The sequence below is a fragment of the Schistosoma haematobium genome, chromosome 2, assembly GCF_000699445.3.
Source record: "Schistosoma haematobium chromosome 2, whole genome shotgun sequence".
In the NCBI taxonomy this organism is placed as follows: Eukaryota; Metazoa; Platyhelminthes; class Trematoda; order Strigeidida; family Schistosomatidae; genus Schistosoma; species Schistosoma haematobium.
In genome coordinates, this window is record NC_067197.1 from 37150167 (window position 1) to 37205221 (window position 55055).

The window sequence follows — 55055 nt, forward strand, 5'->3', positions numbered from 1 at the left end:
CCTACTTACGAGGGTTACATGAGGGTTTTAAAACAGTTTGAAGAATAAGGATTATGATTTACAATTGATAGTTAGGATTAGAAATTAGATTTAGAGTTTTCATCACGAAGAGACATCAGTTATAATGTCAAGTCTATATTTAGCCAAATGGTTGAATGAATTTCGCACCAAAATCTAAGACCTGTTATCGTAAATCTGATTGGTTCGTCCACAAATTATAGTTTCGCCAAACTGTGTCTTCAATCAGTTTTAATGAGTTAAACATTTCTACTAGTAGTTAGTTAACGTACTGTTTAATGGCGAATTGTTTGAGATCTCTGAAAACAACGCGTTGAATTGTATTTAACATTTATCATTAGTGAAGGGTATTTCAAGTCCTGAAGCAAATTTCGAGTGTTTTTCATAAATTGATTCAGTATTAGTTTCAATATGTTAGAATCTTTCTTATTACTGATAACCTTAATTTAGTTTTTTTATTCTTCTCTTAATACATTTGTAATTGAAATTTGTATGATGAATTCGTTTACTATTAGTTTGACTGTTTAAAATAAAGCTTTTCGCATTTTCTAAATCCGACTGGATGATACATTTTGCTAGTGATTTGGAAGAGTTTTTGAATAGGATTTATAGTAGCAAAACAAATTGTTTGTTATGAAACGTTTAGATTGCGAATTTAACTACAGGACAAATAGGAAAAAAACGAAACACTTTTAGCCAACAGGTTAACAATTTTATTAGTGAATAGAAGAGTTTTTGGTGGAGTTTTGTTCTCTGAGCTGGATGGTTTGGTCGTGGAGCTTTCATCGTTCTTCTGAACGATATCATCAGCACAAACTTCAGATAGAAGTGAAGTGTTTGAATTTCTCCATATGTGTCTCAAAGCTTGTTCTGTGCACCTTTGAGACACATATGGAGAAATTCAAACACTTCACTTCTATCTGAAGTTTGTGCTGATGATATCGTTCAGAAGAATGATGAAAGCTCCACGACCAAACCATCCAGCTCAGAGAACAAAACCCCACCAAAATCATCCACCTGAGCTACAAATCTTCTCCACCATAGGAGAGTTTAATTCATCTTTGATATGAATAGTAATAAGGAAGCTATAATTCAGACGAATTGAAAGTAAATTCACTCGATGTTGTTTGCTTATATCATCCCGTTTTTATTTAGGACTGCAACAGATCAGTCTATTGTTGGCATATGTGCATTTTGTGTGGATTGCCTCGTTATTGCGCAGATGCCGACAAGTGCCTGATCAATTCAGTCCTAAACAACAATTGGAAGATACAAGCAAACAACACCAAGTGAATTTAAATTTCACACCATTGCACAAACGAGTGGCTATCAGGACTCAATAGCTAAGTGGATAACGCGATAGCGTTTGAAGCGAATGATGCTGGGTTCAAAGGCAAGAGTGAACATCAACTGTGAGATGCGAGTACATCTAACTGACGAGTCCAAAATAGGATTCTATTACTAGTCATTATCCATCTTTGCTTATAAAGAATTTAAAATAAGGTTTAAAATATCATCACCAAGGTATTATTAAACATCTATTTATTTTCATCTGGTTAGTGTTAGATAATGAGTATTTACAAAAATCAATCATCATAAGTTTGGCTACAGTTTTTCACTTACACTTCCGTTGATTTACTGAAACTATGTAAGTTACTTTCAGACACAACCGATTTACACAATTTTAGTATACTCAAGTAAACCTATTTTAGAGGGAAAAAGCTGATATACTTCAACATTAGACTTGTTGACTGTAACATTAATAAACAAGTAACCGTAATTGTTGCTTGTTTTATCATCAGATACTATAGAGGCTGACTGTTGACTGGAATGTCATTTACGTCTCAATAATCAATAATCTAAAAATCCCAACTTCCGCAAAATTAAACAGATAAATGAATTTAAACACAAACAGTTCACTCTACTGTATGTTTAAAGACTTCCAAACTCAGATACTGTTTAATTACTTCAATAAAAAACATTATTAAACATAATAAGTATCTGAACAAAGATAGATACAAGGCTAGTAATGGAATCCAGGATGTGCGTTTCGTCCCATATGGGACTCGTCAGCTAGATGTACCCGCATCCCAGAGTCGATGATCACTCTAGCACTCGAACCCAGTACCGTTCAATTCAAACCCCATCGCGTTATCTAGTTAGCAACTGAGTCCTGATAAACACTTGCTTGTGGAATGGGATTGATCAATTGCAGTCCTAATCATCAATGGGAAGATTCAAGTAAATAATACCAAGTGAATAATAAGTACCTAGTTGCTAATATCTTTCTGCATGTATTTATATAATACATATACACTCATAAATGCTATGTAACAATTTTAAGCCATGTTTTTAAAATCCAGGCTGTTGACAGTATCTGTATATTCACTAAAATTCAATGACAGAAAGATGTAGTATAGTGTTTGAATTTTTCAAAAAAAAATGGTCGATCGTTTTGAAAATTTTCCAAATCATATTTATACAAACAATGTGTGAGACTATAAATTATAGACGACCTTTTGAGCGACTCTAACGTGACTTTGAGAATATCCACCTACACGCTACAGTTAAGTGAGAATTATAAATCAGTATGTAGAATTAGGATTAATATTTACAGTTGATGGTTAAGGTTAGAAATTAGATTTAGGGTTTTCATCATGAACTGAAATCAGTTATAATGCCAAAACTCTATTTATCCAAATGAATATGTGAATTTCAAGCTAAAATTCAAAACCTGTTATCATAAATCTAATTGATTCGTCCATAACTCATAATTTCGCCCAAACAACAATGTGTTTTTATGAATCAATTATCTTTAGAGGTTTTTACTTACGCCTGTTACTCCTAATGGAGCATAGGCCGAATTATCTTGAGAACATTCTTTAATTAAAAGTTGCCTATTATTTTGATACCGATTATCATTGTTTTATTTTACTATATATATATATATATATATATATATATATATATATATATATATATATATATATATATATATATATATATATATATATATATATATATATATATATATATATATATATATATATACAGAATGGTATCACCATTGTCAGTACATATATGTAAATAGGTACTTTACAAATTGCAACGAAAGCATGTATAATTGAGCTCCTTGATTCACATTAGCACACATCCACTTTAAGTAATCAAAATAATAATAAAAAGAAGAAAAATTGGTCTATGGAATTTTTCTTTCTTTCATTATTTTATTGTAGAGAGCACAAATGAAAAAAATAGTTGATAGAATAAATCACTATTTTGTTTACCTACAGACATATATGATAAACATACATTGAAACTATAAAAAAACACAAAAGAGAGGAAGGTTGATTATTCAACTAAACAAAATGATCATGATATAATATCTTATTTGTTAATTATTTATAATGAGGAATATGAAGAATAAGTATAATTCTATATGGAATCATATTTTATGTTACATATTTGTTTAATATTCATATTGGATTGTGTCTTGACAACTAATCACTAATAAAATATTGGGATAGCAACATAAAGGAAATGGTAATGTTGTTTATTTACTTTTTTTTCGTTTAAAAGTAGTAATGGTGTGTATTGCATGATGATGATGATGATGATGATGATGATGATGATGATGATGATGATGATGATGATGATGATGATGATGATGATGATGATGATGATGATGATGATGATGATGATGATGATGATGATGATGATGATGATGATGATGATGATGATGATGATGATGATGATGATGATGATGATGATGATGATGATGATGATGATGATGATGATGATGATGATGATGATGATGATGATGATGATGATGATGATGATGATGATGATGATGATGATGATGATGATGATGATGATGATGATGATGATGATGATGATGATGATGATGATGATGATGATGATGATGATGATGATGATGATGATGATGATGATGATGATGATGATGATGATGATGATGATGATGATGATGATGATGATGATGATGATGATGATGATGATGATGATGATGATGATGATGATGATGATGATGATGATGATGATGATGATGATGATGATGATGATGATGATGATGATGATGATGATGATGATGATGATGATGATGATGATGATGATGATGATGATGATGATGATGATGATGATGATGATGATGATGATGATGATGATGATGATGATGATGATGATGATGATGATGATGATGATGATGATGATGATGATGATGATGATGATGATGATGATGATGATGATGATGATGATGATGATGATGATGATGATGATGATGATGATGATGATGATGATGATGATGATGATGATGATGATGATGATGATGATGATGATGATGATGATGATGATGATGATGATGATGATGATGATGATGATGATGATGATGATGATGATGATGATGATGATGATGATGATGATGATGATGATGATGATGATGATGATGATGATGATGATGATGATGATGATGATGATGATGATGATGATGATGATGATGATGATGATGATGATGATGATGATGATGATGATGATGATGATGATGATGATGATGATGATGATGATGATGATGATGGTATTTATTTCACAATGATTTAATGTTACTATAGTTTGTTCTTTCTAATATAAATTGAATTTTCATTGATATTTTATTTAGTTATTGACAAGATATTCAGGTTTGTATTTCCGTAGATTAATTTTTAAAAAAAATAATTGAGTTTAGATTCACTTGGTATTAATATCAGAAGTGGGTCTGCGTGGATATTATAGTAATTTTAATAGCTGAGATCATAAGCCAATTGAAGCTAGACCACCTTGGAACACCTGGAAGCACTGGACGGCTGTTTCGTCCTATTGTGTGACTCCTCAGCAGTGCACATCCACGACCCTGCCTCGCGCGATTCGGACCCAAGACCTATCGGTCTCGCGCGTAAACACTTAACCATTAGACCACTGAGCCGGCACACGACAGTGGTAATGTCTAACTTAAACTAATCCACGAAATTGAGCGACATATCCATCACTTGGTATTGTTTACTTCAATCTTCCCATTGATGCTTATGACTACAAATGATCAGTCTCCTATTGGTATTTCTGTATCCTGTGCTGATTACATCGATATCACCTTAATGCACATGCAACGTACTGGGTTCATGTCACAGAGTGAATCTCAACTTTGAGATGCAGGTACATCCGGCTGACGAGTCCTAAATAGGGTGAAACGCACATCCTGGATTTCAGTGCTAGCCACTATCCAACTTTGCTTATAATAGAGCTTAGTTTCATATTAGTTTATCAATGGCACTACATACTGACTGAGGTTATAGTACACATGTCAAGTTGCTTTTTTGAGTTAAATAGTTCCATTTCTAAACTTCCATCTTTGTTTTAAACAGTGTTATGGTGAAACTTAAACTTCATAAGTTAAATTAATTCAATCTAGTTAATCTTAAACCAATATAGTTCAATTCAAATCTAATTTATTGTATGATTGAAATGATAGATCATTCTTGTTGAAAAGTATAAGAGTTTTGTGTGTTAGTTGAAATTACTATTAAATTATTAGCTTGTATTTAGCTATTTTGACTTCTGTAAAATTAAACACTAGTTAAAATAAATGGCTTAAATTCATGTAGAAAATTATTCTAATACTGTTACATTTCATAATAATATCTGTACGATTTATGAATCAAATTTCTATGAACAAAAGAAGTAATTGCTATAACTTGTGGCCTTGTGCCTCATTCATATATGATATAATGATACCGTCAGTTAGAGAACAATCACGTATAAAACCTGTACGAGCAATCTAGAGTTTTTATCGGTCCTTCTTTCTGCCCAACCCTGTCTGTCAAATCAAGAACACCAGTCTCAGACTCCACGATATGAATCATGTATTTCAATCATACTGGATTTATATATAAACCAAACAGACCACATCATACAATAAAATGGTAAACAACATTTGTACACGACTTAACTAAATGTTGCTGTGAATATGGGAGACTATAATTAGTAGACGGTATAATTGAAGAACTGCAAATCGTATATTAATATTCTATGGGTTAAAATAAACCTTATAATAATAGGAACACGAATATGAATAGTTTAGTTACTTAAAATATATGTATAGTATTAGTAAAGAAATAGATTCCAATGGTTACCATTTATTATTCTCATCGGGATACAACCGTAATTTCTTGTGAATATGTCCGAATTATGTCTAACTGTATCACTGACTTAAACACACTGATTGATAGATATAATCCATAGATTAGCTTAAATTAGTTGTATATTTTGAATCTTAGTAATGTTAAACTGAAAACTCCGTAAACTGAACACTGCTATTAGCTTACTATCAGAAAGTTTTATGTTTTTTATTGAACTATAACGTTTATTGATTAATTAACTCTTAGCCGGAAATAAACCATCTTCGTGAATGTTATTCGAATTTCTTTATTTCTCGTAAGTTCTTACGTTATCACTTAGAAAGCGTTTTCTTACGTAAGAATTAATCAGTTATGATGAAGACTTTGTTTATAAGGACGTTTAATATTCATTAAAATCAGCCTGTATTATATAATTTTTAAATTCATGGATAAAATCTAAACATCACTAATAGAAATTCGATTTCTACATACAACTTTTATTTAATCTTGTCGTTGCCAATATCAACTGAAGCTTGTAGAATTAATAAACCGATATTCTTCATTAAAAGATAGTTAGTCTTCCTTTGGTAACTAAATAAATACAGATTAATAATTTGTTTTAACCAACTATTGTTACTATCATCATGGAGCTGATTTTCACTAAATTAATTTGCCATAAAAAGTGCTATGATGAGTAAAATTAATGCTTTTTTTAAAGACTTTGCTGCAAGGCATAGCAACTAAATCTTGTAAACTCTACAATTTAACATCTAGAGACCCATTATATTAAAATTTAAAATATTATGAACTTCTTCAAGTTTATTTGGCAAGGACGATATATTATGTGAGTGAATTTATTCAGGCATAGTGTTTGAGATCATTTTAAATGTTAATTTGAATGTATTTAGTTTCAGTTTTATCCTAACACCTCTGGTAACCAATCAATCATGAACAACATGATATTCATAAAATACTATTGTACTGTATTTTGTTTTATACTTCAGTACCTTTTATTGGCATTGCTGCAGCAAATACAGTCTGTTGTTGAAATGTATTGATTTTGGATACCAAGTATCAAAACAATTTAGTCTAGTAAGTAAGATCTTACTGCAATACAAATTCCACATACCATGATATCTCACTTGTCATTAAGAGTTTCAACATAAATATCACAATCTTTTACATCTCCAAAAGTCCCACTGAGTAATAAAATAAAATTAGTAGTTAATAGTAAGTACTATAACTGATAGATTTTATTTGTTTAACCGCTGTACCAACAATCACCATATTCATTAAAATGCAAATCATACTACGTATTCCATGATTCTTTGTATATCATATTTAATATTGTAAAGATTTTACAAAAAAAAGAAATTTACAAAATGTAATACTTGATGGGGAGTTGACAATTGAAATATTTAAGAGAAACGTGATAACAAACGAAACTGAAATTGTACATAGCTTTGAATTGTGAACTGAAAGGTGCTCATTGTAAACAGAGGTGTATGGTGGCTAGCAGCGGAGTCAAGGGCGCGCTTTTCATCCCATTTTGGGTTCATCAAATGGGCGTACCAATATCACAAAGTTGATGTTCACTTCACGACTCAAGCAAAAAACCTCTCATTTCAAACGCCATCATGTTATCCGGTTCGCTTGTGAGTTCATATAACCACTGGCTTGTGTAATGTGCCGAATTCAAATTCATTTTAACATTGAGTTTTTGAATATTTTCATAGATGTTTAAGACTGCAATTGATCAGTCCCGAGTTTAACACCAACCATGGGAATCAGGTACATCCAGCTAATGAGTCCCAAGCTAGACCAAACATGCTTCCTGAATGTTACCGTTAAAATACTTGTAACTGTTATAACTTGTGAATCTGTATACCCTGTATATTGGATAACGCAACGACACCGCCAATCAGAGAGCAGAGAATTATCAATCGAACCAGTGATGCATAAAACACGTGCGAGCAGCTTAGAGTCCTGATTGATCTCGCTTCCTGTCTAGCCCAGCCAGTTAAGTCCAGAACACCAATCTCAGCCTCTGAAATATGAATCATGTATTTCAAACATACTTTGTTTATATACCAATCAAACAGACCACAACGTACCATAAAATATGAAACAACATTTGTACAATATTTGGACAAAAGTGGCTGTGAATGAGGGAGGTAGTGATTAATAGACAGGGAATAATTCAAGAATGGTAAACCGTATAATAATAGTTCATAGGTCAAAATAAAACTCATAATAAGAGGGATATGAATATGAACAGTTTAGTTACATAACAATTATACGATAAAAATATACTCATAGCATTGGTCCATAAACAGATCCCAAGAATTACTATTCATTATTCTTATTGGGGTATAACAGTAACCTAAGGTAATATCACACAGTCGATCCAAGATATCCATATATCAAAATAGACTGATCATTTTTAGTCTTCAACATCAAATAGAATATTTAAAAGACCAATATAAATGAAGAAAAGGTCTACAATTATTGATTTTTGATAATCTAATATCATTCTAACTCACTTGAGCATTTTAATCTGCTTTTACAATGTGACACTTCTTATTTGTTTTTTGTTTTTGTTGCGAAATTTATTATTAAATGTAATAAGTTTATATTTGATATATACACCGTAAACTTATATATCACTTTATAGCAATCAATCTAAACATAGACAAATAGTATTCCAAGAGACAAAAAGAAAAGAAAAGGCAAAGAAGAACTATGTCAATATTTATAGTCTAAGTTATTTCTATCATAAAAGAGAATATAACTGATGATGAATAGTCTCAACAATTTTTTATGACTTATTTTGTTTTCTTCTAAAATATCAGTGATTAGTAACCATGGGTAAAGTTGTATGAACATCATTTTATTTTTTTAATTTTTGTTTCTGTGTGAGTTAAACAAAAGATGGAAGAAGTAAACTATACATATATATCTTTTTTTAGATAAAAGACAATACATTAACTTATATAATACATTGTTTATATGTTTATTCTATAATATTCCTATCTTGTTTTTTCTATATGAATAACACATTCAATATAAATGTCACAATTCTATTGATTTTCTTTTTGATGATAGAGTAATAATTGTGATTGTTTTGTTTGATAGTGCACACTTATGATGTAATCAAGAATCAGATTTTGAATGTTCAATTTTGCTATAGTTATAGTTTGTAGGTATCATTACCAAGGTTTGATTTGATAATTTCGAATATATTGTGTATTGGATAGATTGTTATCAATAAATTAATATATTTGTAATATCACAGATTGAAATCATGAGTCAAGACCTGGAAGCATTGGACGGCGGGACCGTGGATGCGCACTGTTAAGGAGTCCCATACTAGGACGAAACGGCCGTCCAGTGCTTCCAGGTTCTCCATGGTGGTCTAGCTTCAATTGACTCATGATTTCAATCTGTGAAATTTCTAAAATCTCCACAAACCTCTTCTGATATTTGTAATATCTTAATAAATAGAAATATTAGATTTTCTGATGTTTCGTAACTTAGTTTAAGCCACTTCTTCAAAGTAACATCAGAAAATCTAATTTTTTCTACTCATTGAGATATTACAAATATATATTGTTTATTGAGTTATAGTTCATTTAGGTAACTGAATCAAAATCTGTCAATCGATATTTTTCAGTTTAATGGAAATTATTACTGTTGTTAGTATTATGTATGACTATTTTGTAATGCATGACGTAGGGACTGGATAGAAAAACAAGAGCACTACATTTTTTTTTGTTTTTTAAATAAAAATCACTTAATCATGGGAGGAACTTCCATAATACAAGTAAAACATATGACACTACTATATCATCATGTATTTAATACGTTACAACATTCATCGAGGAGCGTGTATTTGAATTCGTTGATAATTATTACTAATTTTATAGAAATGATGAGTAAATTGTATGAGTTAATTTATAAATAAATTAAGAATAATCTTTTATTGAAAATTTTAAACTACCCGAAAACAACTGGCGATTACTGAGACATCATAAGAAAACGGTATAGAGAAATTCCGATGTTCTTTCGGACCTGTGAAAAAAGTACTATGAATAAAAGCGAATGTATAGCAGTTGATTACACTTCAGTTTTCAAAGGTATCATTTATATCATATACAATAACAATGTAGAATCTAAAACTAAACGGTTGAACCTTAATTTTTAAAGTTTTGATGAGAATAGAAATTTTAATGAAGCCCAACTAACGAATAGTAGTACTCAATACTGTTTTCTCAATAATATGACTACAATGTTAACAACTACCGTGAATAAGCTTGAAGCTTGATCAGTTTTTATATATTACCTTAGTGAAACGTTTATATTTAATGTAAATTCAAGTAGATTTTACTTAAAACGGTTACTAAACTTTATCCATACGATCTTTAATGAAAATATTCAAGTATTTCATATTACTTTACTTACTTACTTACGCCTGTTACTCCTAATAGAGCATAGGCCGCCGACCGGCATTCTCCGACCTACTCTGTCCTTGGCCTTCTTTTCTAGTTCCATTCAATTCTTGTTCATTTTTCTCATGTCTATCTCGATTTCCCGGCGTAATGTGTGCTCTAAGCACAGTTAAGTATTTCATATAGCTGAATATTATTCTTATCTCCAATTCATTTCATAGTTAACCACTTTGTAATATTTAATAATATTTCCCTAATAATGATGATTAAAGGGATATTTTAGTGGGTATATAACCACTAGCTTCGTTTGTTACGGTGTCAATACACTCGTGATTGTATTATCATGACTAATGAATATATATCTCATTCGATTGTATTTTACTTTCCTATTCGACTAAACTTTTCAGTCTATTGGATGATTAAAGAAGTTCATCTCTTTATTTATGGATTATAAACTTCTCTTAAATGAAAATTTTCAAAATGTCATTTTACTTTGTAACAGATTTTTGTGTTTTATGTAACTCATATTTTCTAATAAAAGAAAACTTTCTCTGTCAATTTTTTTACTTTTATATAAGAGCTGTAGAAGTAATACATTTTACTCTGTGAATAATCACACTATTATGTCTTAATAACAAAAAACACCATTGAGTTAAACAGAATGTAATAGTTGAACTCATTTGGTATTGTTTGGCTTGTATCTTCCCATTGAGGTTTAAGACTGCAATTGAACATCAACTCTGAGATGCAGGTACATCCAGCTGATGAGTCCCAAATAGGACGAAACGCGCGTCTTAGATTCCACTGCTAGCCACTATCCATCATTGCTTACAAAAGAATGTAATGCTTATTTTGATAAAGTCGTTGCTATTAATGTTTATGGTAAGAATTGACTAGTAAAATACATTGAAAATATAATTTACATAGCAAAATGATTTTATTTGGACAACCACTGAAAACAAGCCATGATTTAAAAGACGTACTATTCTAGCACGAGATCCTTCTGAATCTGTTTGTTACTGACTGTTTGTAAAAATAATTCATAAGGTACAATCAAGAATTTAAGACCATTAGAGTTCAACCATGATAAGAATGAGATTTATTATAGGTGGTAATGAATGATATTCATTGAACGGAATCGACTGAGGTTGAAAATGTAATTGATTATGCCCCACCTAGGTTATCTGAAAGTAATGAGTACTCCACATAGTTTGAGGGTATGGTTACCCTTAAAGTCATGAGTGGCCGCTACTGAAGACTTTCATACTAAATAGAACTTCCATTCAATGTTTCTTAGTTTATAAAGATTTTATAATTATAATAAATCCTTAATGAAAACTGTCTAAAAATTAGATAATCTCCACAAAAACCATTTTCGAATATTCTATCAAACTTTATGGTTAATCTCATGACTTTCAAATAAATTCTCAACAACTCAAGTGAAATAGTCTATGATGAATCTCTTCCTTTATCAATTTCTACATTGAATGTTTGTTCGTAATTAAAATATATTGCTTTGTTATTATCTAAATGTTTACTTGAAAGAAAAAGAAAATCATATTTATATTGAAACTATCCACTGATTGATTTGATTTGCTTAAATTACATAAGCTTATAATATTTTAATGATAATGATATAAAACATTGTTGGTTTATATAACATGAGAGTATTAGGGCAATCGGTATTTGATTGATCGGCAAACTGATATTTATTATTTATTGTTACAGATGTATTAATAGTTAACGTTTAGATCACCAAAGGCGTTAATCGCCAAGTTTTACTGATTGATTGTTTAGATAGAAAAAGTGGAATAATAATAACAACAATAATATTGATAGTATTTATGAGATGAAAAAAGTGTCATAGTTATTTAGATAATCGATAAAACTCAGGAACTAATTCTGTTCTACTGGAATTATAAAGTAAGCTCAATTGAATTATACATATACAAGGGAAAACCAAGGTCCTCAAATACAACATGGAGAACACTAACCCAATCACACTTAATGGTGAAACTCTGGAAGATGTAGAATCCTTCACATACCTGGGAAGCATCATTGATGAACAAGGAGGCTCAGATGCAGACGTAAAGGCAAGGATTGGCAAAGCAAGGACAGCATTCCTACCATTGAAAAACATATGGGACTCAAAACAGCTTTCAACCAATATCAAAGTCAAAATCTTCAATACGAATGTCAAGACAGTTCGACTGTACGAAGCTGAAACTTAGAGAACTACAACAACCACCATCACTAAGGTACAAGTATTTAAAAATAGTTGTCTACGCAAGATACCCAACATCCATTGACCGGATACAATCAGCAACAGCATTCTGTGGGAGAGAACAAACCAGCTTCCATCTGATGAGAAAATTAGGAACAGATGATGGAAATGGATAGGACACTTATTGAGGAAATCACCAAACTGCGTCACGAGGCAATTCCTGACTTGGAATCCTGAAGGGAAACGTAAAAGAGTAAGCGCGAAGAACACACTACGTCGAGAAATGATAATAGATATGAAAAGGATGAATAGCAACTGGAAAAAACTGGAAGGGATTGCCCAGGGCAGGGTTGGATGGAGAATACTGGTGAGCGGCCAATGCTCCTTCACGAGGATTAACAGGCGTAAGTAAGTCGATTGAATTAAGTCTACCCTCAAAATTTTGTAAACAGAAATAAACATGAAATTTAAATGTTTCGGGAAGATAGAATGACAATCTTGACCATTCATTATTAAGAATAAACATTGATGAAATGGTAATAACAATTTCATACAAACATGATATGAGTACATATTCCTATACTGAAAAGATAGATGAGATATTAAGTTTAGTATTGTAAAATTGTACCGGCAATGTGGTATATTTTCGATCTATAAAAGATCTACCAAAGACTGATAACACAAAATAGATGAAAAATATCTTCTACCCTGACAACACCAATTCATTTCTACCTTTTTTATGATTGACGAAATAACTAATATTTGATCGTAACTGCAATTATTAGTCTGATAAGGTTTGTAGAATCAAATAAGCGTCGTAGTAGAATAGTAATAAATAGCATACATCACAACAACAAGAAAAATAAACATTTAACTATGATTGTATGGTTGTTTAGTGCTGAATTTCTTTATACCTTAATCATTCTAAATAATTGTAAGCAGCTGACGCGAAACCTCGAAATAATATGAATTCATACTATTCTGCATCAATGTTTGTTCTTGCTCTATTTAAATTCATAAAGGGAACCAATTGCATGAAATTGTAAGATTGGTTAATTGTTAGAGGCATGAGTCACAGTTTAATCTCAATCATGGGATCCAAGGATAATGAACTGACGAAAACTACCCTATCGAAACAACACAAGTGATCAGTACCCCATAATTTACAAAGATACACTAATTGGGACCAATCTATTGACGAATATTATTTGGAGGTTAAAATGGTTCCTTTGAACCAAAATAATATAAATATTGATTAGTTCCCTGAAAATACTTGAATTAAACTGCCGGACTAAATTTTGGAATTATTTAAACTATGTCACTTAGATCTTCAGTTATATGCATTATATCAATTGTCTGAAGTTATTGAAATGTCCACGATTAATCATTTAGTAAATAGGAGGAGATATGACCTTATGATATTAAAAATTGATTCAATTAGCAAAGTATCTTTTTGTCTACATTATTTCAGATAGATATTGGATATTTTTTAGGAAACTTAAGAGTTATCCAACTAGAAGAAGATGAAAAAACTTAATAACATTACTTTATTTCTTTCACTGTATCGATTTCTGTCAGTTCTATAGTAGCGGTGAAGTTATAGAGTGTGCTCAGTTTACAAATGATTGATCACTGGGTGATGATCAATGTCATGTATGTCAGGTCCTTCTTAGTGCAGATCGATTTCTATCGAATAGGTTGTAATGTGGCAATGGACAGCTCGGTGGTAGCGTCTCTGACTATGAAGCCGAGTGACATGGGATCGAATCCGTCAGTAGGCATCAGATCCCTAAAGATTACAGGTATACCTTGCGAACGAGTACCAAGCAGCATGAAACCTAGGTTCAGGATTTCATGTCGACTACCTCCAACAACCACTTTAGTGTGCTTAGTTGAAGAGTATGAAAAAAATGAGTTGTTTAAAGTTTGAACATTCTAAAAAGTCAGATGTTATCAAATTGGTCATGTGATTCATAGGCATCATTTAGATTCATTGCATTTTTTTCTGATTTCTGTATCAGTATACAAACATAAGTAAAACAGTTCAGTTTAATTAACAATGAATATTTCTCAGTTGTCACTGCAGGAGGAGACATGAGGTAAATGAGAAACATTTATCACCTTCATAAACTCTGATTTTTTAAATAGTTCTATAGTGTTACTAGTTTTGAAAGACAAAGAGGTATTGTATGTATGCTTCATGTCTTCAAATCAAATTAAGATATAACATATATTACGAGACTACTTAATAGGGATAGTAGTAATTTTTGTTTGTAGATTTATTATTAATTAATAATTCAGTCTGCCATATAGTTGGTAAGCTCATTAATTCAACTTGCTAAATTGTCAGTTTTATAAATCTTTATATTATTCCTAGTACTATTCCCAATGTTGATATATCTGCAATTAAACTATATGATCGCTCCAGAGGTTCGGGAGATAATACATACTTTTTACAGTTATTACTTAACGATATTATTCCATCCTTGTCCCAATTCTATTAAAGAGTATCCAGAAAACATATAGGTTTGAGTATTTAAACAAAGAAAGAAAACTATGACACACTAAAAAATGGTATTGACAGTCTTGACTTACTTTAATCAACTTTGTTATTTAAGAGTACAGTCCACAATAAAGTAATACATAATCAGTAGTGCTTGAGAAAAGAGTTTATAGTAATTTCATGAATCGATTTTTATACCTTTCAGTAACTGTCAGAATTATTTCTTTATAATAAAAATCAAATTTAGTTTTCACTTCAGTATCTAAGAGTTGGTAAGCTCATATGCAGTATAAATCTTATAAATGTTGATCGCTAGTCAAAGTTTGTTATCTAGTTTTACCGGAGCTTCAATTATGCTAACATCTTGGAAACTGTTCACTAAAATGATCTTTGCATGGTTTTTACAAAAGTAATTTTGGTTTATTTGCAAGATTGAAACGACTAACGATCCAATACAAATAGATAAAATTATGTACAGATTTCAACGGATGTTCTGAAACTCCATAGATATAATTGATAATATTATACAAATGTTTCTAAAGATTTCTAGGATTTCTCCTTGGTTAACGATCGCAATACAGTTAATCTATTCGCAGTTAGTTGCAGGTATAATGTATTTATTCTGTCATGAGTTTTGATAGATATTAAAAGACTGAAGAATAACTAGAGCCTATATAAACTAGATTATAAGATATTCTGTCAGTTAACTAATAAAAAAAAATCGGAATTTATGGCCGAAAATGGAATAGAAGACAAAAAAGAGAATTCAGGGAAGAAAATTTTCTTTTCGACGAAATCATTTGCTTAGGCTGTACTTTCGTATCTATAGTTATATGGAAAATATTTAATGCACGGCTGAGGCACTGTCAGTTCACGAACTTAAGCCTGAACCTTGCATGCAGAAATGATTTATCCAGCCTCTCATTCTTCTTTGGCCCTAATTTCCTTAATCGGTATGTTTCTGGGCTTTTTTTCTTTTTTTTTCTGCACTTTTGTTTGATTATTATTGAATTTTTTAAATTATTGTTTTTCAATTTATTACTACCCTTATACACGTTTTCTTGATTATTATTCAGTTTATTATTATGATCTCTATGTTTGTCGTTTTTCCTCATATCCGTCAATTGGACAATAATCTGATCTATAAACTAGTTTCTTCCTTACCCCTTTGATTAGTACATAACCTCAAGTCCCGGAGTGAACATCAACTCTGGGATGCTGGTACTTCCAGCTCATGAGTCCTGGATTCCACTGCTAGCCACTATCTATCTTTGCTTAAAAAGCTTGTGACTTAAGGCTATATTGAAGCAATCCGCACAGGATGTACAAATACCAACATGAGACTGATCAATTACAGTCCTAAATAACAATGGGAGGATACAAGTAAAACAACACCAAATGGACATAACCTCATTTTTTATGTAGTCTCGAATCCATTATTGTGATGCAATCTTTTCTATCCTTCTATAAACATATATTTTCCATATATAACTATATATACGAATGTACAGATTAGGTAAATGATTTCGTCGAAAAGAAAATTTTCTATTTCGCTGAATTCACTTTTTCTTATTCAATGACACTATGGGTTATTTTAATTATCAGAATACAAGGTGTTTATTAAATTTATTGAAATTCCTTAAATGAATCGTTTATATAAAACATGAACCATGTTAACCGGATACATCGTTTGTATCTATAATAAGCTCAACTGCCATTGATCCAATTATGCATGAATTACGTAACAATTTCGTATAGTACTCCTTTTGGTAATATCGCAGTGATAAAACCAAACAAAAAAGTTTTTTTCTGAAATTGTAATCCCAATCAATCAAAAGGCATGAAAATAATCTAGTCACTAACGTGAACTACTATAATAAAAGATATAAATAATATAAAGCAACACTTCACATGCCACTTAGTTACTATTACATTCTATGATTGATACATAGTTACTACTATTTTTTTTCTTTTTATTTCTTTTAACAAAGATACTTCAACTCACTTGTTTATGCTGACGTAAATTAGAATATTTTCTTCTTACCTTTATTTTTCAATGATAAAAGAATAAAATAAAATGATGAATAATAAATTTTATTGTTAATCAATTCACTAAAAAGAATGTTGGAGGCCTTCTCTCTTAAAAAAAGAGAACATTTTCAATAGTTGGGATCATGAGTTTCATGTTCTCAACTATTGAAATTATAATAATGTCCACAAAAACTTATGTTATTAAACAGCATATGCTCACGAGTGACTGGCTTCTAGAGGTATTTCCTGGAGTTTTAGTGAGAACATTCCATGTACCTAAATAAATGGTTGCTCTAGTTATCAGAAGGGGCATCGGCCTCGTAACTTCCGAAGGAATTCGGCTTTCATCTTGAGGCTTTATAGTTATTCTAAATGAAGACCTTCTGACTCCCAGGGCAGAGTCAAAAAGGTTTGAATGATTTTTTTCTGGTTAGCGTATTTTTAGCGAGTTAGTTTTCTACGGGTTGGGGTCACTAGTTCCATGCCCAACCCTCCTCCTTTATCCGTGCTTAGGACCGGCAGTAGCCCCCGGAGGGACTCCAGGTGGAGTAATATTTGAAATAAAGGGAGCAATAATTTTTATTGAAGGAATAAATGTTTATTATATCACCATTTTTTTTTAAAGCTGAATGGTTTATTTATAATTTTAATGTGATCCTACATGAATTTATTTGATATGATCAATGACTTATTGTTGATGTTGTTCAGAATGATCACTTAAACATTACAGTTAAACCATTCAATTCAAAAAGAAAAGCTTAATTTTAAAACAAAACTAATCTCATTGAACAATCAGTAAAACAGTAACATTTGATTATGATAATAATCAATGACACTATAACTAATTTACATTGATAATCGATCATGTTACATATGTATATTGGTTGAAACATATATGATATTGTAGTGGACGAGGATACAATTGGAGGATAATCGAATGTGTTTGAACACAAAATTACAGAATCTCTTAGTAATATCTGAAAACCATATAGTAAATTCTTTATTTGCAAAATGTCAATCAATTGCTATAAACTTGATTGTTCTTTCTACAAAATGTCAATCAATCGTACTAGACTTCATTGTTCTTTCATTTCCATATCAATCATTCTCTGTTCTCGTTCTATTTTCTTTGATCTTCGTAACCTTCTGCCTCCAAGTATTTCATTTTCAAATGATGATACATACTACTGACATCTATAGACATCAGTAGCGCACATCACAGTTTTATTGTGTTTTAAATTAGTGAGTATAGACTAGGTAGATTTTTTTTATATAAGTGATCCACTTCGAATAAGTACAATAAATTGTTTACATACAGGATCAGTATATGTCAGATAAAATAAAATAATAATGAACGTCATATTATATGAAATATTTTAGTATAGTCTTCAACACTGAGTAAAATATAAGGCGTCAAGTAATTAAATTTAGGTATATAGCTACATTATATTGTCTATTTCTGAAGAGATAGTTATATAAGTATCAATGCAACAGTTAGACTTGATGATTTCAAACAAATTGAGCATTACGTAGAAAGTTAATAGTAAGTATATTTTTTGTAGAAAAATAGTATTTCTAACGTTTCGTGACTTAATTTAAGTCACTTCTTCAGTTTAAGTAAGTAACCGGATGAAATTATCACACGTTTAAATAGTACAAAGGAAAAAATGTAGAATATTTTTAGTACAATCAAAATCATAATAGGTCTAAATATGTCAGTGTGAAGTTATTCTTGGCCAAGGTGAATTTATATGACAAGTCACTGTATTAAATTGTAAGTCAGAATGTGGGTATGAAAAAATGTATGCAATTGTAATATGGAGTAGCGAGGTTGAAATTAGGTGTGTGTGTGTGTGCGTGTAGATTGTGTAGAAACAAATAAGGTCAAATGTGCTTAAGAAAAACATACATAAATGCGCAATATTGTTTTCCATTACGTCCTCACCAGGCTTTACTCTAATATACAGTAATGTTTATATTCATACACAAAATCATTAAACGAATCAAGGCAGTTTCTGAGTTATTGATAACAATGAGAGAGATTACATAAATAAACGTAATAATAATAAAAGTATGAATTGATAATGTGATGACAAATGTACTAGTTGTGATGAAAACAACAAAGGCTTAAATCAATGGGTCAACGTTCGTTTTTTCGTTAATAACACATTATCCACAAACTGATGGAATAGCTTGAGGTTCACCTCTAGGTTATACCCTTGCTGATTTTTTTCTCGCAAGACTATAAAACTGACCTTTCAAAAGGGTCATGGATAAGCTTGACTTTTGCTTTTATTACATTAGTTATACTTTCATTATTGTCGATCAGAACATTGAAAAAGAAGAACTCTTAGATGTAGTTAACGATAAACATTCAGCAATCAAATTAACGTATAATGAGGAACTTGATAATAGGCTATATTTCTTTGGTGTCTTTTAAACAGAAAAGAAGTTCTATCAGTAGAAGTGTGTATGGGAAACGTTCTTAAACAAGCCACTGCACATATTTTTTGAGCCTTTTACCCATTTACTAGGAGAGAAACCTAGTTAGATGTCTTGTAAATAGAGATTGGAAGTTATGCACAGATGACACTGTAAACAAGAAACTAGAGCTTATTCATACTGTGTTGATTGAAATGGGTTATCCACAAGGTTTCCTGAAGAACAACTTGCGTTTAACTAACAAGAAAATGGCAACATCAACGGCTAGTAAGAAACCTCCTTTTCTTGAAGCTGCAATTCAATGGAGATTGAACTGGTGATATGTTATGTGATAGACTGATTAGAGCAGTAGCTAAGTGGATAACGTGATGGCATTTGAAGCGAATGGTACTGGTTTCGAGTCCCAGAGTGAACATCAACTCTGAGATGCAGGTACTTTGTACTATCCACTTACTACGTTTATTTATGTACTCTCTCTCACTGTTATCAATAACTCATAAACTGCCTTGTTTGGTTTAATAATTGCGTATATGCACATAAATATTACTGCATATTAAAGTATGATGAGTATTTAACTGAAAGCAATTTAGTTCGCTTACATACTTTGTTCCAAATCACGTTGTGGGAATTTTTCATATGTGGTTAGTTGGATAAACAATCCAGGTTGGATGAATATTCAAGCCTTCTTTCTTATTGAGGGCAGAAGGATTTAGCATTATGTGAAACACTTCGGCTACTCTCCTCTTTTTATAGTTGCCAAAGCCTCTTTTGAATTATGTTGATATTTTTAATATTAATTTGTCGATTATTGAAAATAGCGTGTACTGCTCTTGCTGATTTAATCTGTAAATTTTTCGATTCTACAGGATTATTAGGAGGTATTTTTGTGCAACTTAAGTATTCCTTGACAAGAGTCGAGATCTCACGGGAAGACTCTCCAATATAGAACGCATCACAATCGACACTACCTAATCTGTAGACACAATTTTATGTGGAAGTCAATAGAATCGTATCATTTATTCTGATAAAAGTGTTTCTTAAAGTGTTATGATACGAGCAGTTTTCTGATTGTTGAATTAATTCAGAAGAACAGAAATGAATTATCGAAAATCAACTTCTTTAAACTTACATTTAAGTCCTAATGAATAATACAACAGTTTTATGTGGATATAACGAAATTCATGAGAGAATTTACAGTAATAATTATCAAGCTAATGATTCGTGACTGTTATTACTCTTCACGAATAACATTAAGCCAGGACGTGTATATGCCTATGTTTGCAGATTACGTTCTTCAGTCTTATTACATTTGATACCCTTGCATTCAATTTAATACACATTATGTTTGTAGTTCTACAATTTAATGTTTGATTATGGGCTCTATAGAATAGAATTTGTTATATATGTATCATTTAAAGTAATTAGTCCCTTTTAGACATTTCGATAGAGCAATTGAAAGATGGAGTTGATCTGAAATATATAAGATGTATTTGGGCCGTACATTTCAAAAAATCTGGTCACATATATACTTGTCAGGACATTTTTATATGAAAATTAATAAAGGTCAATTAAATGAAAGTTCAAGTGAGAAAGGTAACAAAGGGGAGAGAAACATTTTACGTAATATAGAAATAGTAAGAAATTGTCGAATTATCTTAGTCTATAAAATAACTTAAGGATTACCGGGGTAAAGTCAAGGTTATAACAAATTATTTTCGTGCACATAAGGGGGATTTATATTTACGAATAGTCAAGGTTTCAATAAACCTGAGAATTCGACCTCGACAATATCTATACAACGTTTTAAAAGCTCTATTAATGTCAATTTTGTGCCCTGTTTCAATTATATGTTTTGCTATCGATGAACATAGTTTTCCACCTCCAACACTGATCGGATCATTCGACACTAATTGGTTTTGAAGCCATCTAGGCACATGTTCAATGACTCTAGATTGCATTGTTCGATTATTCCTTCCTATGTATGGGTGTCCACACAAACATGTCAATTGGTAAATACAATGGGATGTGACGTAATCATTTGTGCATTGTCAAGGTCTATTAGGAATCATGAGCTTTTTTAAAGGGTTTTATTTATTGAGTTGTAGAGTTTTTCACGAGTTTAAATTTAAATAGTGTTTTTTCGTCATTGCTTCATGGTCACTTATTACATAATAATTAGTTGCTAACTATGACTAATATTATTGTATATCGATCATTAGTTAAAGACTTTGATCGTTCACATGATTGACATTGCTGCTATGCAATATATTATTAATAAACAACATGCAAATGTGAAACATTGTTACTTCTTTTGTTAATTTTATTGTTTTTTTTTCTGATTATGTGGTAAAACTTTAATATACCATTAAGGCAAGCAGATTTTACATATTACAATAAGAAATTCAGGAAGTATTGATAATTATCGACCATCTAAGTAGGTGCCTCGTAAAAAACACCAATACATAGTGAGTGCCGCAACTGCAGCACTATATAGTTAGAATAATATGTTGTAAATCTGAAAAGTGTCAATATATTTATAAATTTAGATGCACATTTTGTTGGCAACATCATTAATTATGGATTGTTACCGTATTGATCTATTTATAGTGAATTTTCAAGTAAATAATGTGATTAATATCAGATGGGTTCTAAGGATATAATGGTAATTTCAATGGTTAAGATCATTAGTCAATTGAAGTTAGACCACCATGGAAAACCTGGAAGCATTGGACGGCCATTTCGTCCTATTGTGGTCTAGCTTCAACTGACTCATGATCTTAACTATTGAAATTACTAGAATACCCACAAAACCCATCTGACATTAATCAGCATATGCTCACTAGTGACTGGCTTCAAGAGGTATATCCTGGAGTTCTAGTGAGTGGAGTTCAACTGGGTCTGTTGGGAGATAGTAACTCACTGAAGACAATGGTGGATGTGTCGCTCAATTTTGTGAATTAGTTGAAGTTAGACATTAACACCGTTGGATGCCGGCCCAGTGGTTTAGAGGTTAATTGCTCGCGGGCGAAACCAGTAAGTCCTGGGTTCGGATCTCGCGAGACGGGATAAAGGATTTGCACTGCTGAGGAGTGCCGCAGTAGGACGAAACAGCCGTCCAGTTCTTCCAGGTTTTCCATGGTGGTCTAGCTTCAACTGACTCATGATCTTAACCACTGAAATAAATAATTTGAGTTTATGTATAACTCGAGCTTAAAATTTGTGCCACAACAACGTTTAGTGTTTACAATAGCGGTTTATTTAGATAACGGAAGAATATTTGTGGCTTTAGAAAATAGGTATGAAGTTGAAGTTGTAGAATGACAGTTATTATCAATATTGGGCAGTAACTTTTCAACATTTTTAAAGACAATGCATAAATTTATGACACATTATTTAGCTGTATGTTTATGTATATAGGTCTGAGATACCATTTTTGTATAAGAGTTAATGACATACTTTACAATAATCTAAATCACAGATGGTAAATCATGTTTGCAAACGTTAAAATATTGACTGGAGTCCGCTTACCTCATGCATTAGGTAGTTGCTTTATATATGCATTGCTTAACAAACTGTTTTACAGAATAGACTTCAAAGTTATCTAAGCTTGAATTTTGATCGGTTTTCGTAATTTTACTAAAACATTGACATAAATTAATCAATCAGAAATGAAGTAAATATAACCAAGCATTCTTCTATTCCATTAGATGTATTTAACAGCCTTACTGCTATTGTAGGACAAGAAATATTAGAGATGAAGCCAGGTAATTTGTTATTACGTTTCTCTTTTATTTCTAAGAGAAAGACCAAACGATCTGTTTTCGTAAGACGAATATGTACCAGCCACTACAATGCTGAAGAAGTAACTTTAAAAGGTGTTGATATCGAGGCGAAGATAAAAGTCTAGTGTAAAATGAAAATAACTTCGCTCAAATTGTATTTTTAAAACTGATGTCATACGCAAGAAACTGTGATGAGACAGTGTTACCATCATATAATATTGCTTTATAGGTTGTGGAAATATCTTCGTTATGTTCCTACAGGATGTACACGTTATCATTTATCCCTTACATTTCATAACTATTATGAATTAGCTTTTTGAAAATCAACTGTCATCAATTTACATCAATTTCATTCTATAGTATAGAATTAATTTCATGATATCAGTGGGTTAGGTGACTCCTAGGTGTGACACATTCCAAAATGTTTCTAAGTCATTTATGTTAAGAAAGTTTTTATTATTCAATTTCTTGCATACAGAACGATTACATTTTACAGGGTATTTTTAAATGTAACATACATCTTATATGAAAAACAAACAATGAAATAATCAATAGGAGATTACATTCAGTGTTATACGGTCATGAAATTTTGAAGAATAGGATCATGTCAATTCATTTTTAATGTCAAAATAATATGTCATGTAGGAACAAGCAGTTATATGGAGCATTATAAGCAAAGATGGATAGTAGGACGCGCTTTTCGTCCTATTTCGGACTCGTTAGCTGGATGTACCTGGATCGCAGAGTCTCAATTGGGACGAAATGCGCGTCCTGGATTCCACTGCTAGCTACTATCCAACTTTTCTTATAGAGCTTGTGACGTTAGGCGATATCATGGCAGTCCTCACATAATGCACATATGCTAACAAGAGACTGATCAATTACTTACTTACGCCTGTTACTCCTAATGGAGCATAGGCCGTTGATCAGCATTCTCTAACCCACTCTGTCCTAGGCCTTCTTTTCTAGTTCTATCCATTCTTGTTCATTCTTCTCATGTTTTTCTCCAGTTCTTGGAGTAATGTGTTCTTTTGTCTTGCTCTTCTCCTTTGGTTTTGAGGATTCCATGTGAGGGCTTGTCTTCTAACATAGTTGGGTGCTTTCCTCAATTCATGTCCTATCAACTTTCAGTGCTTCTTTCTGATTTCTTCCTCCGTTGGAATCTGATTTGTTCAGTCCCATACGAGGCTGTTGCTGATAGTGTCTGGCCATCGGATCCGAAATATTTTGTGTAGACAACTGTTAATAAACACTTGTATCTTCTAGATGATGGCTTGCGTAGTTCTCCATGTTTCCGCCATATACAGTAGAATGATCTTGATATTTGTATTGAAAATTCTGACTTTGGTGTTGCTTGACAGGAAATTCTTATAATTTATAATTTTTTGATAGCAAGTAAATTATAGGTTTATAAATGTTTTATAATTTGACTTGATATATTTACAGAAACGATAACTTACCTTGTGAATGCTTGTATGTTGTTTACGTAATATACTGTTTTAATATGAAATTGTGAGACTTTAAGAAGGATTTCTGTGCCCATCAATTTCGTTGCAATTCGTTATAATTTATTTTCAGACCAATCTGTTGCCTTAGATCTAATAATAGTTACGACATACATGTTGACTGTTTCCTTAACATGATATGAGATTCTTTGTTTTAATTACAAGATGAGGTAGTGAATGTAGTTACAGGATTGTTGTTATCCTAACGCGGTCATTTACAGCAAAATGTAGGGATTAAACAATAACTTTAAGTTTTATAAAGTATATTTTCATATTCTGTCGAGTAAAGAACCTATGCAGAACTTATCAGTACAAAACATCGGTCTGTGCTGCCATAACCTATTAGAACAGAATAGATCTTTATTTATATTATTGCATGTATTAACAAAATGTATGATTGATCTCAAAGCAATAAATACCTTTCTTTCCAATAGAATAACCTGACTGATACACAAAGAGATCGAAAAAAGATTCATTGAAACAAAAAGATCACTTCTATTAGAAATTATCTTGATTACTGAATTTTATTTCTATAGATTTCGTTTCACAATATGGTGGTGTGTACTACTGATGTCGATAGACATCAGTAGTATGTATCATCAATCGAAAGTGAGGTACCTGGCAGAAGAAGGTTAAGAAGATCACAGAAAAGAGAACGAGAACAGAGAATGATTGATATGGAAATAAAAGAACATTGAAGTTTAAAACGACTGACTGATATTGTGCAAATAAATAATCTATTGTATGGTTCTCAGATTTCACTAAGATGTTCTGTAATATTGTGTTCCAACACATTTGATTATCATCAATTGTGTTCTCGTTCACTTCGATTTGTCTATTCATGATCAGCTATTACTTTAATATTAATACTTATTGATTTTATAAATGAACTGATGTTTTTCTACAGAAAAAATACCTCAAATACGTACAAAATTGATTTATATTTATACCGATCTTCATTTTGTTAGTTATGTATTCTACATTCTAGAGATCATTCGAGATCCTTTTGTCACCTTTGTAGAAAATATATGTTAATTAGTAATTGGATTGAATAGATATCTGACTGTACAGTTATAAAGAGTTAATATGCAACGGATATCTTTACTGATATACTATTTTGTATTTTATCATGGATCTATCGATAGTTTTTGAATGATCATTTTTAGGAGTTCTTTCAAAACACCGTCGATAGTAACCATTATCAATAACATAAGCCTTATAGATCTTCTGTTTCTTTTCTATGCTTCTTCAGATTTCGTTTTATGTCTACAAGGGTATAAGCCTGAATTAGAATTTCGGTTCTTTCAAGGTAGTTTTAATAGTAATTATGATCGTTTACAGTTCATAGAAAGATGAATCAAAAATATCAGAGGTTATTCATAAATCATGATCCTAATAAATAAATAAAAACGAAAATTTTTCAGCAATTCAATAAGCATATTGCAGACAATTTTCATATGAACAGTTTAATTAGATTACTGAAACAAATAGTCTATACAGTCTCATTGTATATATCTATTTGCTTACTTGAATAGTTCAATACATTTAAACCTCAATTATAACTTCTTTTAAATGTTGATTACTCTCTCCACTATTTAGTAAAGTTTATATTCTAATAAAAATATATCTTGGAATGGTTTCACGTTGTCATTTTATATCGCTACTACATTGTTGCATTACTTCTTATTTTTAACTATTTAGATAACCAATTCAAATTATCTTAAAATGGTCAGTGAACGTTCTACAAGCGAACAACGTGGACCAGTAAGTTTTTATTAAATTCTCGTGATAAATCTCTCAAGGTATTGAATCAAAACATATTAATCGTTTGTGAAATACTGTTTCATTCATTTTGAAATTGATGTCAAATAGGCAACCAAGTAAACGTATGCATAATAATATAGAATATTACCATGAAATATGGTGATAAAAAATGTATTATCAGAAGGGGTTTTGTGAAGATTTTAGAAATTTTACCAATTGAAATCATGAGTCAATTAAATCAAGACCACCATGGAAAACTTAGAAGCGTTGGACAGCCGTTTCGTCCTAGTATGGGGCTCCTCAGCAGTGCGCATCCACGATCCCGCACCCCGCGGGGTTCGGACCCAGGACTCATCGATCTCGAGCGCGAACACTTAATCTCTAGACCACTGAGCCAGCATCCAATGGTGTTAATGTCTAACTTCAACCAATCCACGAAGTTGCACCACTGTGCCCCAGTGGTCTAGTTGGTTAAGTGCCTGGCGCGAGACTGATAGGTCCTGTGTCCGAATCTCGCAGGGTGTGGGATCGTGGATGTGCACTGCTGATGAGTCCCATACTAGGACGAAACGGCCATCCAGTGCTTCTAGGTTTTTCATGGTGGTCTAGCTTCGATTGACTCATGATTTCAATCAGTGAAAAAATGTATTAGGCAAGAAACTGAAATGAATGTTAGTTAAAACACGATATTCTAGTATATAGTCTTGAATCTTTAGTCATCATGTTATCAAAGTATATAAACCCTTCATCAATTACTTAACTACAAGTATTTCTCATAAAATTTTCCAAAGAAACAAAGGATAATTTGGACTTATCTGAAAAAAACAAACACACAAGAATTGTAATGGAGTTAAAGACATATTGAAGTAATTACAGGTACTTTATATTCATCAAACTCCGTTGGTGAAATAATATATAAAAGTCAATCGATCTTCACTTGATTTTGCATAACTCATTTAAGAAATTGACTCTATATAAATTCCTATCAAGAGACGTTGGTGATAACTGATTACTAAGTAACAAATGGTATCTTGTTATCTGCCGTAATTCCTGAACATAATTTATCGATAATGTAAGACTTTATCACTAGTATAAAGAGATCAATCATGCTATACATTTTGACTGATATTAGTTAATTTAGGACGATTGTCAAAAAACTGTATATCTAGGTATCCTTCCTTGGTTCTATTCAACAACGTTTTTTCTTTGGATAAGGTTCATTAATTGGTATTTGTACATCAATATACTTTACAACACTCAGTACAGATGATTTAACAATATTTTCTCAGTTTGGAAAATCATAAAAAAATATTCTCACCAAGTAGATGTTTTGATAAGTGTCAGTCAAACAAAAACAAAATGAATGATGGAAAGTTAAAGATGATGTTCATTAAAAACTATATACATAAATTGACATCTATAAGGAACAAATGAAGACATTTTCAATGGTGTTAATTCAACTTAAATCTGTAATAATAGACATCTTTATTGTTAGTAGAGAAATTTGGTGACGTTTTCCTTTTACTTGCAATCATGAATTCATTACATATACTAGAAGCAATTTCATTAATAGACAGTATAAATGAGTGAAAAAAAACAACCAACATCAAAGTGAATTGTAAATATGATCTCAGAAAAGTAAATCCTGTCATTTACTAATAGTTTAGTTGAAGTATAGATGAAATAGTATTAAGTGAATAGATCATAGTTTGAAAATAGCATGTAATCTGCATATATTATTATTATTACTAATAATTTTATGATGTATACTACTTATATCGCCATAAGTAGTGTATAATGCTAGTCAAGAATCGAAGGTCGAGTAGATCGAGAATGAAAGAACTGGAATAGAAAGCGATTGGTCTTTGGAAATGAAGGAACAGTGAAGTTTAGGACAATTGATTAATATTTTGCAAATTAAGTATTTACTGTATAATTCTCAGATTTTACTAAGAGATTCTGTAATTTTATGTTTAATTACATTCGATTGGCCCCCAATTGTGTTCTCGTTCACTACAATTTCACGATGTTTAATGTGATGTCTACCAAAATACTCAAAGTTACATCGAATTCACACTACATGACAATACCTGTAGCCGTAATTAGCTTATCATATCCAGGCAATGTTGCAATTCACTCACCCTGTAATACTTATTTATTCGCTTATATGTTTGATATGTTGTGCAACAATTTTTTTCTATACTAAACTAAATCGAACGTGATGTATAGGAAGAATGTTCGAATTTCAATTTTGTAATCTATGTGATACAAATTTTGCTGTTACTATATGTTAGAATAAATGAAAACGGGCACCAAAATGTCTATAACATTTTATCCTTGCTTATATATCTGTAGTTCATGTCCAATAAATCTCATGTTTGTAATTAACATACAGATTACTTATTATGAGGGAGTATGAATTATTAACTAGTAAATAGAATTAACCATTCAAACTATCACTAAAATTAGTATTGTGGTGCGTGCTACTTATATTGATATAAGTAGTATATGACGCGAGTCAGGAATGTAATGTCTGGCGGTAGAAGATGGGGAAGATCAAGAAAGGAAGAGCGGGAATACAAAGCAGTTAGTATGCAAATACAATAACAATGAAGTTCGAGACAATTACTGAACATTTTGCAAATTAAGTATTATAGTATGGTTTTTCTATTTTACCAAGTAACTCTGTAATTTTGAGTTAAATATAGTCCGATTGTCCCCACACGTCTTCTGTTCACTACAGTATCATAATCTTGGTGAATATCAAAGTTTACATGTCTACTGGACTATATCCAAAATTTGAGAACCATGCAGTGAATACTCAATTTGCAAAATATTAATCAATTGTCTCAAACTTCCCTGTTGCTTTTGCAAACATCAGTCAATCTTCTCAGAATTCACTAGTACTTCCTTTCCATACCAATTACTTTCTGTTCCCGTTCTTTCCTTCTTGATCTTCTCAATCTTCTGCTGCCAGACATCATATTCCTGACTAGCGTTATATACTACTTATGCTGATATAGGTAGCACACACTACAATATGACTGTAGGACACGTTAATAATGGTTTTTCGAATGAACTTGAGAATGTACTGTAGTTATGGTAGTGTATTTTGTTTATCTGTCGTATATGACAATTAACAGTCAGTGTTTGGAATATGAACAAATTTGAAAAGATACTAAAGAAAACATTGTTATCATCATTATCAAATGATTTGTTTTTTACTAAAAATATGTTTTGCATATGCGTGCATGCCATCAATTTGTTTTAGAGCTGATTGACTCCAGGGTTCCAGTATGATGCAGCAAACTTGTGTTTTACGTTTGGTTATACTTATCTGCAATGAATACTTTTGGCCTTGAAAACTTAGACTCTTAACAGTTCTACCTTACCCATAGTCGATGTTAGAGAAATTATCAATTAATGACTTAGCCTATCACTGATAGATAACAAGAATCAATAAATAAAACAGATAAATACATGGAGTACAATGAATAAAATAGTATTAAGCCTTCTAAGCAGTAAACGTTTTTGTCATTGTTTGTAACCAGTACATAAATTTATTTAAAATTCATTTTGATGAATGACTACAATCACCGACATTATTAAAATGTCTTTAAAAACTTCCTTTCATCAAATCATTTGATAGTTAAGTAGCAATAATCATTATGTGCTTACTAGTGACTGGCTTCAGGATGTATTTCCAGGAGTTCTAGTGCGAAGCCGTAACCAGTGTAGTTCAACTGTATCTGTTGTGAGGCAGTTGCTTACTGAAGACAATGATGGACGGTCGCGCAATATCGCGGATTGGTTAAAGTTGAACATTAACACCAATGGATGCCGGTTCAGTGGTCTGGAGGTTGAGCGTTCGCGTGAGAGACTGATAGGTCCTGGGCTCGAATCTCGTTAGGCCGGGATCGTGGATGCGAACCGCTGAGAAGTCCAATAATAGGACGAAACGGCCGTCCAGTGCTGTCAGATCTTCAATGTTGGTGTAGCTCAAATCAACTCATGAATTCAACTATTAAATTAAGCAGCACTTAGTCATTACTTATGTTGTGTTCGTTTCTAAAGGAATTTAATTAATGGATTATTATTGTTCAATGAAGTTTGTTGATTTCTTATTCACATGACTTTACTTGATTTATGCACGTTATTTGTTCTGATGTTTCAAACGCCTTCTGATGGGGCAATTAAAAGAATGATATGTAAATCCAATTCAGAAATACTTTACGACGTATTGTATGACATGTAAGGTTGATCAATCACAGTCGAGTACACCATTTGATGTGGATACGTGATAAGGTTATCGTTTAATAATTTGACTATTTTTAATTAATTATGAATTTCTTAATAACAATTAAGGATTTGATCAATTATTTCTTAATAGCTGAATAAATTCCATATGTGAGACGTTAAATATTTTTTACTTTGTCTTGTGTATGATTTTTATTACTGTAGAGTGTTCTCGCCAAGCCTATTAGGCCTACGCCATTTTCTGGATCTTATCGAGCTGCCTCAGCTGAGAATAAACATGTTCATGCACCGTGGGTATTTAATAATAGTCCACAAGTGTAAGTTGAATTACTCTGATGCATCAGTTTTGTAGCATGTAACTTTTCTAAGATTTGTAGCCTATGCAGAAGCATAATAAATGTGAATCAGGTTACAAACCGAGTTTTAGATCAGCAAATAATCATTAGATTCAGAAATGAAATGTCCATAAATGGGTCTATATCGTTCTTTATATTCATGACTCCCTGAAACCAACCAATGTTGCTTGAGTAAATGATCATTTTGATTCTATAATGAAAAGGGCAGTATGTAAGTAGATTCTTTAGTGTGACTATTATGGTAAAATATTTACAAAATGGTGTTATCTACTACTGTCAACTAAACTCGTCAAAATTCAAGTACGACTGAGTTACTAATCATTCGACTGATATCTATCCACATTACTTGATTAAAAATCCTCATACTGAATATTGTGTTGCTCACTAGTTATACGGCTCAGGAGCATAACGTGTGGAATATGAGGTAGATAAAATAACAGTTACATAATAACATATCGATTGAAATGTGGCACCAATTAGTTTTGTTTTATTGTAAAGGTGAGTATTAATAAGCTAAGCTACTTTCATTATAATATCTAAATGAGAAAGAGTTATTTTGTTTACAGTCTATAACGCAATTCGAATAATTCTTTTCATTTAATATTTTATTGAAAACAGTTTGGATAATTTATCTAAAAATCATCGAAATGCTCAAAGATCAAGTATTACAAGTTTATCTTCTTCATCGGCATTATCAATAGATGAACGATTCAATGGTGGTCTTAATATAAAATCATTTGAAAAATTTGCACATATGGGTCAACCACATGTGATTGCTTTGTATAATTTTGAAACTGGAGTAGATGGCGATTTAGAATTTGAAGTAAGGAAAGAATAATTTATCCTATTTCTCAAGTTATATTTTTGTGTACTTCAGATAAATCCTCAAAATAATATATGGTTTACTAATTCCGATAACTGATTTACTCCATAAATTATCTGGATTAGAAAATATAAAATCAGTAAGCTTTAATCATAATTGATTTGTTGAAGTTAGACATTAACGTCATTGGATGCTGGATCAGTTATCTAGAGGTTAAGCGTTCGCGTGCGAGACCGATAAGTCCTGGGTTCCAGTCCTGTGAGCGAGATCAAGGATGTACACTGCTGAAAAGTCCTATACTAAGACGAAACAGCCGTCTAGTGCTTCCAGGTTTTTCATGGTAGTCTAGCTTTAATAGCTTCATGAATTCAACTATTATAATTGAATTTACTTTAATAGTCTACATATCGACAAAAGTGTTTATGAAGCTAATTTAGCGGAAAAGAATGTATCTTACTTTCGCAACGATATATTAATTCGTCAGAAGTACCGATAACATTATGGACATTTTCGTTATTCATTAAAAACATATTTATATAATTATGAAAATGGTTGTTTAAAGCATTATCAAATGCTAATAATGAGTAGATACATTGACTTTGAGTCTTACTCTTACAAAATGGTTTTCAAAAAAATTTGATAGAAAGTGTGTATGATGCGTTTGTAAGTGACATTGTTTTAACAACGCTGAGTATGGTAAATCAACTTAGATTTTAAATACCACTGTAATGATTTTCAATAATTGATAATGTTTTTGTATACAAACATTTTAGCTACTGGACCGATTATATGATAACATAGAGTTATCTTACGTCATTTGTTGTAGCCAGAATTCTTTTGTATATTGATATTAAATGACTTGTCTGTTCCGATATGCTGTAGAAATGACTCTTTGTGGATATGACTTCAATCCTGTCCACTATTTAGTGGGTGATTAATATATTACAAAACGCTTTTATCATTTGCCAACTAGTAATCCTTATTATATAGTATTACTGCTCATGTTTCTCAGTTTGTGCTAGAAGAAACGAGAATCGTGTGTACATACAGCTTAAAATAGGAAAGAACAGTTCATAAACATTAGAAATAGTGGAGATCAAGTAATTACATTCACGACTATTGTGTGTATCCATAAGTTTCTTTTGTAATTTCTAATTATTGGATGTACATATTCTAATGGATTTGGTTGATGGCCTCATTTTTAATCGTATAGATTTGTTCAGTAGTTAGTGTGGATACTGGATCCCTAAAATAATCACACAAATAGATTGATATAGGATTCCTCGATGTCCAAAAGTTTGATGTATTACTATCTAAAAGAAAACCTACAAAGAAGATAAATACAAACTAATTCATCAAGTAGGAAAAACAATAGCTATCAGGTAATAAGCAGTTCGACATTTATAGGAAGTCCCATACTAGGACTAAATGGCCGTCCAGTGCTTCCAGGTTTTTCATGGTGGTCTAGCTTCAATTGGCTCATGATTTCAACTAGAGAAATTTATAGGAAAATCAAAAGTAATCCATGAGTTTCACTAAGATAAAAAAACTAACATGGTATTCAACCAATCGTTTTTTAAACATTTCGGTTTCAAATGTGGAAACCTGAACCTCTAAATGATTTGGTTTAACAGTTTCGATTAGATTATACATCTTGTACTGACCACTACTGAATTTATTTCAGTTGGCTGGTATCTATTTAGAGTTGAATGGTAAGAATAATCAGTAAGTTATTATGAATAATCCCAGTTTGAACAGTACCATTTTGTTCAGAATAGTAGTTATGCCAACTTATTGATTTTATTTTTCAAATCTTTGGCTTTTTATAATTTTATTCTTTCTTCATTCGAAATAATCATTGAATTTTCGGTAAGAAATGGAGTGTTTCACTTAGTCGTTGTATGATCGGGTTAGCTGAATACAGTGATGTCAACCAAGAATGAACATACTTTTCATAATTACTTTACCAGATTTACTACCGATCTGAATTTTCTTATATTTACCGTTACCGAATATTAGTGAGTAGTTTAAATTCACATAACCGCGTTATTCGACCTAATGTCTTCGCGGTTATTGAAGTAGAAATCGTACTTTTTATTGCAAGCAAGTCTGATAAAATAGTTATTGATATATGCTTATGATATAAAATGTCATAAAATATTGAATTTGGTTATTTTAATGGTGAAAATGATAGTTTTTCAAAAATAAATATTTTAAAGGTTGGTGACATTATTATGCTTGAGGATATTGTTGATGAATCATGGTATAAAGGCAGATCTATAAGAACTGGCGCTGTTGGGATATTTCCTATGAATCATGTTGAAGTACGTATCCCATTGACTTCCGGTTTATTTACAAATACTCAACCTAAAATGCAGTTTGTATATTCTAATCGATCAAACAACTTCACAAATACCACTCGGACACATTCTCATCCATCTTTCAGAAAGAAACCTGTCCCATTACCGAAGATCATTAATCAATCTGCGCCTGTAAGTAAAATGTATATAGAATTCCTTACTTTATTGTTTAGAAAACTTTACAAGCTATTATAATGTTAACTTTTTGTAACAGTAGGCAAACTGGCGGCAGGCATTTAGTACCATGAAAATACTTTAAATAGATTCCTGAGCTTTATATAATTATCAGTTTAGGGTTGTGGAGATTACTAAGTTTTTGATTGAGATCATGAACCGATTGATATTAGATCACCATTGAGAACCTGGAAGCACTGGATGGCCGTTTTGTTCTATTGTGAGACTCCTTAGCATGGGGACTCAAGACTTTCGGTCTCGCGCACAAACGCTTAACGTTTAGACCACCGAGCCGGCATCTAACCTCAACCAATCCAGTGCTTCCAGGTTTTCAATGGTGGTCTAACATCAATCGGTTCATGATCTCAACCAAAAACTTTATATAATTATTTATGATTAGTTGTAAATATGCACTAAAATATTATGGTACTATTGAATTCAAATAAGTTTTCGAAATTCCAATTATAAAAGTATCAACGAACCTATTTTATAACAGAAAGTATGGTTTAAAACAAGAAACGGAGAATTGGAACCAAACAACGTTCAGCTGAATTATAAAACAATGTTCTTATATCTGATGGTAACCTAGAAGGTACTAAAATACTTATTCACTCATTTGGATATTATTCATTAAATTTGATAATTAGACGATTAAGAAAGAGGTTAACTATAAACTATGATATTGGTTTACTCATCATCTTTATGTAATCACAAATAAAATGGATCAAGTAAATAGTGAATTCTATAAGTCATACATTATTGTAATTAGGTAAGAGTAGTTTTTAGGTTAATTCATCTATCGATAACAGTTTGAGGTGGGATGACTTAAGTTCTAAATGAGTAATTGTAGTAAGCTTTATTTCTTTACATAAAAACTTATGATTATGGTAAGATCTATCCGCTATCGAAATGAAGCGATCTGAAATCGAAATCATAAATTATACAAGTTATAATTTCTGTAGACTAAATTTAGTAAAATAACATCATATGTAAGCATTAGTTGTTTGTCATTAAACATCATAGAGGAGTTAATCAGTACTCCCATAATAATGGGATCGTGGATGAGCACTACTGAAGAGTCCCACACTAGGAAGATATCGCCATCCAGTGCTTCTAAGTTTTTCATAGTGGTCTAACTTCAATTGACTCATGAATTCAACTATTAAAAAATATTTTAGATTGATTTTAAGAATCACCGAATGAACATACCGTGTTCATTTGATGATGTTAATAATTTTGAAACCAATTTACATAGAAGTAGAGCATTGGATAGTGAACGATTTATGATGATATTCTAAGTATTTTATACCTTATTTTATTTAGTGATAATATCAACATAATGGATTCGCAGGTTTGATAAAATTTTCACTGAAATTCTAGTCTCTGGTTTTCATATTATGGTTTTTAATCTTTGTCCAGAAAGAGATGAATAGCTTATTTATACATTTAACCGTTTGATTAAAAATCTACTCTTAGACATATTTAAGAATTTCAATGGTTAAGATCATGAGTCATTTGAAGCTAGACCACCATGGAAAACTTGGAGTCACTGGACGACCGTTTCGTTCTATTGTGGGACCCCTCAGCAGTGAGCATCCACGACCTCACCCCTTGCGAGATTCGAACCCGGGACCTATTGGTTTCGCGCGCGAGCACTTAACCACTAGACCATTGAGCCGGTATCCAACGGTGTTAATGTCTAACTTCAATTAATCAACGACATTGAGCGACACATCCATCATTGTCTTCAGTGAGTTACTATCCCACAACATATTTAAGAGTTTTATTAGCTTTAATTATTTCAATTCTATGTATGATTAAGTTTGATAATCATTATTGAGAATTATGTCTGTGTGATACTTTAAAAGTAGTGGTAACTTCTTTCTGAATCAAAGTAATGCATCACAAAATTGTCATAATCGGTATATAAAGGATAATATTTTGTTACATGACTCATTATTTAAATTATGGATTTAAGGATATAATATTCCTATTTAATAGTTAAATTCATGAATCGATTAAAGATAGACAACCATGAAAAACCTTGAGGCATTGGACGATTATTTCTTCTTAGTATGGAACTCCTCAGTAATGTGTATCTATGATCCCGATCGCAGGATTCGAACCTAGGACTTATCGATCACGCGAGTGAACGTTTAACTGTCCAGTGGTTCCATATTTTCTATGGTGGTCTAGCTTTAATCAACTCATGAATTCAACTATTAAACTAATATAATCTCCACAAAACTCCCTTGCTGACAGTATTCATATATAGATAATATCTTCACGAAGTGTGAATCGAGTTGGTTCTTTATTTTGACATGGTGAGGTCAAATGAATGACGCTACTCGGATCCTGTGTGCGCGTTTCGTGGACACAGAACACAGCGATGGCGCGAGATTCTAAAGTCCTAGCTAAGGGAGCTTATTGTCCTATTTGGCACAGTGTTCGGACGTTAAAAGCTCCTACGTGTAGTTTAGAGCGTGGTTTCAGGAGACCAGGAATAACGATCCGCGTACTCGAATCGTTTACCCTAGCGGTGCGAGGTGATAAAGGGAAGTGATGGTTAGGGACCCTGAATGACATGGCTCAAAATCGTTTGCAATGGCACAAGTGCATCCACTCTTTGTGTTCTCCAAAATTCTAATCTTTTGAATTCTTCATGTCCCTTTACTTGTTCTCTTTCCAAATTTATTTCACTGTATTATACTCCTTGAATAACATCTCCAAGCCCTAATGTTTCCGATTACTGCTTAAACTCTTACTACCTCTACTACTACGGAATTTGAGTCGACAACTGCATCTCTATGCTAATGTGGTATGGCAACTCGAACTGATGTACGTACATACGAAGTTTTACGTTGTTAATGACTGAGTGATAGATAATATCTATATCAATAAAATACACTAATATTCATTCTTTTGATACACTGAGTAATATGTATCTTAGTTAAATAAACATAAATGTATTTGTAACCCATAAATACACCTTCTTCACTTACATTTAGATAAACAGGCTTAATGTTATATGTATTTTTAAACTTAATTTTCTAAACAGAATTATATGCATCCTAATTATACATTATGCAGTCAAAAATTACCTACTTGTTATCTACCTAAACGACCATCTAAAATTCGAGTTGCCAGTTTAAAAGCTAAACATGAAGGAAGTGTAAGTGTTTTTTTTAAAAAAAGAGAAAATAAATAAACTTGTGGAAATATAAGTTCATCTAATGCACTTATGGTGATTTGTTACACAATATTAGTTACTATATGCGCACAATCTTATCCATATTCCCTTTAAAATTTCATTTTATAATCTAATCAGTTTGTTTGATTTTTTGGTGTAATGTTAAATATTTTACATACTGAATTCATTCATACCATAATTATCACATATACCTTTACATGAAATGACTAAATTAATTAAATCTCCCCAACATATATCTAAGCTCTTATTCTGATTAAAAATAATAATGAAGTAAACATATGTATATCTATGCAAAGATGGATAGTCAGATGGTGGTTGAAGGTAGTTGACAGGAAACCCTGCACCCGAGTTTCGTGCTACTTGGAACTCGTCAGCAAAGTGTGCCTGTAATCTTGAAGGAACTGGTGCTTACTGATGGATTCGATCCCGTGTCACTCAGCTTCAAAGTCCTTCTTAGTGCAAATCGAATCCTATTAACTAAATCGCAATGTGGTTACTTGTGTAATTGATTCGATATTGCGTGCACTATGTTGAGACATGATGGTGGTTGGAGGTAGTCAACAGGAAACTGTGGACATAGATTTCGTGCTGTTTGGCACTTGTCATTGGTAACGTCTCTGACTGTGAAGCTGGTTGACACGGGATCGAATCCCTCAGGGAGCACCAGTTCCCTTAAGATTACAGGTACACCTTGCTGACGAGTGCCAAGTAGCACGAAAGCCGGGTCCAGGGTTTCCTGTCGACTACCTCCAACCACCATCTAATCTCAATATATAGTGCGCACAGTGCCGAGTCACCTAGACTGGTGGCCACATTGCAACTTGGTCGATAGCATTCGATCTGCACTAAGAAGGACTTGACATACGTGACATTGATCACCACCCAGTGATCAATCAATTGTGAAAGATGGATACTGACTAGCAGTGGAATACAGAACGTGCGTTTCGTCCTATTTGGAGCTCGTCAGCTGGATGTACCTACATTTCAGAGTTGATGTTCACTCTGGGACTAGAAGCCAAAATCATTCGCTTCAAACGGCATCATGTTATCCACTTAGCTACTGCTCTAGTTAGTCTATCACTTAGCGAATCACACCATTGCACAAGTAAGTGTCTATCAAGACTCAGTAGCTAAGTGGATAACGCGGTGGCGTTTGAAGTGAATGGTACTGGGTTCGAGTTCCAGAGTGAACATCAACTCTGAAATGTAGGTAAATCCAACTGACGAGTGCCAAATAGAACGAAACGCGCGTTCCTGATTCCACTACTACCCACTACTCATCTTTGCTTAGAAAGCCTGTGAATTAAGTCAATATCGAGACAATCCGCCCAGGAAGTACACATGACAATAAAGACTAATCAGTTGCAGTCTCAAACCTCAATGGGAAGATTCAAGCAAACAATACCGAGTGAATTTATCTGTATATATATTGTTATCATTTAATAGAAAAAATGAATAAGGTTTAATTCAATTTTGTATTGGTTGTTTGAATCTTCCCATTGATGTTTAGGACTGCAGTTGATCAGTCCCTTATTGGCATATATGAATCCTGTCCAGATTATCTCGATATTGCCTTATATGACGAACGTTGTAAGCAGAAATGGATGGTGACTAGCAGTGAAATTCAGGACACGCATTTCATCATATGCCAGTGAGAGGCTGATCAATTAGAGTCCTAAACATCAATAAGAAAATTTGAACAACTAATACAAAAATGCATTAAATTTCACACGATTGTATAAGCTAACGGCTATCAAGATTCAGCAGCTAAGTGGATGATATGATGGCATCTAAAGAGAACAACACTGAGTCTGAGTCCCAGGGTGAACATCAACTCTGTGATGTCGGTACACTCATCTGACGAGTCCCGAATAAGACAAAACACGAATCCTGGATTTCATTGCTAATCACTATCCATCTCTATTTATGAACGACATTTAATAATGAGAATTTTATCATCATAACTTACATCCTTATTACTTATATTTAACACCAGAATTCAAGTTCATCAAAGTGTGTCCAAATATAATTTGTGATTTTATGCAGATAATTTGATGAAAAGATCTTTCAACTATTTTTATTTCATATAAACAATGAATTATTATACTCATCACTCTGGTGTACTTTACTGAGATTCATTGCTTTAAATCTATAATATGGTGAACTATATTAGTTTATTTTCACTCATCCTTATCTATATATGATTATACACATCTGATAAAATTTTTACTTCTCTTGGATACTGGATAGTACCCTACCCGGGCAGTATTCCAGCCCTCACACAAATCGAATGATCTATGTGGTACATATCTATTTGGTGCCGTTTTGGTGCCTCCTCCTTGAGTATTATCTACTCAATATTATGTGATAACATTCTAGTTTGTTTTATATTATGACAAATAACTTAAAAGAATATTTTTTGTTTCTTTTCATCCATCATTATTGTGAAGTTACATTTTAATTTTATTCTGTATTGCGAATCTTTTGCAAGTGAACATTATTATAATAATTTCAGTGGTTATGATCATGAGTCAGTTGAAGCTAGACCACCATGGAAAACCTAGAGGCACTGAATGGCCGATTAGTTCTATTGTGATCTGACTCATGGTCTTAACCATTAAAATTACTATAATATTCACAAAACCCGTCTGATAGTATTATAATAATTAAGAGAAATTGTACTTTTTCAATAGATTACCTACCATAGACCTTCAAGAGTAACCAATGCCGTTCTACTAGTTTCCATTCAATTATATCATCATTATTCATTTTGTAAAATATATATATATATATATATATATATATATATATATATATATATATATATATGATGAATGAATTTCAGTGCAATCGTCTCTTATTTACCCAATTATCATAAGATCAAGACTAGGTACCAATCACTATGATGATCCCAATTTGAATTTATAACAGCGTTAATATCAATAGATATGATTCATTTGAAATGAATCAAAGCAAGAATTCTTTTGAAACACATAACTCAGGAGTTTGGAAAGACTATGGGGAATGAATAAACGCCTACATATGTTATTGTGAATTCACAACTTGAAAGGTACTACTACTAATACTGAACATACTGAACGTAAACGTCGTCTCTCCGAGTCATTCATTTCTCATTAGCGAAATATTATGGAAGATAGTATTTTTTTAAAACACATATTGTACTATACTTGGGATAGAAACATACTTTATATCCATTCCGAAAAACGATGATTGTCGTTGAGCATAGCAAACATAGACTATGTACATTTATAATGGAGGAGGATTTTTAAAATAATCAGTCCCTTTGATAAATATGAATAATTTTGATAGTATAGATCATGAGTCAGTTGAAGCTAGACCAACATGAAAAACCTGGAAGCACTAGACGACCATTTTGTTCTATTGTGGGACTCCTCAGCAGTGCGCATCCACTGGGAATCCAATGGTGTTCATGTCTAACTTCAACTAATCCACGAATGAATAACATAATAAGACGATTATTCGTCGCTGCATTTGTACTGACTATATGCTCCATTGTCAAGCTTTACTGTGATTATTTAATTTAGGTAATCAAGATTCTATGTAATTCATGGTTTCCGAATGAAATCTTCCAAATGTTACTGAATTTACTCTTTGTATTTTAAACCGAAAGATTTAGATAATTATTATTAAGTAAGTATTATGCACCAAAGATATGCCTTCACCTGTTCGTAGATATTTCATTCGTTAGCGTTTCATCAAATATTCACTTCACTATGAACTAAATAATATCATTATGGGAAACTGAAGATCCAGATCGGTAAAAAAATATTTTATCTTATAAATATGTAGACGTTAATGTTTGAAATGATTTACGAATTACTGACCTCTAACTTCAAACCTTAAGTGATTATGAGGACCATTTATTATGATAAATGCTTTTACACTCTATTTTGTAAGGTGCACTTTATTTTCACAACTTTATATATCTATATGTTTTAAATAACAGTGTTTTGAACCTATTCACTTTAGAATAAGTGGTCATAACTAACAAAAATTACTTCGTAGTCAATAAAGTGACTTTTTCGGTATCGTAACATTTTCATATATTCAGTTATATTGAGTTCGATTGTATAACTAATCCAACAAACAGTCACAAATAATCATATGTATTGTGAGTTTTCTACTAAACTGTGATTTATCGTTTAAACATGCTGTGAAATTTTATTTTTATGGTAGAAATTTTTATGACCACCAACTGATAACTTGAAATATTTACTATGTTCCAACTCTAACACGTGTTCTTATCAGTTTTAATTGTTCAATACCTAGATTTTTGGCGATATTTCAATTGACTACTTTAATTTAATTTAGTAGACAAAGAAAATCAAAAAAGGTTTTATCATTTCATCTTAAAAACTTGTAGCTTCATTCATTGTGTAATTAGAACAACAGAATGTCTTACTGTAAATTCTTAAATCCGTGCTAAAAATAAGTAGTTTACTGAGAAATTTACTAGAAATTGGAAAAGAATATTGATATATTTTTTATATTTAGCAACTTTGAAGACATCATGTATTCAATTAATTAACTGGTCAAAATTTTACAACTGTCTGTGTATTTAAATTCACTTGGTGTTGTTTTTCTTGTATCTTCCCATTGTTATTTAGGACTGCAATTGATCGGTCTCATGTTGGCATATGTGCATCCTGTGCGGACTTCCTCAATATAGCCTTAAGTCACAAGGTTTTCAAGCAAAGATGAATAGTGCCTAGCATTGGAATCCAGAACACGCGTCTCGTCCTATTTGGGACTCGTCAGTTGGATGTACCTGCATCCCAGAGTTGATGTTCACTTTGGAACTCGAACCCAGTACAATTCGCTTCGAACGCCATCGCGTTATCCACTTAGCTACTGAGTCTTGATAGCCACTTGCTTATGCAATGGTGTGAAGTTCAAATTCACTTGGTGTTGTTTTACTTGTATCTGTGTATTTTACTTTAAAAGAGTAAAAGTAAGCAGTTGTTTTAAATTACATCCAATTATACAAACATTACTAGTTATACTAAGATGGTAAACAGTGATAGATGGTAGCTAGCAGTGAAATCAAGGACATACCTTTCGTCCTATTTTGGGACTAGTCTACTGGATGAACCTGCATCCTGAGAGTTAAGGTTCACTTCAGTATTCCAATGTTAGCCATCATTCATTTCTGTTTATAATGCTTGTGACTTAAGGTAGTATCAAGACAATCCTCACAAGATGCATATATGCCAATAAGAGACTGATCAACTGCAGTTCTAAAAATCAGTTGGAAGTTTCAAACAACTAATACAGAAAATGAATGAACATGGTAAATGTTTTATTTATTAAATAGAAGTATTCATAAAAAGATATTTTTTCTACATATTTCTCTGTTTACCTTTTTTCTTCATTTTTTTTCGTTATCACTAGTCATCAAATTCAACAGATTCATTGAATTCACAAACCACAAGTTCTTTGTTAAATTATAAAAGCCCTACTAATAATCTAGCCAATACAGAATACAAAGTTTGCTCTACTGTAAGTTAACCTATTGATGTATAAAAAAGATTTTATATTCAGGCATCAAGAGTTATTTCATTGTTATTAAAGATATTTCGTAGAAATAGGTTTAGTATCAGAAGGGGTTTTGTGGAGATTGTCGTAATTTCAACAGTTGAGATCACGAGTCGATTGAATCGCGAGACTGATGGGTCCTGGGTTCAAATCCCGCAAGGCGGGGTCGTGGATGAGCGCTGCTGAGGAGTCCCACAATAGGACGAAACGGCCGTCCAGTGCTTCCAGGTTTTCCATGGTGGTCTAGCTTCAATTGACTCGTGATCTCAACTGCTGAAATAGGTTAAGGTTGATTAGATTTGGGACACTTTCTTGACTAATATAATGTACTCTGTAAGCCACTCTACATGTGTGGCTAATTTAACGACGTATTCATGAAGCCAAAATCGTATATATTTTACTTAAAAGATTGTTTTAGAAGGATGATAGAAAGCAAAGATCGAAACTTAATTTAGTTTAGTTTAGAGAAAGTTCTTTTCTATGAGGGTTTGATTAACATTAATCTAGAAAATACAAATGTCTTCCAACTTTATTCAGTTAACTTAAATTTTTAGTCTTTATCATTAGTGTAAATTGTCAGTCAGCTGCAACGTAAGACTAGGCACATATATGCATCGGTCCAAGTTGTCATACCGCATTAGAACAACAAGATGAACACCGGATTCATAGAAGTAGTTAATTCAGTAGTGGTAATATAAAAGAAAGATTGCATATAAGGACATAGTACAGGAAGAAAGATTTAGTACGTAGAAAGAAAGATATGAAGCGATTTTAGTCTCGTAGTTTGAGGGAAGACAGAGAGTGTAAACATCGACGCCATTGTGATCGATTCTGAGCCATGTCGCCAGGAGTCTTCAACCATTGGTCACGATAGTCACACGGATCCCAACCAAGTAGTCTGCATCTACCAACATGGGTAAGACCAGAAGTTAGTGACTTTGTGGACTGATGCCACGTTTTGGTTTGGCCGCCTCTAACTTTCTTCCAACCACCCCCAACACCCGTTAGCATTGCACGTCGTGGTAATCAGTGTAAGTTGTAGTTAACATTGGTTAAATATGCAGTTTACTCATTATTATTGTGATTTTCAGTGGACCATACTGGAAACAGAAATCCCTGTAGACTAATTTCAGTTTAGTTTCAAAACTCCCGTTTCCATCAATATTACTAGGTTAGGAATGTGCAGTCATAGATTTGTCAGCTTCACTAATGACATACGCTGTTTGAGTAGGACTCAAAACAAACGGCTATCATTTTGTTTCAATTACTAGGCTATGTGACGGAAACATACAAAGTGATACATTATCAAAAGCTATTCCAGGTAAAGTTAGGTTTGTGATAGAAGCCATTCAAGGTTCATTCATTAGGTTCATACTGTTAGTCTGAGACACAAGTTTTAACATTGTAAGCTATAGAAACATTATGGAGAAGTGTTTGAATATGTAGCATATTGTTGAGTTTGACTGAACTTCATACCTTTCCCTTTTATGCATTGAGGGTGATTTCACTCAAAATTTGTTGACTCACTTATAGTTGGTTAAACAAAGAGTATAGATGTGTTGCGTTGAATGTAGTTCCCAAAGTACTTCTTAGATATCGTACCTATCTCATCCCTAAGAATAGAGTGTTTTTGGTGCTGTCATTCTGCCTCTCGTTTCGTCCCATCTGCATGATTCGTTAAGAACTTTGACAGATACCTATTTCTACAAAAAAGATAATTTCGGATTCTTATTCACAAAATGCGCTATCAGACTAAAACCTTTAAGTTTGTGAATAAGGCGTTTAAATGACTCCACTTAAATTGTAATGGGATAGAGCTCCATAGGAGGAAGATTCAACCTCATTATTAGATTTACATACATCAGTAAGAATAACAGATTTTTATAAATACTGTTGGTGGTTTAACTTTCTTGTATCATGAACTATAGTGTAACGATTACTGTAATGATGATTGTTTATTGTTAAAATTATGAAAGATAATAAATTTTATGACGTAAAATCCCCGATTCAACAAACTATGTAAAGTGTTATACAGAGAAGTTAAATTTGAAGTTATTCTGCAGGAGTTCGAGCAGTTTGACGTCAAGCATTCTAAATAAGGTTGTAAATAAACTGACAATAAGTAGTTTTGTTCTTTCAAGCCATCACATTTTAATTATAGATTTATCTATAATTACTGATCAGTAGACGATACTTAATACCTACACCTGTTACTCCTCATGAAGGAGCATAGGCCGCTCACCAGCATTCTCCATCCAACCCTGCCCTAGGCAATCCTTTCCAGTTCTTTCTAATTGCTATTCATTCTTTTCATATCTACTACCATTTCTCGACGAAGTGTGTTCTTCGAGCTTCCTCTTTCACGTTTCCCTTCAGGATTCCGAGTTAGGGATTGCCTCGTGATGCAGTTTGGTGACTTCCTCAATATGTGTCCTATCCACTTCCAACATCTTTTCATAATTACCTCTTCAGCTGGAAGCTGGTTTGTTCTCTCCCACAGTAGGTTGTTGTTGATGGTATTCGGTCAACGGATGTTGAGTATCTTGCGTAGACAACCATTCATAAATACTTGCGCCCTCTTGATGATGGTTGTAGTAGTCCTGCAAGTTTCAGCCCTGTACAGTAGAACTGTCTTGACGTTCGTATTGGAGATTTTGACTTTGATATTGGTTGAAAGTTGTTTTGAGTCTCATATGTTTTTCAATGGTAGGAATGCGACCCTTGCTTTGCAAATCCTCACCTTTACGTCTGCATCTGATCCTCTTTGTTCATCGATGATGCTTCCCATGTATGTGAAGGAATCTTCATCTTCCAGAGTTTCACTATTAAGTGTGATTGGGTTAGCGTTCTCCATGTTGTATTTGAGGATCTTGGTTTTTCCTTTGTGTATGTTGAGGCCCACTGATGCAGAAGCCGCTTAGTAGACGATACCTAACCATTTAATCTTTAGTCTGTAGATAAAACTATGAAATTTTGTTGTTTTTTGTTAACAAATCACCTTGTACCCATATTTATAATATAGAATTATATTTAGTACAATATCTTTTGTAAATTTTCAGCCACTGAGTACAAGTTTACCAGTCAATAATCTATTGCCTAATCGTGTTCAAGTTTCTACAAAACCTTTCTCACATTCGATTGTTAAGCCACCAAATACATCACAAACCAAGTCACGACTTGCATCAAATCCAACGCCGCTACTGCCACCTCCACCACCACCAACATCAACTGATCAGCTACAGGAGCAACAACAAATACCTAAAACTTGTAATGCACCACCTGTGATTAATTCATTGAAACCAAGAAATCAAACTGCGATATCACAAATAGCTCAAATGTTGCAAGAAAAAGGTATTGTTTCTTATCGTAGTCGACAAATGCCATCTGGAGCAAAACATTTGTATCCAGGATCACATCCTTTGTTAATTTCATCAGCTCCTTCATCATCAGAGCGTTTAAAATCATTTACACAAATGAATAATATTCATGACAATAACAATAATAATACTAGAAATTGTACTGATAATAATAACCTTAATGTTAATACAAAAATTCAAGATGAGACAATCAATAACACAAACAATGAGAAAAGAAAAGAAGAGGAAGAAGGAGAACAAACTTTGGTTAAAACTACAAAGTATCACTCACCTTTATTGGTTGAAGTAAGCTAATTTTTTGATACACAAAATTTTATTTTATATTTACCTATTAGCTAGACAAAGTAAACTCCATGATGTATGCATAGATTATGTTTAAAGTTAATTTAGGTTATAAAATCTTTTGTCGGATATTTTTTTAAAGTATGTGGTCAGTATTTTTTTTCCGGTAAGCGCTTTTTTAGCGAGTTGTTTTTCTACGGGATTGGGTCGTTAACCCCATACCTCCCTCCTCCTTTATCCGGGTTTGATACCGGCAGCAGCTCCAGAGGGCTTCAGGCCTTCACATCTACATCAGATGTGAAGGCGCGGATCGGCAAAGCAAGAGCAGCATATCTACAACCGAAATACATCCGGATCTCAAAACAACTGTCAACCAACAGCAAGGCCAGAATTTTCAATACATATGTCAAAACAGTTCTACTGTATGGTGCGGAAACTTGAACAAATACGAAAGCCATCATCCAGAAGATACAAGTGTTTATTAACAGCTGTCTACACAAAATAATTTGGATCCGTTGGCCAGATACTATTAGCAACAACCTACTGTGGGAGAAAACAAACTAGATCCCAGCGGAGGAAGAAATCAGGAAGAAGCGCTGGAAGTGGATAGGATAGGCAGCCAACTGCATCATATGGCAAACATTCATTTGGAATCCTTAAACCCAAAGGAGGAGAGGAAAACCAAAGGGCACATTACATCGAGAACTGGAGACAGACATGAGAAAAATGAAAGAAAATTAGATAGAACTAGAAAGAAAGGCCCAGGACAGAGTGGGATGGAGAATGCTTGTCGGTGGCTTATGCTCCGAATGGGGGGGGGTAACAAGTGTAAGTAAGTAAGTATATAGTTAGAATGAAAGTGGAATGTAATAGTAAACTAGCGATGATGATTTAACGTACATAAGTGGTTCACTTTCAAACCATTTTTTGCATAAATACCCATTTATTTAACGATACAAATATAGTATTATGTTATAAATGCATACCAATATACTACCGAAACTCTTAACAAGACATTAGAAACTTTGACTTGTAACTTTGTAAACAATTTAGAATTGAATTTCGAGGTACGACATTTTCTAGACTACAGGTAAATGAATAAGAAAAAAATTGAGTGTTTCAATTAATCAGTTGTAAAACGATCAAAAACTGATAGAACTACAAATAATTGTCGTAATGAACAATGGTAAGCTGAATTTACAAATGAAGATTTTGAAGTGAACAAGAACACCAGTAGGGACAATCGAATGTATTTAACACAAAGTTACAGAACTTGTTAATAAAAGTAAATGCTTAATTTGCAAAATGTCTACCAATTGTCTCAAAATGACTCAGACTTCATTGTTCTTGCACTTTCATACAAATCGCATCCTGTTCCCATTATTTGCTGTTCGATCCTCTTGTCTCTCTGCTGCAAGACATTCTGTTCACGACTAACATCAAATAATAATTGTCAGTATAAGTAGCACACACCACAATTTGATTTATACACTTAGAATCTTCATTGTTATAACGATTGATTTTCTTCTTCTACATGTATGGGACGTTAATTTGCCTTAGATAAATATCTACACTAGATACCCTCTCAGTGTCTATCTTACAGGAATTCAACACAACTCAGATCAAGAACACGTGATTAGCCTGACTAGAACGTAGATATATTTCCACACCAAACATCGACAATAATTCAACACAATCTAATAACAATCAACAAACAATAATAATGAAGATAGGAGAATACATAACTCACCCAACTCCTGTCAAACTATCTGCAAGTCCAACAAAGCAAACAATCATTCATTATCGTTCTCGTCCACACATCATTATTCAATACTATTATTAATACCAATTCAAATACATTTTATATTATGTTACTTAGGTATGACAATTACCTACATATAATCCATAAAACTAACTATCATTTATCTCACCGTCAAAAACGTTGTCTTTGTAGATATTTATTCCCTGTTATTCTCGTAATTTAGACGTGAGGTCAATCATATAAATTACTTTCATTATTCTTAATTATCGTAATTTATTTCTTTTTGTTAATAACCAACAGACAGTACTGAGCAAACTGCTTCCAGAATTGAACCGATCTCCAAGTAGGTCTTCAGATTTAAATAATTCGAATAAAACATCAAATAATAAACATACATTGAATCCACGAGTGAATAATTCGAAGAGACTAGATACTGACAAAAATCATTCAACAGAAACTTCATATTCAACCGACAATAAAAATGATACTGTAATGAATACTACTAATAATAATATCAGTAATGCATCGAATTATTTAAAACATTTAAATGAATCAAATATGCATAATGGTATTGAAACCGATCATGGAGATCAATCAACAGATGTCAATTCAATAACAATAGTGGAAAATGCCAAATTATTTCGTAATAATAGCTCTGCTACAAGCAAAAATAATATTGATTATAATAGTCATTTAAGAAGAGCGTACACTGTAATAAAACCTCCAGAAAAGCTAATCACATCGAAAGCTTATATAAGTTTATCTTCTTCTGGGAAATCATCAAACAATAATCAAGTTTCAAAAACAATGACTGAAGAACCGACGACAAACATAAGATATGATCAACAATCTCCAAGATCTGAATCAAATTATCAGTATTCATTAATGGATTCTACTGGAGAAAGTAATCATAGTAAATTGATTACAACAAATGATTGGTTAATAGTTGAACATGAACAATTGGGCAATGAATCAACTGGTGAACTTCAATTAACTGTAAATTGTGTCAATCTTTTAATGTACATGCTTTCTTCTATTTTATGCAATTAAGGTTTATTATTGAAGAATTATCTTGACCATTCCTATTAAAAGTAGATACATCTTTGGTTTGGTCAACTTGCATATTGCATTAAGCATTATTAGATTTTATTTTAGTGAAAGTTATAGTTTAAGAAGACATTGAATGTTTTTAGAATACTCTAGCGTTTACTAGTTAAAGTGATTTGTGTTATTGCTCCTGAAAAGAATAAACCAAGACATTTACACACTTATGTTTACTAGCTAAGTGACCTTATATTCACTTGGTATTGTTTATTTGAATCTTTTCATCGATGCTTAGGATTGCATTTGATCACTCTTTTATTGGCATGTGTGCATACTGTGTGTGTTGTATCAATATTGCCTTAAGTCACAAGCATTATAAGCAAAGATGGATGGTGGCTAACAATGAAATCCAGGACGCCCGTTTCGTCCTATTTGGGACTCGTCAGCTGGATGTACCTTTTCATTGAGATCATGAACCGATTGATGTACCTTATTTATGAATAATCATATTCTCATTGTTTTAAGAATGTAAAATTACTTGCACAAATGCATTTAGAATTATTGTTACTTGAATTGTTAGTAAAAAATGTGTAATAATGGCATAACGAAGTATACAAGTGTTTGAACAGTTAAATTAGATCATGTAATGAAATAATATACCTAATGGCCATTGTAATTCAAATATATATGTATTAAAAATGAAATTTGGCAGGAGTTGGAAAAATCGGAATGGTTGAAACTAGTATAGTAATTTGTTAGATCTTCTCAAGCCAAGAAAGTAGAATAAAGATGTTACAATGTTACTTTTGAATACTAAGACTGAGATCCTTTTATCGATTAATGTATAAAATAGACGAAATAAAAGAGTGTATTAACGTCTGACAAAGAACCTTCATCTGAACAGCTAACCAGCAGATGTAAACATATGAGAATCCTTTTCAATTTCTCAGTAATCTACCAATAATAACATGATTACATTTCCTCTTCATAGCTGAAGATATCAGGTTCGATATGAGATCAAACGTACGTGTTGAATAAAGGTGCATACTCAAGCTTATCGTTTAATATGGGTCAAAACAAGATTATTTGATTTCTAAGTTATATATTTTAAAGCTTCATTACCAACCTCGTTTTATGTCTATCTTACCTTCGCATTGTTACTATGAATCAGTTTTGATTACACAAAAAGTTTCCATCGTATAAAATGATACACTATTATCTATTATCCTCATGTTTTTCTTTACAGGTTGGTGATATCCTTAAGTGTATTGATTCAAGTCCTCAAGTTTGTGACAGACGTAATGATTCTCATCTCCAGTATTCAATATCTTCATCATCATCAAGTAGAAAGTGGATAAAATGTGAAAACTGGTTTGGTGTTATCGGTTTAGTAAACATTTCCAGTGTTCGAGTTATTGATAACTCAAATGAACTGGCTTATTATTTGGAAGCTAGACCACGTGTCAAAGCTTTATATACATTTGATAAGGAAACTGATGAAGATTTAGCTTTATCGGTAATCAGAATTTGCATTTCGCTTATTCAGTTACTGACTTATAACTTTGTATACTATTTATTTGATAGGATGGTGATACCTAGTCGATCCTACAGATAAATTTATGTTGAAATAGTAGCTATTGACTGCTCGTGGGTTGAGCATTACTTTAAGTTGAAGCAAATTGAATGAGTTTGAATATGTGACTAATTGATTAGCCAATGAATAATTGTTCAGACATAGTACTAAAAAGTTGATAGACAAGGACGGTGAACGATTTCGAAGCTGCCATTTGTAAAGACTTCTAAAAGGATCGTAGATAACATCATTAGGAACTTTTCAGGGCGTTACTAATTTAGTTAAATAACACTATAGAAGTAATCATCTCACAAAACATTGATATAAATCAACTAGTTAATATGTGATTACTTTCATATGCACTACATAAAAGAAGAGCAGATTCGTTCTTTTGGATAACCTGTCGAGTAATTATCGTGTCAAAGACCGGTGGTGATTCATATAGTTTGATGCAAGAACAGCTGTTGTATGATGACAAATAAAAAAGTAGTATGTTGAATGCATTTCGTTCGAACCATTTGTAATTGGCATATAGGCGAATTTCACTTTTAAATATAAGGACTTATACCTAAGTTGATTCGAATCACTACCGTGGTTATTAGGAATTTGGGCTAGATTTCAAAATAAACCTTGTACATTTTTGAGTACGACGTATGTAATAACTGCTAAGTATTAGACTGGGAACGAAATGAGTAGATCACTATGTCTGATCATAACAAATGACACTATCCTACTTTAGGACAGTTCAGAAGGTTTCCAGTTTCAGATTAACAACCAATCATAGAAACTATGGTAACTTTTAGGGCTAAAGTAATGAGAAACGTCTGGACCATGATTATCGTGATTTATTATTTTATGGTAGTCAGTATGTATTTTTTATCAGCTATGAATTGATTTATAACTATATGTTCACTAGAACCTAATTTCCAGTTTAAATCTATCATTGATGAACGTCACTCTCGTTTAGAGTGAGTCAAATATCACCAGTAGAATTGAATGGCTGTTGTTCGGTTCAATAAACTAACCTGAATTTTAAATTTGAACCACTGATTCTTTTGGACACTCGAAGATTCTAAATTTACTCAATGTTATTTTGTGGACGAACTATGGAATGCCCTACAGAATCCAAAGCGTTTGTGTCCCAGCATGCGATTATTTATCAGTATCAACAGAATTATTATTTTAAGCTAATTTATCATGACCTATTGAATAGAAACGAAATGAGAAGTAAACTGATGAAATATTCTATAACTAATCATCTTAGTATTGACAAATTGAGATCATGTTAAGTTCCTTTTAATTAATATCACTTCACTATGCTTTTTAATTCTTTTTTTTAGCCTGGTGAAATAGTGTATTTATTTGAAGCCATTGATGAAAACTGGTATCGTGGTGAATCGGCTACTACTGGCGATCGTGGGATGTTTCCGGCCACATTTGTTGAGATTATCAAACCTCTGTAAAGATTCATAAGACTAACTATGATCTAAATTCCATGTAATTATACTTAATCTATTACTTTTAGAACATACTTTACAAATAAACATGATGTAAACACTACTAAAATCATATCATTTATATTTGCTTATGTAATTTAATTTGATATTCACTTCAATACAGACTGAGAATAAATGGAATCAATCTTTTTTGTTTATTATCCAAGTATAAGTGACTGAAACTTTTCTCTACTATCCAATAAATACGTAGCCCTAAATCATAGAAATCTTATTGGATAAAATGTAGGGCATTATTAATTTCATCCCATATGTTTAAGGGTCATAAAACACAAAAAGGATTGTAGAATATAGAATCTTTGTTCTTGCTCTTTTCAAAATGATAAAGGGAGCTATGTGTACGAAATTTCTCGGGAAAAGAGTCTCCCTGCACAATTATTCAGGTCACTGAATCACTTCGTAACGGTACACTGGAGAATCTCATGAGAAGTGACAAGAGTCAAGTTTTATGGAGAATGTCTCATGTCAGGCTGTTTCCCATGTCAACTTGTAAAATCTTTGCGTTCACGTAAACTTACTCTGCTAGAATCTTTGTTCTTACTCTTTTGAAAATGATAAAGGGAACTATATGTATGAATATAGAATTTATTCATTCCTTAAAAGACAATGACATCAAAATCTAATTAACACGCTCACTTCTTTAGCATAAATAAATATATTTAACACGTTTTAGATATCGCACTCAGTTTTCATTCATGACTACATTCTGGTTAGCGTTTTCTTTAGTAAGGTTATTTTCTACGGGATGGAGATATTGATCCCACGCCCAACCTTCCTTTGCCCGGGCTTGAGACCAGTAGTAGCCGTAGTAGAGATACATTCACTACAAAGTTTCTTTGCAATATCCCATTAAATAATTATGAAACTGCTAATAATATTCACCTTCAAAACGGTTAATTCCAAGAGCTCATAATGAACAGAATCGTTCGGTTAACTTCGCTTAAAATAACTACATCAACATGTCGACATTGGTAGATCGACTTGAAGTGATATCTGTATGTAAACAAGTATATATTAATACAGTTTCTATAAATACAAGGAACTTCTTTCGGATTCGTTTACAAAAGTGCCATTATGCATGATGTACAGTAAATTCTCATTTCAAGTTGCTCTAACGAGTTTATTGTTAAGGAGAATCAAGTTTTGTACTATTATGCAATTACCAAATGCTAACAACTCCTCAATAATGAATTTTAACCTATTCTTTTTTCTTTAGTTTGCTTTAAAATCAAAGTTATTTGTCCGACTGCCGTAAAATCATTTTACTTGTAGTAACGTTTCTACAGATGTCTTGATTTATTATGATATTTAACTGGTGTAAATAAGTACTTATGTTTACTAAAACCCATGCGTTTCAGCAAGTGCACGGGGACCTTGAAAAGAGTTGATAATCTGATAGAACGTGCCATTGTTCTCCATCAGACTGTTACTTATGAAGAAGGTATCACAGTCTGAGAATCTTATCAGGGAGTGTAGGAGGTCCGAATCAGCCTGTTTATTATCTCTGTATTGACTGGATATTTTTACATGGGATGATTATAAGAAGGACAAATAGGGAGAGGAGCAACTAATCATCGGAGAATGAACGAGGTACTATGGCTCATTGGCCAATCTCAATTACTTCTGAAAGTAATAAATAGCATATAAAGTTTTCAAAAACAGGTAGATCATTAACTTAATTTATCTTTATTTGCACTTGTTTATTTCAGACTATATACACTGTATATAATTTGTGGCATGTGTACAAACTAACAATTCCGTAGTCCTTGATTGCTGGCTGACTACAAATTACAAATATAATACATTCATTTGTGGTCATCTAGTTCTGTCTACCTCAAATTGCACTATTTCAGAAATTCTTAATTAG

The 55055-nt window shown here is 32.3% G+C and overlaps 1 protein-coding gene across 2 annotated transcripts; it reads left to right on the top strand.

Annotated features, from left to right (window-relative positions):
- Window positions 1-3254: 3254 nt before the first annotated feature.
- Window positions 3255-53313, top strand: SORBS1_1 (Sorbin and SH3 domain-containing protein 1; the record flags this gene model as incomplete). Of its 2 annotated transcripts, XM_012943853.3 has the most annotated exons (11): window positions 3559-3561; window positions 26816-26878; window positions 31340-31452; window positions 32110-32314; window positions 34534-34806; window positions 37907-38020; window positions 43493-43600; window positions 46696-47298; window positions 49358-50053; window positions 51348-51617; window positions 53015-53313. In XM_012943853.3, 11 exons carry the CDS (start codon window positions 3559-3561, stop codon window positions 53135-53137), a joined length of 2571 nt encoding a protein of 856 aa, XP_012799307.2. In that variant the 3' UTR covers window positions 53138-53313. The 2 variants fall into 2 exon arrangements, with proteins under 2 accessions (XP_051068295.1, XP_012799307.2); XM_051215117.1 differs by lacking the exon at window positions 37907-38020 and having other exon boundaries at window positions 3255-3561.
- Between the last annotated feature and the right edge of the window lie 1742 nt (window positions 53314-55055).